Source organism: Littorina saxatilis, linkage group LG17 (genome assembly GCF_037325665.1).
Source record: "Littorina saxatilis isolate snail1 linkage group LG17, US_GU_Lsax_2.0, whole genome shotgun sequence".
NCBI classification, from domain to species: Eukaryota; Metazoa; Mollusca; class Gastropoda; order Littorinimorpha; family Littorinidae; genus Littorina; species Littorina saxatilis.
The window spans coordinates 50,787,119-50,859,207 of record NC_090261.1 but is presented as its reverse complement, the minus strand read 5'-3'; the positions used below and the strand labels follow the sequence as shown (position 1 = coordinate 50,859,207).

General features: G+C 41.0%; 2 protein-coding genes across 4 annotated transcripts in view; both read right to left on the bottom strand.

The window, feature by feature from the left end:
• Positions 1–11,504: 11,504 nt before the first annotated feature.
• On the bottom strand, positions 11,505–45,033 carry LOC138953793 (H2.0-like homeobox protein). Its single transcript, XM_070325702.1, has 4 exons — positions 43,664–45,033; positions 21,713–21,883; positions 17,733–17,920; positions 11,505–13,367 (listed from the first exon to the last, which is right to left on the bottom strand). The coding sequence occupies exons 1-4, from the start codon at positions 44,175–44,177 to the stop codon at positions 12,939–12,941; spliced, it is 1,302 nt and encodes a 433-aa protein (XP_070181803.1). The 5' UTR covers positions 44,178–45,033; the 3' UTR covers positions 11,505–12,938.
• A 14,422-nt stretch (positions 45,034–59,455) lies between these two features.
• Positions 59,456–72,089, bottom strand: part of LOC138953786 (uncharacterized) — a 14,185-nt gene continuing 1,551 nt past the window's right edge. The window contains exons 1-4 of one of the 3 annotated variants that reach the window (XR_011451612.1): positions 61,651–62,402; positions 61,109–61,360; positions 60,407–60,522; positions 59,456–59,730 (exon numbers count right to left, since the gene is read on the bottom strand). Coding sequence is in view for 1 of the 3 variants with exons in the window: in XM_070325693.1 (XP_070181794.1) it covers positions 68,241–70,040 (1,800 nt within the window). In the remaining 2 variants the exon portion in view is untranslated. Of the gene's footprint in view, positions 59,731–60,406; positions 60,523–61,108; positions 61,361–61,650; positions 62,403–62,522; positions 70,112–72,089 lie in introns of those variants that run through there. The other 2 variants (XM_070325693.1, XR_011451611.1) reach the window with 2 other exon arrangements.

Below are 72,089 nucleotides of genomic sequence, written 5' to 3'. Positions count from 1 at the left end.
GTTCTATACATTCCTGAGACGGTCCTTACAAAAATTGGGACCAGTCAAACACACGGTTAGGGAGTTATTGGTGGATTAAAATTATACAAGGACTTATAGAGGGACATCTTAATGGTCAAAGGGAAATAACCATTCTCACTCAGTCACTGCCATCAACTGAGAAGGTTATTTCCCTTTGACGGGGGTGTTTTTCCTACCTCGGAGGAATTTCTTGTTTTTGTTAGAATGTAGATGTATTTGATGTTTAAATAGTATGGTTTTTATTCATAGTTAATATGTAAAGCCCGGAGAGCACAGTTCACTGTGGTTTGCGCTCTATAAGCTTTCATTATTATTATTATTATTATTTAAGTTATTGAGACATCCCAGTGCACTAAGGGATTTATAGAGGCAAATCGAGAAAATTCATTATTGAACGAAGCGCATAGCGCTGAGTTCAATAATTATTTTCGAGATTTGCTCTATAAATCCCTTTGTGCACTGGGATTGTTTCAATAACGATATTGTCAGTACCGCCAGAGAAAAAAGAAGATTCAAAACGCACATTTTGCAACGTGCATTTGGATAGGCGTAACTGTGTGGTCAGGTTTGTGTCACTGGATCTACTTTTGTGTGGGCTGTCTCAAGTGTGTCGTGCTTTCGTCACACGCAAACTCTTGTTTTAATTTCTGTTGGTAAATTCCAGTGTAGCGTTAAGCTAAAAAGTGATGATCTTTCATAGAGACCTCATTTAAACTCGGAGAAAGGACTGTGCTCTTCGCGATTCCTTCATCGAGCTTCGACAGATTGACTGTGCAGAGTGTTGCCCCTTGAATTGACTCCGGCCAAGGCCACGGTACGCGGTTAGCAGACTCGGATTTTCAAAGTAAATGTGGTATGTTTCTCGTGTTGTATCTTCACTCATCGGGGAGACTGGTACTATTATATATGAACCGTAAGAATGCTGTGAACCCTACACGTATTATGTCCCCATCGTTTGTTTGTTCACATTTGCCCAACATGTTAATTTGCTGCGAGGTTTATGTCGTCTGCTAGGGCGGCTAGGGCAAGCGAACCACGGCACTGCACTGCAGTCTCATTTCAAAAACAACAATTGCTCGTCTGCACGCATGAGGCAGGCTGGTAATAAGTTTTATACATGGTAAGAACGTTCTTAACCCGACACGTTTTCGATTCCGATTGTTGTTGCCTTGAAATAATAATTCGGAAACCATTCATTTACTGAACTGATGCAGTCGTATTTCAGTGTAATCTAGTCTGCTACGTATCAACTGTGGCACAGGCACATGGAATCTGTCAGAAAAAAACCCACTTCTGCTTTAATTGAGAAGCAGGAAATTTATGGTATTTTGGTATTGTGGAGAATATAAGCTACATGTCATTAATTAATTCTGAGGATGAGAGCACAGTCTCGCTCAGGCAAAGGGCGGAAGAATACGCTCTGTGGAAAAGTTAGCGCACTCCAAGAGTGCGCTAACAGTTTTAGCGCATCGCCATTAGCCAATCAACTGGTTCACATCAGTCATGTGACACCAGTACTTACTGACAATTATTATTATTATTATTATTATTATTATTATTATTATTATTATTATTATTATTATCATACGTGCCCCACCGTAACAATTAAAGTTGTTGTTGTCGCTCTTTTAGCGCTTTTAGCAATTAAAACATCGTTTAAACTAAAGGAAACCCAGAATATCAACACTGACTCGATTGCTGAACGTAAAGTGGCAGCCATGCTGAATCAACAGATAGTGCACATTCCTTCTCCCTCAACGGGGGTAAGTATAGTGACAGTGAGTTTAAGGTGGACCATCTGTTGGCAGCTTGCCTTTTTACATGTAGTCAAGTTTTGACTAAATGTTTTAACATAGACGGGTAATCAAGACGAGGGTCGTGGTGTATGTATGTGTGTGTGTGCGAGTGTGTGTGTGTGTGTGTGTGGGTGTGTGTGTGTGTGTGTGTATATGTGTAGAGCGATTCAGACAAAACTACTGGACCGATCTTCATGAAACTTGAGATGAGAGTTTCTGTGTATGATATCCCCAGACGAGTTTTTCATTTTTTCGATAAATGTCTTTGATTACGTCATATCCGGCTTTTAGTGATTGTTGAGGCGGCACTGTCACGCCGCCCTCACTTTTTTTAACCAAATTGATTGACATTTTGTTCAAGCAATCTTCGACGAAGGCCGGGCTTTGGGATTGCATTTCAGCTCGGAAGCTTAACAATTATTAATTGGTTTGCTCATTAAAGTTGTCATTAAAATCGATTTTTCACTTACAGATTAAACATATCACTGCATTGTATTCTTCATCTTCTCCTGAATTCAAAAATATATAGATACGTTATATTTACTTGAAAAACGCTCTCAGAATTAACGAACGAAAATAGGTCGAGTGTAATGTTCGCATGCTTCGCGGGGACGAGCGTGACCCGTCTCGGTCTTTGGGGAAGTTTAGGCGAGACTATCTGAATGAAGTCTCGGCGATGACTGTTTTTTGGTGTTGATCTTTTAGTTTGATGCCTACAGATTGACCAAAATGTTTTTATATCGCTTCACGCGACTTGTTTTATTTTTTATTTTTTACATTCGTTTGAGTTTCTGAATACCGTCGATTAGATAAAAGGAAAAGCTTTCAGTATAGTCTGTACCCGCGTCGCGTGTGGGGATGCTTAACTTAACCTACAACTGTTATTTATTGTCCTCAGTGGTACCTATACTCGTTGTGTGTTTATACTTCTGGATTAGGAGAGTCTTCCCTCCTTCAGGCAAAGCTGATTATTCGTTTCTATTTAAATGTACTGTCCTTCCCGTGTAAACTATTCTGAAAATGTAATGCGTGATGTATTGTGTAAAAAATTCCATCTCACACGGCATAAATAGATCCCTGCGCCTTGAGTCCGAGTCTGGAGATACGCGCGCGATATAAGACTTCATATATAACATTAAATCACCACAGATCTGTTTGAGATTCTACAAAAGATAAGTGTACTTATAGTATATCCTTCACCTTTAAGACATGTCAGTAGAAAATGTACAGCTGCATGCAGTTGGGACTTTTTCTTCTTGCTCAATTCATGTTGTAATAGACAATTAAACATTAATTCCCATATTCTATGTGATCTTTTACACTAGAAGGAAAGTACACACAGTGTGTTTGTGTGTGTGTGTGTGTGTGTGTGTGTGTGTGTGTGAGTGCTTGTGTGTGTGTGTTTGTGTGTGAGTGCTTGTGTGTGTGTGTTTGTGTGTGTGTGTGTCAGTGTGTGCCACGGTGTGTGTGCTTGTGTGTGTGTGTTTGTGTGTGAGTGTGTTTGTGTGTGTGTGTGTGTGTGTGTGTGTGTGTGTGTGTGTGCGAGTTGAAATAATTGAAATCAAACAGAAAAACAGACGGTAACAGTAATTACACTAACGTGTTACACCCTCCCCCCCCCCCCAAAAAAAAAATAGCTCCTCACCCCCTCACCCCTCACCCCCCCCCCCCCCCCAGCACCCCACCCCTCCTATCACGCCATAAGTTGATTTGCAATGGAACCCAAACACAACATTTACTGATTCAGATACCAAGGGTAATAAAATCAGTGGTTGTTTGCGCTCAGTTGTTTATTCTTGACTCGCTGTTTGGAGATAATTTCCGGCCGTTGCGGCGAGTGAGTCGCCCGAATTTTATTGCAGAAGATTCGCATCTTGCTTTGATAATTTGTCGCAGATGATATAGATCTAGAAGCTAGTGTCAAAATAAAGGAAAGAAGTTTAAAGTGGGTGGTATGAGAGCAAAGAGTTTTTAATTTTTTGGTTTGCGTCTGTTTTTCTGTGGTTGTGTGTGTGTGTGTGTGTGTGTGTGTGTGTGTGTGTGTGTGTGTGTTGTTTATTTCGCTTTTCTATGTCCCGAAGTAGCAAAGATGAAGTGCGGGAGTCACAGGATTGCTGAAGCAACGATTTGTCTTTTGTCGCAGATTACGATATAAACAGTCAAAAGCTTTGGACAACTATCTCACAGATGAATACACATACCTTTAGTGTTGCTAGCCAAACGCAAATGTATGTGGTTTGTCAGTTCCGGCGCATCTCCCGCCAAAATGTAATTTACATTTCCCGTGATCACGTTCTGGGGCTGAAAGCAGTGTCCGGTATGCCAAAATGGACCCACAAACCACCTTTTACAATTTTCTTACGTAATCAAACATAATATCTTGACGTAAAGCACCCATAAATAGACAGAATTCTCCCTCTCCACGAGACTATTAGACCTCCATGTAGGCTTTTGGCGTATTCATTAGTTTACGTGCATCACCTTATGTGAGTTTGATCGAGGGCCACGCTTGCCTGCCCGGAGAATGATTACAAATAATTCGTAAAACATTTGCAGTTTTATTTTTACTCCATGCATGGAAGTCAATGAAACTTTTCTTTTTTCTTTTTAACGGATAGCATGACTGAAATCCCTACCGCCCTGATATGGCCCTTCGTGGTCGGCCGGGCGTTCAGCAAACAAACAAACAAACAAACAAACAAACAGACTGAAATCCCTAGGGGCTCCGTGCACCTGGACGTGACAATAACAGTAACTTCGAAAGTTCGAAAATGTGACAGCTGTGTTGTTAATTTCATAGTGAGTAAGGATCTCTCCCGTTTTGAACATTTTATAGTCCTTTAAAGGCATATGTACGCGCTCCCGTGTTTACAAAGTGTAGTTTGCCCATAATCGATGTCAAACGCACCATAAGACCATGTAATGACGATATGTCGCCATGCGCGGACCATATACATGCATTACAGCTTGTTTTAGAGTCTCAAAACTTTGGATGTAAACAAAGACGCGGAGTTATTTCCCTTGCGTCAACGCTACCTCTGTTGGCAAATCTATAAATAGGACGATCCAGATCAAAATGAAAATTAACATATCTCAACATTGAAGGGGTCCTAGACCACAATATTTTGCAGGGAACTTAATTTAGCATGTCTCCAGCTGTTGGTAAAGCAATTAGCGTGTATAGTCATCGAGTACATATGGCTTTAACCTTTTTCAGTCCTTTGTAGACAGAATGCTTGGAAGTCTATCGAAATTACATTTGGAACTTTGTAGGTTAAAACCAGACAATTCCAAAGAAACGGCTGAAAACTGGGATATTCCGGTAACACCGTCATAAGACAAGTCAACACGCGACAGGACAGTTCTTCTTTGTCGGGAGTAAGATAAATAAGGAATGCTTTGTCAATTCTGCACGTCTTAGAGGCCCTCGCCCTAAAGAGTGACCAACTGGTAAGGTGTAAAATTAGAAGAAGAAATTGGTTATATTGACTTCGGCGTAGTAATCATATATTCAAGTCATAATTGTACATGCGCTGGTCTACAAATGCATGCCTGTCTTTATTCATTTCCAGCGCTGATCCGCTTCACCTCTTTTACCGCCTTCCTTCCGCTCCTTATTCCGCACTTACAGCAGTTTAGAAAATAATCCCAGATTAATGAGCAGTACGAGGAAGAGCGAAAAACAATCAAAGTGCTATCTGACCAGAGATCGTATAGCACCACAGGCCACCAGGGGGCCACTCGAACCACCAGCTCTCTCTGACGGCGTCCCGCGGAACGAGGCTTTAATTAGGGGAGGTGATTGGCCCGCCGATTGTCGAGGCTGACACGAGAGTTAACTGCCCCTGATTTGTGAAGCAGCTTTCAGGAATGGCGGACAAGAATCAACAAATAAAGGTTAAAACAAACCGCTGTCAGACTAAGATAGATTTCACTTGTCTAAGCGAGCGGTACTTGTTAGAAATTTAATTGGCTTCTCCGGACGGCGGTCCTAGAGAGATGGTAAAGATGGCGGATATTTATGGAAGGTGCTATAACCGAGGGTGGTCAACGTGGCTAGAAGGGGTAGGTTCACTTGTATCAAAGATCTTATACTGCTTCGAAACAGTAAGTAGAAGATCTTTGCTTGTATACACACGATTGCGGTACATGTACGACTGAATAGACCACCGTGCGCATTTGTGATGCTGTTTTACTTTTATATATATTGCACAATCTTGGTGACTGTGGTATACAATTTACATTTATTCTCTATTTCAGCGTTGAGTCTTTTTCTTGACGATTTATGAGTTGATAACTCACTATGATGATAGAACTCACCGTGCATGCAAAAAACCCTGCGGAGTAGACTGCAGTTGAGAGACAAAATACTTTAGTATTGGTATTTCCAACAAAAAAACAATGGATTCAATAAATAAATAAATAAATAAATAAATAAATAAATTCATAAATCCATAAACCAACAAATATGAATAGATAAATAGATGATTAAATTAAATACTTAATCAAGAAATAAATGTAAATTAAGTATATCTTTTTTTTTCACGCCCCCATCACATGCCCCAGTACAATTCAAGGATGCGAAATATAATAGTTATTACTTCAATAGCTACCCTTCTTGAAACAGACTGACTGACTGATTGACTATCTGACTGACTGATTGAATGACTGGCTGACTGATTGAGTATCTGACTGACTGATTGAATGAATGAATGGCTGACTAGCTGCAACAGCTATTACATTTACGACAGCAGGGTAGATGGAATTATGACTGAAAAAAAGAGAGACTCTACTCAGTATTTTCCGTAAAGCTGTTCTATGTAACATTGCGTGTGTATCCAGTTACGGTACATGGCTGATACACACATAGGAAGCATTTGCTTTATGAGCCATGACTAAATAAGTGATCTTGATATCACACAGATTATCCATTACAAGCTGCTGACTGGTGTCAATCTTGTATAACTGGCTAATAATAATAATGATAATAATAATTGTCAGTAAGTACTGGTGTCACATGACTGATGTGAACCAGTTGATTGGCTAATGGCGCACTCTTGGACTGAGTGCGCTAACTTTTCCACAGAGCGTATTCTTCCGCCCTTTGCCTAAGCGAGACTGTACTCTCATCCTCAGAATTAATTAATGACATGTAGCTTATATTCTCCACAATACCAAAATACCATAAATTTCCTGCTTCTCAATTAAAGCAGAAGTGGTTTTTTTTTCTGACAGATTGCATGTGCCTGTGCCACAGTTGCCACTGATCTAAAAATAGAACCCGCTGTGTCTAATTTTTCAGTTTTGACTTGCGAAGATTCTACTCATAATTATGCCGTAGCTTATTATCCACATTACCAAATGATGAGTTAGTATACAATTCCCAGCAGCTAACAGAAAACACAAGTGTTATTCCGATAACGTACCAGCTAGATCAGCATTTGGAATACATACGTAGCAGACTACACTGAAATACGACTGCATCAGTTCAGTAAATGAATGGTTTCCGAATTATTATTTCAAGGCAAGAACAATCGGAATTCATATTTAGTACCAGACTCCCCGATGAGTGAAGATACCACACGAGAAACATGCCACATTTATTTTGACCTTGGGGGTTAGCCAATTCAAGGTGAGTCACTCTGCACAGTCAATCCGTCGAAGCTCGACTTGAGGTTTCGAATCGCAAATAACTAAGAACACAGTCCTTTCTCCGAGTTCAAATGAGGTCTCTCTGAAAGATCATCACTGTTTAGCTTAACGCTACACTGGAATTTACCAACAGAAATTAAAACAAGAGTTTGCGTGTGATGAAAACACGACACACTTGAGACAGCCCACACAAAAGTAGATCTTCTACGACCTGACCACACAGTTATGCCTATTCAAATGCGCGTAGCAAAATGTGCGTGTTGTATTTTCTTTTTTCTCTGGCAGTACCGACAATACCGTTATTGAAACAATCCCAGTGCACTAAGGGATTTATAGAGCAAATCTCGAAAATAATTATTGAACTCAGCGCTATGCGCTTCGTTCAATAATGAATTTTCTCGATTTGCTCTATAAATCCCTTAGTGCACCGGGGTGTCTCAATAACTTAAATTATCCTACATACGTGAGAGAGACACTCGTGAGATAATAATCGTTCAAATCACACGTGTGTATATCATGTAAATGAGGTCATGTCAAGCAAGTCTGGCAGGGACCTGTTTTTTCACTGCTTATGATGCCAAAGTCACCGAGACAAACGTCATTATAGAAAGAAAAAAATTGCGCTCGCTAATTACCCTCGATGAATTTTTAGAACTAACACGTCAGGCCACACTTTCAGAGTGATGTTTCAGTCTTTACTTTGACGTAATAGATTGCACGAGGCTTTAGAAGAGATGGAGGTTCCAAAACAAGCGTCTTCAATTTAGCTGCCTCGACTGCAGGACATTTTCAGTAAAATACACGTAAGTACAGATGTATAGGATAAACAGAAAACTACATGACTTGCTGTGTCGTACCAGATTTACACTTGTTGCTTTTTCAATTAGTGAACAGCTCGCTTTCGCTCGCAGTTCGATATTTAAAAAAAAACCTCATGTAAATCTGGTACGACACAGCAAGCCATGTAGTATTCTCTATAAATAATACGAGAATTTATAACGCGCACATATCTCACCACAAGGCGACTCAAGGCGCACTCATATACATTCTTTCGCATTAACAACTCATGCACACTCATATACACTTACACATAAATTACATGAAGATGACAATCTGTTGATCGATTCAGCGGAATACGAACGAGGAGAATTTTCTGTTAGTTGTGGGCACTGCGGCACAACGGAGTGCACATGCATACAACCAGCACATGACGCTGAGCAATTAAACACTTGAATTCTAGAGTAGATCAACTACCCGAAGTAAGCTACAATATATGAGATCCGATTCGCCAAGTCAGATCTCTGCCCTTACATCCTTGCTTGACACTGAGTTGAGATCTGTGTTCGCTTAGCGTCAAGTTTCGGACATTGCGGTCATATAATGCCCATCAGACTGCTGCCCGGAGTCCCAAGGGTTTAAATCCCTGCCTAACAATTAATGCCACCCCCGCCTAGCCCTAATTAGAACAAGGGCTCGTTATTGGCACTGCCGTGATAAGCCATTGGTCCATGGTTTACTGTCGACGGCGCTGATTGGTTAATTGTTGAGCCGTGACACGAACCGTTAGGTGCATAGCGCGTCGTTTTCGCGGCGAATGGGAAATTGTCGTCTGCGTTGATTCTATAGTTCTTAATTCGCGTTAAATCATGGTGTCGTTGTTGTTTGGCATGGCGTTGTTTACTGAAAGCTATTGTGTGTCCGTATATCAGTGTCCAGCGCCGTTATGTTCATTAGTCGCAGAATAACCGTGGATGGCTCAAATTAGTGCGGTCCTATGAAAAACAGGTAGATTTAGTTTATGATTGTATGGGTCAAGATAGGTCCGCGTATATAGTGTTGATTCGCTTTTGTTTTTCTTTTTACCTTTCTTTCTTTCTTTCTTCCTTCCTTTTTTTGTTCGTGGTTTTTACGTTTTAGGGCGGAGAAAAAGAACTGAGGAGAATGCAGGAATGATTATTGGGGTCAATTCACGAAATGTAATTAAACCTAACAGTCTTACGAATGGATACTAATAATTACAAAGAAAGTAGGCAATTAAACTACAAGCAATGAAATGAAATTTAAAAAACAAAAAGAAATATATGAGATAAATAAAATTCAATGAAATGAAACAAAATAAAACATAGAAAGAAACGTCAAGAGTAAGAAAGCAAGACGTAAAAATAAATTTAAAAAAAAATTCAGCTAAAATAAAAATAAATAATGAATTAAAAGAAAGGTAACGAGAAAGGAAAAAGAAAACATTTCAAAAGCATGTATTTGTCGTGTCGATTATGGGGTACCCACCTTTGAGCATCGGTCACGTGACCTTGTGAAAGAAACATTTGATCTAAAAAGTGGTGCAGATAGCCAAGATCAGTGACGACATTTATACAAATGAAATGATACGAGCATTTAAATTTTAGTGGGGATACTAAAAGTGTTACAATAATTGTTTTGCAGGGTTTAGTACTCTCCTGAAGAAAAGCGATTAGCAATTGCTATACCAGGTAACTACCGATTTTGTATGTGTCGTTTTCCTCGTTGTTTATACATGAATCTCAATGATACTAGATAGAGAAACTTACTTACTTACTGCCTTTCACGCCTAGATAGAGAAAGCGTTCCATCAAAGAGCTTCCCGGGGTTTCATTCACTTCACTTTTCTCAGTCCAAAACATTCAAAAAGTACTCTGCAGAATTGACAAAACTAACATTCAAATCAACAAGATCAGTCGGCCGCGCATACAAAACAGACATATTATGCATGTACTGAGAAAAAAGGTGGTCCTGGAATTGGACTTGATAATTGGGGGAATGAATTGAGTGCTGCACAGCGGTGCGATGTCAGTGATCATCTTGCCTTGATTACAGCGTGGCGGTGGCCCCTCCGTCCTTATCACTGACAGCGATTGGAAACTCGTGTTTCCCACCAAGGTCTCCGTTTCGCACATTCTGCGTATCTTCGCAGCGCTTACCCGCTTGTGTAAATCCCCCCCCCCCCCCCTCTCCTTGTCGGTGCGGCAGTTGTTTTCAGCTCTTCCCCCCGAATAGCTATTTTTCTACAAATAATTCTTGTGACCATATAGTGAGTTTTAAGTGCTATAATTCGAGACCTTTCAATAGAATAAGGATAAAAACAAGGAACTGAGGAGAAACATAAGATACAAGTCGAAAAGTTAGGTGACTCAATGGATATACACTTTCTGCCATATTCAAGGTTTGTGAAAATCTGATGTTTTTGTTTGTGTAGTCAATGACTACGCGTTTGCCGGCTTTTTTAATTTTATTTTTACGGTGATAAATAGTTCTTCTGTTTCCTATGTGAGTGAATTCAACTGACAATGAACACAAATATATTTAGTTTATTTTTTTTTCAACTGCTAGTTTGTATAAACTTATGTTTTTTATTATTATTTGATTAGGTGTGTGGCACAGTACTAACATTACATGAATGTGTTTTTTTCAAGCACTAAAACGATCTTTGTTTTTCTACTTAAAACAAGAAAGTTAAGTCCTTTTCTGCCTTTTTTTTCCACATCTGGCCGTAGTATATAGTTTATTAAAAAGAAAAAAAAGGTCCCCCTCCTCCCGGTCCCCAAACACACCCGTCAATACAGTCACAAACTCATGTAACAGTTAAACCAGGACAAATACTGTATTTTTTATTTGTTTTATTGCACTGTGACCAGAATTCCTAGTGTGACCAGCCGGAATTGTATAAAATTCACAGAGAAGAAAGTTTCAAAGTAAAAGACATACAATTAAGAATGCATTCCAAAACATTACCATTCACAAATCATTTCAGTTAAAGTACCACACACAGAGTCCCTTAACTCATGCCATATCTGCCTATAGTCAAACAGCTGCTGAAAAGAAAAAGTTGAAAGGGGAACACTCTGATAAAATAAATTAAAAACACCCAACAAACTATAACGTATAACCGGAAATTTATCTGTTGATAAAGCAACAACAAAAACAAAACGAACATAAAAAGAAGACAGAAACAATTCATAATACAACTCCCTCCCCCCCCCCCCCCCCCCCGTATTAAAAAGAAACCCACAGAAAAACAACCACAGACAGACAAAAGAAAACAAAAGGAAAGGACAAATAAACATCAATATAAACACATTTTAAATCACACACACACAAACACACGCACAAGAACCAGTCTAACAATAAAACACGTAACAGAAACACAAAAGTTATTTTAACAAAAATGTACTAAACACTAAAAAAAAATACGTCAAATCTTCATGTCAGACAGGCAGGCGAATGGGCGATGTTCCAAATCGCCGCTTCACATGTTGTCCCCGCTTTGAAGTAAAAGACAGGATCACGGTCGAATGACAAAGTGGTGGACAGTAGACTGACACTTTGAGGAGGAGTAAAATGTTGAGACAGCAAAAACAAGGACAACCATAATTTAAATAAGATGAATTATATAATATACATGTAAAGCACAGACGAAAGGCACAAATACAAACATAAATCCGTGATTATATATGTACCTTTGCACTGTAAATCAAACTGACCTCAGAATTTTACGCTTGAAATCAACAGCGATGTGAACATGATAAATCCATGAACATATTCTTGTTTTTAAAAGAACAAAGCAAGACAAAACAAAACACAGCAGAGGATTGACTATTTCACAAGCGTGATAAATGTGTTGTTAAAGTTTACCTAGCCAAATACTACATGATCCAAGTGTCCCATAAATATGATTATTGAATATTGACTTAGTTCAGCTGGGAACTGATTTTAGTATCACATTCAGACACAGAAACACAGAAACACACACACACACACACACACACACACACAGACACACACACACACACACACACACGCACACACCCATGCACAAACACATACCCTCTTTCCATTAAAACCTTTTGGTTTTGTGAGCAAGGCACATCTAAATATATCACAATAAAGTTAGACTGAATTTTGCACTATGTGAAAACCATCAAACAGGTAAAGGCGCGAGGCGTATAAAACGTAAAGGCACATCATTTAAGCACCAATGCTCGAAGTCTTAGTCTTAGTTCAGTAAAAACAATTACTGCTCTCATTGATCACTTCGAACCACAGAGAAAAAGTGAAATATCGAACATCAGGCAAAGTCGATCGCACTTCAAAACGAATCTTGAAGACAGTCCATTGTGATCCTATTTTTCAGCAACAGTTCTAACCATGACGTGTGCCACTTTCCAGCAGTCTGCGGGAACAGTCAAGAGGCTTTATTTTATTTCGTGAGAAAAAAAGCACGATGATTATTGTATGTGCTACAGCTACAGGAAAAAGAAAACATGTCGCGAGTGAGGGTCGATGAGCTCAACTTTCTCCGACGGGTCAACGCGGTCGAGTTCATTCTTATAAAATTAAAACGTTTTAACAGTTTCGCAGGCCATGCCTGCTGGCATGGATAATTTATATACAGCTAGTTGCACTCTCCTGTTGTTGTTTTCCACGTAAAATGATTCACACTTCAATGGATTCATCATCTTCACTGTCACACAGGTCAGACGCAGAGTCGTGCATTGCATACTGCGTCATCTCCACCTCGTCAACGATCACGCCCGTAGTGAGATCAACAGCACTGACGTCATGTTCAGACGTGGGACTCGCGACGAACCTAGGTGATGACATCACCGGTCTACCCATGACGTCATCAATCTTGTCTTCTTCAGCGGGAGTCACAGAAATGAGGTCATCTTTGTCAATGTCTTCGTTTTTTGCGCTTGCTTCCTGTTGCTCGTGATCTGTGTGTTCGGAGGTTCCACCGTTGTCCGTTGGGTGTCCCTCCCCGTCCCCCTCCCCCTCCGCTGTGTCGGCGGACTGTCCTTGCACCTTGGCACGCTGCTGAGCATGTCTCCACTTCATACGTCGGTTCTGGAACCACACCTTCACCTGTAAAACAAAAAGATTAAAAACGTTCAGGGCCATATTTACTCACAGGAGCATTTTCGAGTAAATAATTGAAAGTGCGTCTCAGTCTCGGTAAAATATCTTCTTAAGGCATAAGACACAACATGAACACATACAACACATACGTGATGAGTCAGTGTGTAGTAGAGTCCTTCTTTTACTGCTAGTCACGGGGGGGGGGGGGGGGGGGGGGGGGGGGGGGAGTATCAGAGGTAAAATTAAATAAAACAGCTATAAGCTTATTCACATTTGGTTCCCAGTTGAACTTGACCAGTGTGGAGAGCATAACGCTAATGTTTCGGTGTGACACAAAATTCTATTTTGTGCAATACTTAGCGCGTCCATCAATGCAAAATGAACACTCTAGTCGTGTTTGACATCACTTTGAAACTTAATTTTTTATTCCTTTTCCTTCCGCTCTTTTCCCATGAGTCTGATACTGTATTGTCATGAGGATTCCTTTACTGATTGTCCTTAAATCGCCCCACCCCTCCCCCCCCCCACCCAACCCCCTCAAGGTTTGACTTCGAATGCATAGAATCTCTTTACAGACTGAAAAAGACCAGCTCAGCTTATAATTTCACAACCGTAGAATGGGCCAAAGTACCTCCCTATAGTTCGCATAAGAGAAAAAGGAAGCTAAAAGATAAGAAAAACCTTGTGATTAAAGAGATTCTCTAAGTATCCAGACGCTTGCTAAAGGCTAGCCCGAAGTACCTATTCATAATGCCAACCCCCCCACCCCTGAATATACGCCCCCCTTTTTTCAGTTATTTGTGTTCTTCCATCTGTTTTCTTTCGTTATTTGTGTTCTTCCATCTGTTTTCTTTCGGACTGCCACCCAACGTTTCCTTCATTCTCATTTCTGGCGCAATGATTTATTGTATGGTTGTTCTAATGATACAAGTTGAGGTGTGAAACTCCAATACTCTTCGTTTCAACTTCTATTTCCTCGCGGAAGAGGACAACCGCTCCCCCCCTCTCTCTCTCTATTCCTCCCTCTCTCTCTCTCCCCCTGTCTCTCCCACTATCTCTCTCTCTCTCCCTGTCTCTCTCCTTCTTTCTCTGTTTCTCTCCCTCTCTCGTCCTTCTCTGTCTGTCTGTCTGCCTGTCTATCTGTGTCTGTCTGCCTCTCTCTCTCTCTCTCTCTCTCTCTCTCTCTCTCTCTCTCTCTCTCTCTCTCTCTCTCTCTCTCTTTCTGATCTATCCCCCTCCCCTCTCTCCGGCTCTCAGCGAAAGCTGCTCGTCGTCAGATCCAAAATGCCTGAGCATCATTGCCGCGTGAAGCCTGGCCTATGTCACGAAGACTTATTTTTTCTCTGAAAAGCAACGAAACACACCCGTCCCTATTTCTCTTCTTTCCTCTCCCCCTCCTTTTCCGCTCACCCCCCCCCCCCCCCCCCACTACCCCTCTGTCCAATTTACCTGCGCGTTTCATGTCAAGTGTCTACCTGCATCTGACGCGATGAAAGGAGGAGGAATCATCGGCAAGCGTCATTAAAAACAATTGTGCACGTGCACATTACACACAACGTCCTGTGGCTTTATAAAAATAACTCAGCTGCCAACATTGCTTTTAGCGCTTGCGTCAGTTTGAAATGAGCAAAGCGGGTTGAAACTTTGAGAATCTATTTCGGTTCATTTGCGTTAGTTGCATTTACAAAATTTGCTCTTATCATGGGTTTTTTAATTTGTTGTTGTTGTTGTAATTCTTGTGGTTTGCTGTCAAAATCTGTTGCTTGTTTGTTGTTGTTGCACGAACGATTTGAAAGGGGAGTGAGCCAGGATCAAGTAGTCGTTTCATGTCGAACCCTTAATTCGGCCGTTTCGTACAAGACGCCCGGTATTTTATATTTGATCTACGTCCGATAGTCTTGCGCATTTGCTTCAAAGCTCCCACGCGCATACCCGTTCCTTCACATCTGTTGGCAGTTTACAATAATTAATAAATTAATTAAGAGTAACAAAAAAACAAAGTCTCTTAGCTTATGTCATCACATCACGTGCTCATGTGTTTCAACCCTTTTAGTTTTTAACGTCTGTTGTCATCATCGAATTCCCTATAAAACGAACGTGTCTGGCCACATTGTGATAATAAATCTTGTCTTCGTTACAATCTTGCTCCGATGCAAGAAATAACCATGAAGGTTTCACTCTACATTGTATGCGTGCGTGTGCGTGTGATTAAGAAACGGTACCTTCGTTTTTACACCCCCGGTATAGGGGTGTGTATAGGATTCGGTCGATGTGTTTGTTTGTGTGTTTGTGTGTTTGTGTTCGCATATAGATCTCAAGAATGAACGGACCGATCGTCACCAAACTTGGTGAACAGGTTCTATACATTCCTGAGACGGTCCTTACAAAACTTGGGACCAGTCAAACACACGGTTAGGGAGTTATTGGTGGATTAAGATTCTACAAGGACTTATAGAGGGACATATTAATGGTCAAAGGGAAATAACCTTCTCAGTTGGTGGCAGTGAGAATGGTAAGGACGGGGGTGTTTTTCCTACCTCGGAGGAATTTCTTGTTGTGTTAGGATCAGGTACATTGCCTCATATCTGTCCATGCTTTTATATGTAATAAGAGCATTCATTTACTTAGACACGTACCAAAAATTAACAGCCCGGCTGCTTTCTGTGCAGAGTAATATATATATATATATAATATATATATATATATGTTTTGCTGAATGTATTTCGCAGACTGACAAAGGCGTCATTTACAAAATTAATTCAGCACAAAAATATAAAAATAAAAATCACACACGGCATGGAAAGAAGCCATGCAGGCTGTACATGTTTGGAATGTGTACCAGTGAAAGAATGTCCTTATCACATGCACTAAATGGTTGGACAGATCTTAGTGGTAGTGCGCATGATCGCAAACACGAGGAGAAATTTAAGGAACCTTTATGGAATATCTAAATAGTCGACGTATAGGCGTTTCACACACGTCTCTTTACACGTATAGACTTTTCAAGGAAAAATTATCATTTCAAATGCATAATTTGCATGATTCCGCACTGTAGGTACGAATATGATTGTGGGGGAAAAAACATCGCCTCTGCCTTATTTTTTCACCAGGGCTGTGTCGAGAAAATCGTTTATCACTTGTTTGTCATCAATGGCGTTATGTGTATGAATCCGCAGTTCGCTACGACTGTATTTGAAAAAAACAAACACACAAAAAAACCCATCCCTTATGCCTTATTTTTTCACGAAGATTTATCAAGAAAAAATAAGAGCCGAATAATTCTCGTTTATCATCAAAGACGTAATTTGCATGAATCCGCAGTCCGGGTGTTTATATTCCTATACTGCATGGGTAAACAGATGCAGAGGGGCTTGCTTTTTAAAACAGTTTCGTCGCTGTCAAGGCGCTCTTTTGAGAAGAGGCGAAAGATTTACAACTGAGTCTTTTGATGCCAAAGAGAACCGTCCGATGCCAGACGTGAGATAAATGAACGAGGAGAGGGTGGAAAAAGTCAGCCCCAAAGATAATAAGTCTTCGAGACGAAAAGCATGTCCGCATTCCGTAAACACAGAAGCTCTTTAAAACGGCGCGATCAAGGGAGAGTAATCTAGCAGTGATGAATATTCCCTTTAATTGGAGAGGAGACGTGTGTGATTAAAGCTATACCCGCGGTCATAAACGTTTCGATAGCATCTGTTTGCTTCATAATGTATGTATGTATCTTTGTCCCCTGACCGACATAACTATACTGGCCTTGAATTTCACATTAAAATACGTTACGGTAGGCTATATTGTGCGATTATAATGTGACTGAAGGGGCATATTTTTAAGTGATATTACAGATGTGTTATTACAATTTATGAGAATTATAATAATAATAAGACTTAAAACTGTATTTTTTTTACGCAGAACATCGATTCAAGAAAAAAACACGAATAACCAACTGTCCAGGAAACCAGAATCAAAGAAGTTCACATTAATACGAAGATGAAAAGATGGACCGAGAAAGAAAAGTAAGAGGAGGAATAGGGGGAAAAGGGGGAAAAGGGGAAAAAGCTGCAGGTTAAAGGAGGGGGTGACGACTACGATGAAGGAGAATTTCGCGACGATCGAGGAGGATGTAGAATAAACAAACACTTCGAAAGAAAAAAAAATGAAACAAACAAACGAACAAACAAACAAGGTCTATATTACTGGGGGGAAATCATGACATACATGTAGAAACATAAGCTGAAAAAACGTACTTATCGCCTGTTTTTAAAAAAACAAAACGTTATTTCATTGTGCAGACTAAATTAACCTCACACAAACATAGTGCAACATCTTTTGCTGTTAATTCCTGTCCGTCTAATTATTAATATACCAACATACCTGTGCGTCTGTAAGACCCAACATGGCGGCGAGCTGACGCCTGTCTGGCTTGGTGACGTATTTCTGCACAGCGAAACGTCTCTCCAGCCCCTTGCGCTGCAGATTGGAGAACACGGCACGTGACCACGACCGCTTCCGCTTGGCATGGCCGCCGTTTCCGGCTTCGGAGTTCAGCACTGAATACGGTCCTGAGAGAGGAGAGAGGAAGAGGAAGGGTTAAGCAGAGCCGGATGGGGTGTTATTTTCTAAAATATATATATGCATAATTATGGGGTGTGCCGCGTCTGTCTCAGTGAAATTTCGTTTGAGTAGTGCCACGTACTCATGGTTGTCACATTTCCTACGTCCATACGTGCTGTGTGTTTGTCAGTGCGCGCGTTCGTTTTTCTAGGATTAAACAATGGATGATCGAAAGAGAAAGAGTTTACAACAAGTGCTGTCGTTGAGGTGGTCAGGATACCCCCATGTAGTTGTAAATAATCAAAATTTGATTGTGGTAACAGAAACTGAGCAAAAGATCTACAAGCTACAAGCTATGAAGCCCTTGCAGAAGTCGCTTTCGCAGCAATGTTTTCAGAGATTTGGTGCCTACCCTTCATTGAGAAATGTCTGGCTTTCTGAACTTGAAAAGGCTATTCTCTTCAGAATGAATAACATCTTCTGGTATCCGATGGCCGCTTTGTCAATGTTTTATGACGCGAAGCTGAGTTTTTGATATAGGTTTGCTTCTTGTGGCTGGGACAGAATAGTATGAACAGATATTGAAACAAGCTGGACTGACCACTTTATAATTATTATGTACTCTAATTCAAAACTGAAGGGCAAACAAATCTGGGATACTTTCAATTAAATGTTCCTGGAACAGTCAGATCAACTAACGATGTTACAAGAACCATTGCTCTCGGTGGATTGTGGCCACAACTAAATGAACTGCGTTCAGTGGAGAAGTTAGGCCAAAAAAAATATAGGTGTGGCCAAAACAAAATAGGGTAGGAAGGTAGGCAATCACTTTTTTTTAAAACTTTTTTTTAAAACTTTTTTTTCTAATGTGTACAAATTAAACCTACTTGACAGGGAAATAAGTGTGCGACTCGAGCGCTTTCGCTTTCATTGCGTTTTTTGCACTCGTTTTTGTTGTTGTTTGTTGTTGTTGACAAATGTAATAAAAAGTTATAGGGTCGGCCCCTAAAAATAGGGTAGGTCGGGTTACCGTAACCACACCTTTTTTTTTTTAGGCCTTACAAGAAACATTTGTTCCCCAAGGTGCAATAACTAAGTACTCTTTACCCAGTCTATCACCAGCACGGACCCAATCCAAGTGGCCTTTCCTCTTCACATTAACACGAGTTCAGTGATGTTTTATTTGCAGCGATAACCACACGGACCCACCGCGTGTGTCCCAAAGATTAGCCCCGCCACAGATAACCAGGCAATCAAACGGACGACCGTTGCTCCGAAAGCTGAAATCCTAGTATATATCTCCGCCCTGACCTGGCCAAACAAGCACCAACAATGGCCGCCTGTGAAGAAGAACCGCTAATAACTAGCAACAGAAAACACCACTGACAGATAGCAGCCATATTGCACGCCAGCGCCTTCACTCGGTGGGCCGTAAAAGGGCGATAACCGTTTAGCGGCGCGAATATAAACTGTCATGTGACACTCAGCACGTGAGGGTGTCGGGGGTCAGAGGTCAGGTCCTGCCATGACCCCCAAGATGTGTGCAGCTGTGTGGGAGTCAGCCCCACACAACCGTGAGGCAAGCAAAAGAGTGAACTCTACGGTAGAATCTTTGAGACAAGCAAGACAAGACAAGAGAACACAGAGGGAATGCTATGACGGCTTACTAGTGCCAAAACCTCATAATTGTAATCATCAAGGGAAAATTAGTAATTTTCCCTTGATAATTACCATTTTCACGTGTTTATTACTAATTTTCCCGGGAAAATTACTAATTTTCCCGGAATAATTACTAACTTTCACCTGTTAATTACTAATTTTTAGTTTTGGCTCACTTCCTGACGGATTGCTAGTGCCAAAACTAAAAATTAGTAATTTTCCCGTGAAAATGAGTAACTAACAGGTGAAAACAGTAACTGACAGCGTTAATTAGTAATTATCACGTGATAATGGGTAACCCCAGGTTTTGGCACTAGTAAGCCGTCATAGGGCTTACTAGTGCCAAAACCTCATAATTGTAATTATCAAGGGAAAATTAGTAATTTTCCCTTGATAATTACCATTTTCACGTGTTAATTACTAATTTTCCCGGGAAAATTACTAACTTTCACCTGTTAATTACTAATGTTTAGTTTTGGCTCACTTCCTGACGGATTGCTAGTGCCAAAACTAAAAATTAGTCATTTTCCCGTGAAAATTACTAATTATCCCGTGAAAATGAGTAACTAACGAGTGAAAACAGTAACTGACAGCGTTAATTAGTAATTATCACGTGATAATGGGTAACCCCCAGGTTTTGGCACTAGTAAGCCGTCATAGCAGGCCTGAAAGTGGCGAGTGAGTATTTTTACTAGACATGGCGAGTAGAAACAATTAACATGTAACTGGCGAGTAGAAATTTCATCATGCTGAAAAAAGCGTTGGTTTGGCTAGTGAAGTTTGCTCTCTGGCTAGTACATTTTCAGAATCACTAGCCAAAGGCTAGTCCACCATTTCTTGGACTTTCAGGACAGGAATGGGACAGAGACGAAACAGTGAAAACAGAATGTAAAATTAAATGGTTGCCTTGCACTCTGTCGAGTTTAGAAGCTGAGGCCGCAGCCACTAATTAACACAAGACCAAAAACAAAACATTTTCACTGAGGCACTCTTTTATAGGGGCACGAAAAAACCGCTTTTTTGTAAAGACAATTTTCCCTGATGATAATAAACCTTATGGGACAAAATGAAGACACCTTCTGGCTCACTATGATTCAGATTGATTCAACGAGTTGAAATGAAGACACAAGACACACATATGACTCGATGACATTGTCAAGCTTCACGTAGATGTCTTTGACCCCCGAAAACAAACTCTCAAAATGGCCAGGTTAAAAAAGACTACCAAAAATAAAGGAGAACATTTCAAACGAACGGCCATGTCACATGTTCAAAGACGAAATTAATGTAACCCCGTATAATTGTGTGGTGATACACTGCAAGCTTGACTCGTTCAGATGCAAAATTGCCCCCCCCCCCCTCCCCCCTTAAATGAAAGACAAACAGTTTGCTTGGGAATAGAAACCCTTTCTGTATTACCTCACGCAGCGTAGTGCTGACGTGAGGACCATCAACCTGTCATCATACAGACAACAAGGGTCATCTTCATTTCGCCTCCCACACACACAACAATGGTGAGAAGACCGCGGATCCCAGGCTCCTCATATTTCTGCACCAAACCTGGATACTACTTTTTTACTCTGCAGGCTTTGTGTGCACATCCTTCTTGGTGGACTGTCGCACCAATTACACCACAGTAACCGTATTAGTTGAGGTGTGTTAGTCAACGCAGAGACTGCTGTGTATGGAATATAGAGCCACAGAGCGAGGAGGACATGTCAGTCACAAAACGATGTACAGTATGCGCATCAGAATGGATCATAAATTGTTATTTTTATAGGAAGTAAGTGACTGTTTGTTGTATTTTTAGCCAAAAATGTGTGACTGTTCAATGCCGTCTGAGCAAGAACAACAACAACAACAACAACAACAACAACAACAACAACAACAACAACAACAACCTCCCTTCTTGATCTTCCTTTTTAAGTAGAGGTTTCAGGGACGGGAATGTACAGGCAAACAGATACGGGCAAGGATGCAAAAACAGTTTTTCGGCCACAGACCTGGGACTGAAGATGATCGTTTGGAAATAATCTATGTCCAAATGTACATCAACGTTTTCCGTCGGGTCGTGGGATGAGGCATCAACGATATGCATTCTACCCCTACGCTAGAAAAAAGAGAGAAAAAAGTGCACCTACCCGGCAAGCCGTCCCCCGAGGGTGGGGGGTAGTGAGGGGGTTGCAGGGCGTGGACAGCAGTCAGGGCCGTGTGGTGGAAGGCGGAGGGGGCGCTGCAGGTGGGGGAGTGACACGGACACAACGGGAAGTTGCGGCTAGCTTCCGGTATGCTGCTCAACCGGAAGTTGTTCTCTGAAACAAGATCATGAAATATGATCATCATCAACATCATCATCATCATCATCGCTCTATCGGGTTTGAATGGGTTGTGAAAGAATGAATGCCCTTGCTTTTTACTCGGACAAACATTGGAGGGGCCAATCACTAGCGAGGGGTGTGTCGGACACACGTGGACAGGAGCACGTGTGAAGTTTTTTTTGTCAGAGAAAAAGCAAGAGTATTCACTCTTTCACAACCCACACCAACCCGACTGAGTTATTTCCGACAATCGTCTGTTCCTTACAAATGTCAGTCATACAACACAACCAAGACCAGAACACATGATTTATTATGTTATCATACAATCAAGACTTGCACTTCACGGTAAAACCAAAGATATTTTACGCTGTAGCAGTAGAACATCTATTTAGTAAAACAAGGAAGCAACCAAAACTCGCCGCGAACTGGCCCCACTTCCGGCTTCTGCCCACACACGATGCGCAGAGAACACATGGAGTGTGTCAGCTTGTCAGCCGGAGCAAACCTCCCTGCTCTGCGCGGCACAGATAGTCAGCGGCGCTGATGACAGAACGTCGTATACATTGCGCGCGCATCATAATCTGACAGCAAAATGACACCGCGCCACACAGCGGCGGAGGTGAGAGGTGGAAGAATCCAGGGGAGGGAATTATTAGCGCTTGCACGTGTGCACCACAGGTGTTTGAAGTCAACGGGATAAGGAGCAAAAATTGGTTCAGATTTATGAGTTTAGAAAAGATGGCTTTTTCCCCTGAAAAAAAGAGAGCTTTATCGAGTGAAAATGTTGCTTTAATACTTAGTATAGAGACATAGTGCTTGCTGCCGCGCGAGCCCGAGTAAAATGTCCCTCTTTCTCTTTGCTGCACTGGCCGCAAAACCCCTCCGCGCAGAGTTGTTCCCAGACATCGTTCGTAGGGTGTGCAGCGACTGATACTGGCCTGGTACTTTTTATGTGTTGGCTCTTGTGGTCAGTTTGAAAGCCAAAGAGCGAGAGACCCCCCCCCCACACACACACACACACACGTACACACACACCCAGCCTCCTCTCTCTTTGCATAGATCACGGGATAGAATTTTACACATTCTCATACATCTCAATCAGTATATATAATTTTTTTTTCTTCAGCAAAGTTGTTTGAATGAGATGCTTTTTTATATTTAGTCAAGTTTTGACTAAATATTTTAACATCGAGGGGAATCGAAACGAGGGTCGTGGTGTATGTGCGTGTGTGTGTGTGTGTGTCTGTGTGTGTGTGTGTGTAGAGCGATTCAGACTAAACTACTGGACCGATCTTTATGAAATTTGACATGAGAGTTCCTGGGTATGAAATCCCCATACGTTTTTTTCATTTTTTTGATAAATGTCTTTGATGACGTCATATCCGGCTTTTCGTGAAAGTTGAGGCGGCACTGTCACGCCCTCATTTTTCAACCAAATTGGTTCAAATTTTGGTCAAGTATTCTTCGACGAAGCCCGGGGTTCGGTATTGCATTTCAGCTTGGTGGCTTAAAAATTAATTAATGACTTTGGTCATTAAAAATCGGAAAATTGTAAAAAAAAATAAAAATTTATAAAACGATCCAAATTTACGTTTATCTTATTCTCCATCATTTGCTGATTCCAAAAACATATAAATATGTTATATTCGGATTAAAAACAAGCTCTGAAAATTAAATATATAAAAATTATTATCAAAATTAAATGGTCCAAATCAATTTAAAAACACTTTCATCTTATTCCTTGTCGGTTCCTGATTCCAAAAACATATAGATATGATATGTTTGGATTAAAAACACGCTCAGAAAGTTAAAACAAAGAGAGGTACAGAAAAGCGTGCTATCCTTCTTAGCGCAACTACTACCCCGCTCTTCTTGTCAATTTCACTGCCTTTCCCATGAGCGGTGGACTGACGATGCTACGAGTATACGGTCTTGCTGAAAAATGGCAGCTACTTGACTAAATATTGTATTTTCGCCTTACGCGACTTGTTTTTCTTTTCGTTTTGCCCGGTTTTCGAACATTGGCATTATACGCCAATCTTCTTTTATTTGGACGTGTGGAGTATATAAAGCAGATTCCAGAACCTAAATGAATTGCTCCGCATCGCGGCAGACTGGAAAGGTCTGAGACTCATCACAGTGACTCACGGTGACGGAAAGAGCTTCCTCTTATCTCCTTCTTGGCCTCATCAGGCCCAAAAAATAAAAGGAATGAAAGAAAGAGAGATAGAGGGAGGGTGAGGGAGGGAGAGAGAGAGAGAGAGAGAGAGAGAGAGAGAGAGAGAGAGAGAGAGAGAGAGAGAGAGAGAGAGAGAGAGAGGACTTCAATTATCTATTAGTTTATGATAAACTCGTGCTAAGGGAGGTTGAGGGGGAGGGGGAGGGGGTGGGTAGGGGAAAAGAGAGAGAGGGTACTTGCATTAATGAGAGAGAGAGAGAAAGAGAGAGAGAGAGAGAGAGAGAGAGAGAGAGTGACAGATATACAGACAGACAGACAGTCAGACAGACAGACAGACAGACAGACAGACAGACAGACACATTGGGAGAGACATAGAGAGCAAGAGAAAGGATCTCTCCATACACACTCTCTCCTCTCACTTTTACATTGCGCTACTATTGGGATCCTAAATCCGCATTAAAACAATTTAGTCTGGAATAGCCCTATCGAAAACGCTGCAAACACTGAAAGAAGTCTTTCATCTTCTTGGGCCCGCGTTTACACTGCGAGGATCGCCTACCTCTCTTCTGTCAAACACGTTCTTCTCTTGCGTTTAGAACGCTGTCTGATAAAGGAACTTGGCTGTGCCCTGGGAATGAGAGAGAGAGAGAGAGAGAGAGAGAGAGAGAGAGAGAGAGAGAGAGAGAGAGAGAGAGAGAGGGAGAGATAGAGAGAGGGAGAGAGATATAGAGAGAGAGAGAGAGGGAGAGAGAGAGAGAGAGAGAGGAAGAGAGAGAGCGAGAGAGAGAGATTGAGCGAGAGAGAGACAGAGAGAGAGAGAGAGAGAGAGAGAGAGAGAGAGACAGAGAGAGAGAGACAGAGACAGAGAGGGAGAGAGAGATCTCGTATCAGTTGCAGAGAATGGCAATTAGAAACACTGCTTTGTTTAATAGAATGAGAGAGTTAATTCTCTTTGACTTGTTCATGAACGCGATGTTCTCCATGCAAGAAAAAACGCCTTTTGCGTTTAGTCGAAACAAATATTTTTTTTCCACGGGGAGAGTGTTAAAAATTGCCCATGACTATTCCGACTGTAATCATTCAGTACTGAATACTGTTGGCAATCGACTATTTTTTAGCTCAAAAACTTGAGTGACAGCCCAGTAGAGCTCTATTGAAACCCCCTTTCCTCAGACGCCGCTCCCACACATTGTAGTCACCTGGCTGGCTATAGTGGGAGGGTTACTTTTGGTGGTCACATTAGATATTATGTTTTTTGGAAAGTTCGTTTTATTTGCAGCTACAGTTCGGTAAACGACAAATGGCTAAACCCAACCACCTAAGAATGAGAAGCGTTTTTGTAACATGACCCATATTCTGCAAAATGCAGCCATGACGCAGGGGGTAGGTTACAAAAAAACGTCATGTACCGCTTGACTGCATACGGATATAAGCAAATTATACCTTAAACAAAAGCTAAAGATTGTTGCCATCAGGCAGCAAGTAAAATGCCTAATTCGTATACACAGTTTTATTTTTAACAACATCTGTATAACATGCGGACGACAAAACAGGAAATGCCATTTTCTCAATCGATATGTATAGCTAACTGAACGCCTGGTTGAAACCGCAATCAAAAACATCTTGAAAATTGTTTATTCTCACAGCTAGAATTATTTTACATCAACAATTGTTAATTTACTGAGGAAAACAACAGTCATATAAGATAAATAATGGATGATTCTGAATCAACTCCGAAAACCGAACCGGGTCGAAGCAAAAAAGAGTTTACACATACACAGGCTTGAAAAAGGATAATTTGGTTCAATCTGTTAGATTTTTACCCATAACGTTAAAGATCAGCTCAATATAAAAGGAAAGTGATCATTGTAAAAGGATTTTGCTATCGCTAAATAATTCAACTTCCGGTTTTACCACATGGCGTCCATAATATTATCAATTTATTACATAGCGTGCATTTGTCAGAAATTATACTAAATGTTAGAAGCGATCTTAAAGTGAAAGTAACGTTTAATAAAAGTATGCGCATTTACTTATTGATTGATATATGACTAAAATAATGGACATGTAATTTAAACGTACAAAACGACATTTTGTACACTACCTCTCTAAAAAAAACGCGACTATGACCGACCGATATGTATGTGTAAATTAGGTCATTGTTAGTGATGAAAACGGGTTTTCTTTAAAAGATAACACGCAAACTGTGAAGTTCAAGGCCATAAATGATTTTAGTACGACTTCTTCAAAACAGGTCTGTTTTTCACTCCACCAGTTTCAGTTTTAATAAAATATATGTATAGCTGTCATTTTCAAAAAACCTTATCTGCAATTCACTTAACCAAATACACCATGAACCCAGAAGATATTAGAGTGAGACACTTTACAGTGAAATATGTTATGATTCCCCTTATTTCAAAATATATGCATTTTAATTGGCAGACACGATTCACGTCGTAGGTACGTGTCGTCTGGTGAGGCAACTGTTAGCATTTTTTGTCGTAAGAATTGACATTTTTAAACATAAATCATGGACAAAAAACTAATTCTACAAAAAGTGCAGGTTTTCTTGGTATAGTCAGTTAAAGCATCTTAAAATTCAAGAAATTGTGCAATTACGTGTATGTATTTGAAATGGCAGACAATATTGAATGAAAGTGATTTTTGACTGATTGAAACCCTACCCCCACTAACAAAATGGGCCCTGAGATTAGGGGTGTTAGTTAAAGATGACTGAATAATGGCTATGCTTTTCCCCTAAAGTATTCACAACCTAAACATATACATAGGCAAGATGTTCTACGTTAACACAATTAACTTTTTAAACATAAATATATGCTTAGTACACGATACTTCCGGTTTTTCTACCGGATGACTTGTACATTTAGGGGGTAAACACCTTATCGTAGAAAAAGCTTTATTTTCAAAAAGTGCAAGTAATTATTAAAAATCATACATAATATTTATATATAGGAGTTAATTTTCCTTCGAAAGTCATTTGTTTCAAGTGGCAGACAATGTCAGTTGGAGAGTTACATGTACGTAAAGCGTATAACTGTTGTCTGTGATTAGTGCATTGTGGACACATTGGCACCATTTGATCCTAAATGCTAAACGATGTCGTGATCATACCACAGTTTTAGGATAATTTTACATCGCATCGATTACTAAATTGATGGTAGAATTTCACTGATAAATTCTATTTCTGGTAGCGTCAGTGCCGTTATCTCTTTCTTTTTGTAATAAGGTAATAACGAATGAACCACGTGTCACACTGCTATGCTAGTCTTCAAATGAAAATTCCAATTTTACTCAGTTAAAAGGCATGTATTGCGCGTTACGTAGAGGTTACATGCCGAGTCTCAGTGATTATTAAAAATAATGGTCGAAGTTGGCGGATCATGAAAAATGCGAGCTTCAGCGAGCTTTTTCATGACCGCGAACTGAGACCATTATTTTTAATAATCACTGAGACGAGGTGTGTAACCTCTTTATTCCTCCTTTCTTCAGTTATTCAAAGAAAACAGGAGTTTTTGTGCGAAAGTTTGATCGAATCCGAATCACTCAACCAGTCAACCTGCGCAGGCGATCGATTAATGCGCGGTTGTATAGTTCCGTGCAAATCATTCCATTCTGTTAACACTTCTTGTCAGTTTCCCTGTTTTAGACTAAAATCAAGTACACAGATATGCTGTTATTCTGCTGTGGTGGTAAAGGCAGATATTGTGTGTTCTGTTTATGTTTTAGTATAGTTTAGGATAATGTTCTTTCGTCAAATGGGACTAGCAGACGAACTTTTGCACCCGTGTTCCAACGTTAATTACTGTATGAAGTTCAGTTTTCTGGGGAAAATAGTGTATGAAACCGCTTTATGTTGTTTAAATTGATGAGATGTGTGCATTTGGTTGCGTGTGATCTGTTTATAAAATGAAATATTGTTGAAAACTGACCGTCGGATTGCAATCAGTGTTGTCGAAGAAACTGCGTTAAAAGAAGGGGAACTACTCTTGTCGGCAAGAGTATGAGTTACTTGCCTTGGGAATTTGCTTGTGATGAACGATGTGTGCACGGCAGATCTAGATTCAGAAAACAACCTAACTCATGGATTTTATATGGAGATTCATGTGTTCAGGCCTGTAGTTATTAATTTAAATGCGGTATGTGTGTATTGTTTGCTCCAGAGATGTATATTTCGTACGTATAGAGCGTTCGGAACTTTTCAGTCGCAAAAGTAGTACCAAAACAGAACAGCTTCTCAACCCATTGCACTATCGAGGATTCAGGCTGTTGCTGGCTCGTTATTTGTTTGGTTGCTGGGTCATTATCGAAAAATAACTAGCTCTACAAGTTTACAGAGGTAAAGAAGCAGAGGGGGGAATAAATACAATTATACCCCCCCCCCCAGGATTACAATGCAAGTAAACACATATAAAGAGATAGTAACGTTTTACATGGTTACACGTTCAGTAGTGAACGTAACGTGTGGTTTAACAAAATTACTTGCACATACAATAGCAAAGTCTGTCTGTGTGTCTTTGTTTGTGTGTTTGTCTATGTCTGTCTGTGTGTTCGTATGTTTGTCTCTCCCTCTGTTTGTCTATCAGTCTGTCTATGAGTCTGTCTATCTCTCTCTTTCTCTCTGTGTCTCTGTCTGTCTGTCTCTGTGTGTGTGTGTCTCTCTCTCTCTCTCTCTCTCTCTCTCTCTCTCTCTCTCTCTCTCTGCGAGGTAGGTGCACTTAAAGAGAATGCAATACAGAAAGAAATGCATTTCTCTACCAAGAATGAAGTTTGTCTGTCTGTGTGTTTGTGTGCGTGTTTTTTGGGTTGCGTAAGTGTTTCTCTATAAGCATCTCTACGTCTTTGTTCGCGTACATAAGTGCGTGCGTGCATGTGTGGGTGTTTCTGTGTCGGTTTGTCTCACTGTGTGTATGTCTATCATTTTGTCGGTATGTTCGTGTATGTGTCTTTGTGTGTGTGTGTGTGTGTGTGTGTGTGTGTGTGTGTGCGCGTGCGTGCGTGCGTGCGTGCGTGCGCGCGCGTGTGTGTGTATGCGTGCGTGCGTGTGTGTAGGCATGTGTGTGTGTGTGTAAGTGTGTGTGTGTGTGTGTGTGTGTGTGTGTGTGCTTGCAATTATTCCTCCTCTTTACATTTAGTCAAGTTTTGACTAAATGTTTTAACGTAGAGGGGGGAATCGAGACGAGGGTCGTGGTGTATGTGCGTGTGTGTGTGTGTGTGTCTGTGTGTGTGTGTGTAGAGCGATTCAGACTAAACTACTGGACCGATCTTTATGAAATTTGACATGAGAGTTCCTGGAAATGATATCCCTAGACGTTTTTTTCATTTTTTGGATAAATGTATTTGATGACGTCATATCCGGCTTTTCGTGAAAGTTAAGGCGGCACTGTTACGCTCTTATTTTTCAATTAAATTGGTTGAAATTTTGGTCAAGTAATCTTCGACAAAGCCCAGACTTCGGTATTGCATTTCAGCTTGGTGGCTTAAAAATTAATTGATGACTTTGGTCATTAAAAATCTGAAAATTGTAAAATAAAAATTTTTTTTTATAAAACGATCCAAATTTACGTTCATCGTATTCTCCATCATTTTCTGATTCCAAAAACATATAAATATGTTATATTTGGATTAAAAACAAGCTCTGAAAATTAAAAATATAAAAATTATTATCAAAATTAAATTTTCGTAATCAATTTAAAAACACTTTCATCTTATTCCTTGTTGGTTCTTGATTCCAAAAACATATAGATATGATATGTTTGGATTAAAAACACGCTCAGAAAGTTAAAACGAAGAGAGGTACAGAAAAGCGTGCTATCCTTCTCAGCACAACTACTACCCCGCTCTTCTTGTCAATTTCACAAAAATAAACAGATAATGACGTCATTTTAAGTGGCACAAACGTGTACATGAATGCCTTCCCTTTCGAATGATTTGCAGTTATAGAATTTCTGTCAAGCGGTTTAAGTTTTATGTCCGTTTTATGAACCCAACCCTCAAAACAAGAATAGTAACGCCAAAGAAGGAAAACATACACACAAACCAACGTTTTTCTCACCGGTGGTTTGGAATATTGCCCCAAAACTTTAGATTTAGTGTTGTGGTGTTAAAATCTATCAGAAAAATGTGTTTGCTAACGTGACGCCAAAAAGTAACCAAAACGGTCCTTAGCCGACTGACTATTGGGAGATGTGTGCACATCGGGCTAGAAAAACAAATAAAACACCGTAAGTCATTCAGACTTACAATCCCTGAATGTCGCACTGATCGATTCATAATTTTTAAATAGTCATGTGGCCACAGTCTGGTTTTTTTTAACTGATAATATGTTTTGAAGTACAAATAACGGACATATTATTATTTTAATCATGACTCTGCATGACTGTTAATTAATATGAAGCGACTTACTTCTTTGTGGTTTTTCGACTCTGTATATAGCGTGCACTCCTTCAGTCATAACAAGACTAGAATCCCTGTTTATGAATATCAAAAATGTTGATTTTGAATTCTGGTAAATGTCTTAGTTGTCTTATAGCTAAAGGTACCTTCATTCCCGTGTATAGACCATCTTGTAAATCACTATAAACCCGTCCTTTTGTGTCAATCAATCAATCAATATATGAGGCTTATATCGCGCGTATTCTGTGGGTACAGTTCTAAGCGCAGGGATTTTTAATTTTTTTAATTTTTTAAAATATTGTTTTATGCAATTTATATCGCGCACATATTCAAGGCCGTGTGAGATGGAATTTTTTTTTACACAATACATCACGCATTCACATCGACCAGCAGATCGCAGCCATTTCGGCGCATATCCTACTTTTCACGGCCTATTATTCCAAGTCACACGGGTATTTTGGTGGACATTTTTATCTATGCCTATACAATTTTGCCAGGAAAGACAATCGTGGGATCTTTAACGTGCACACCCCAATGTAGTGTACACGAAGGGACCGCGGTTTTTCGTCTCATCCGAAAGACTAGCACTTGAACCCACCACCTAGGTTAGGAAAGGGGGGAGAAAATTGCTAACGCCCTGACCCAGGGTCGAACTCGCAACCTCTCGCTTCCGAGCGACCACTCGGCCACCCAGTCCATCCATATGTGTGTGTGTAAACGATTCCATGGATGGATTCAAAATAAAAAGTGAATTAATCGGCATGAGTGGCAATCACGGAAATTAATTCATCACAAAGTTCTTACACCCTGTGCAGTCAGGATGCTGATAGTGTGTGTGTGTCCGTGTATCCTGGCCCGATCTTTGATGGTTTCACGGACGGGCGCAATAGCTTGGTGGGGTAAGGCGCCGGCCTCCAAAGCGAAAGGTCGCGGGTTCGAATCCCGGCCACGCCTGGAGATAACATTTTGTTCAATCTTATGTGCAGACCTGCTAGTGCCTTATCCCTCTTCGTGTGTACACGCAAGCACAAGACCAAGTGCGCACGGAAAACCATATTTTTGGATTAAGCTTGCTGCTTGAATTGGAGAAAAAAAATTTCAGTTGTTTTTGACTTTGCTGTTTTCTTCTTCTTTTTTACTCATATTTAAACATTTCACAAAAACAAACACACTGTAAAAGTGTAAAAGTAGTCAAAGTCCCTCAGTAAGTTCATTATATCTTTACTTTTATCTTGCGAAACGCACTGGTCAGATTGTTGAACCATCCGTTATTTTACGCTATAATCTACAGAATGGCGAATGCCCGATACAGCCTTAAAGGCTGACATAGTCCTATTTAATTAGTTTAATTACTTCCAGGGCTTTTCCCATCGTTGCGGGGATGTATAAATTAAGCTTCCTGCAAAGTTTTAGGTTTGAAGTCCTTACCAATTACGATAAATAATTAATTCTTTATTGCATTGTTTAGCAACAGTTCTCCAGGACTTGGGCTATTTTTAGACCGTTGACGTCACTTCGTGACGTTTCGTAAACCAAAGATGGCGTTTGAGATTGTTCTGTTTACATTCGACACTATCAACACCACTTTGCAATACTGAAATAATTTTATCTGTGTTCGAAAGCTACAGCCAATCGTTATTATATCCCCCTAGGTACAGTTTTATAACAGTATTGGCACATGTAAACAATATGAATTAATTAATGAACGCTACGAATATGGCAGCCTTTAACAAAGTTTTGTTTATTTTATTGATGTTACTTGACTTTAAAACATACACTGTCAAATCAAAGTACGAAATTGTTTCGACGCTATTATACTTGATTTGTTAAGGATATTGTAGATGTTGCTTGATTTTGAAATAAGCTCTGTTTAATGGTTACATAACATATAAGCCTAATACTCGATTTTTTGGTATATAATGTTCCTTGAACTTGTTGGAAACAATTTTTACGCGAGAAATGTCTTTCACCAAACACGTGTCATAATTGTTCTGCTCATTGAAGTCAATCAAAATGCTTCATTTGAATAATCACGCGCTATGTGACAATCAAGCAACACCCCCGATCTCTTTCATGGACACATGGATGCATTGTTCAGATAGCACAACATAATTCGTTCACTGATGATAATAAAGATTACATTTTTGAAGTATCGCTTATCCTGGGGCTTTCATTTACGTGGCAAGGATTAGTTTTGTATTTATTCCCGCGTATTTTTTTGATCAAACCCCTCCATGTGTTTCTGCATTCTGAAGGGAAAACCTCAAACTGAAGCTAGTCATTTTCAAGAATATATCATAATCAATGAGTGGGTGAGTTGTGTTGGATGTCTAATTGTAATCTTAAAGAGAATAAAATGAATATTTATGAATTCTTATTTACATGCTGGGACAACCAAATTATATCCTGTCTGTCTGTCTCTGTCTGTCTCTCTTTTTCTGTGTGTCCGTGTGTGTGTGTGTGTGTGTGTGTGTGTGTGTGTGTGTGTGTGTGTGTGTGTGTGTGCGACGAGCCGTGTTTGTGTGTGTGTGTGTGTATGTGTGTGTGTGTGTGTATGTGTGTGTGTGTGTGTGTGTATGTGTGTGAGTGTGTGAGTGTGTGTGCGTGTGCACGCATGCACTATTGCGTAGTCATGTATTGTAATCCGATCGATCAAACTCATGCACGCCGGAAAAAAATATCAGGAGGCGAAGTGGAAGGCGGCGAATCGAGAAGCGGCGATCCGGGACGTGAACAGTGCGTTGAGATACTGTTTGTTTAGGTTCTAATACAACTGCATCATCAATTCGTTGATTATGATAATGACGTTATTGAAGAATGCCTGTCCTAAGGGCTTCTAGTATCGTGGCCATTATTTCAATACTGCATTTAATTCCCTCGCGTGCTTCTGATCAATCTCGTTCATGTATAGCAACAGTTTTGAGGGATATCTTAAACGGGTTTTTGAAAATAATTATGAACAATTGACTGGATATGTCAAGGTCACCAAAAAAGAAAGTTTGATTGTGTCCCGTTGTTACCATTAGTGTGATTTTAACTTTTTCCGCCATTCTCAACTGCTACAAGTATACGGTTCTCACTGGCATTGACACTGACGTGCGTCAATATAGAATTCTTTTCAAACCTAGACTCTAAATTTTAAATGGAGGAGAAATAACTGAGACTAGGAAGGGCTTCTGTAAAAGCGTTTTCTGTGTTTGTTTTCTGTGAAAAATCTTTGTATTTTTGTTTATATAAATCTTGCATATTCCCGGTAGTTTCATTCATTAATCCTGCGATTTAAACACATGCAATGCATAAAAAGAAGTAATAACAAGTTTGTCTTATGCATTTTCTCTATTGTTTTTGTACATTAAATCGTCTTCTCATTTAGACAGACAGTAATGTTTGTGAGAATGTATTTCTCGGTTTACTTTCCTTCCGCATGTTTGCCTAAGTTTAGTAAAAAATCACCTTTAGAAAAAACTGTCACCAACGAATAGCATTCTCAAAACAGATAATAATAATAATAATAATTGTCAGTAAGTACTGGTGTCACATGACTGATGTGAACCAGTTGATTGGCTAATGGGGATGCGCTTAAATCTGTTAGCGCACTCTTGGAGTGCGCTAACTTTTCCACAGAGCGTATTCTTACGCCCTTTGCCAAAGCGAGACTGTACTCTCATCCTCAGAATTAATTAATGACATGTAGCTTATATTCTCCACTTCATCAAAAAATAACCATAAATTTCCTGCGGCTCAAAGCAGAAGTGGTTTTTTTTCTGACAGATCGCAGGCGCCTGTGCCACAGTGAATCCCACTGATCTAAAAATAGAAGCGGCTGTGTCTCTTCCACAATGGTCTCTTCTCGTTTTGACTTGCAAAGATTCTTCTCATATGCCGTGTTAGTGGCATGTAGCTCATTAACCACATTACCAAAATATGATGAGTTGGTATAAAATTCCAAGCGGCAAACAGAAAACACAAGTGTTATTCCGATAACGTACCAGCTAGACCAGCATTTGAAAGTCGACTCTGTTATAGTAGACTACACTGAAATACGACTGCATCAGTTCAGTAAATGAATGGTTTCCGAATTATTATTTCAAGGCAACAACAATCGGAATCGAAAACGTGTAGGGTTAAGAACGTTCTTACCATGTACAAAACTTATTACCAGCCTGCCTCATGCGTGCAGACGAGCAATTTTTGTTTTTGAAATGAGACTGCAGTTCAGTGGTTCGATTGCCCTAGCCGCCTAACAGACAACATAAACCCCGCAGCAAATTAACATGTTGGGCAAATGTGAACAAACAAACGATGGGGATATAATACGTATAGAGTTCAGAGCATTCTTACCGTTCATATATAGTACCAGACTCCCCGATGAGTGAAGATACAACAACACGAGAAACATACCACATTTACTTTGAAAATGTGCTAACCGTGGCTTGGAGTCAATTCAAGGGGCAACACTCTGCACAGTCAATCTGTCGAAGCTCGATGAAGGTTTCGAATCGCAAATAACTAAGAGCACAGTCCTTTCTCTGAGTTTAAATGAGGTCTGTATGAAAGATCATCACTTTTTAGCTTAACGCTACTCTGGAATTTACCAACAGAAATTAAAACAAGAGTTTGCGTGTGATGAAAACACGACACACTTGAGACAGCCCACACAAAAGTAGATCTGACACAAACCTGACCACACAGTTACGCCTATCCAAATGCGCGTAGCAAAATGTGCGTTTTGAATCTTCTTTTTTCTCTGACAATATCGTTATTGAAACAATCCCAGTGCACTAAGGGATTTATAGAGCAAATCTCGAAAATAATTATTGAACTCAGCGCTATGTGCTTCGTTCAATAATGAATTTTCTCGATTTGCTCTATAAATCCCTTAGTGCACTGGGATGTCTCAATAACTTAAATAATAATAATAATAATAACTGGACATTTTTAAGTGCCTAACCTATGGCTCTAGGCCCTTTACAAAAGAACATATACAGAATAGAACAATTAAATGTACAACCTACATAAGACAATTAACCATTCGGACAAAAGATGCCGCTAAAATAGCAAAGGTTAAAACTCATTTTTGAGGAAATGTCAATATTTTAAAATAGTTCATTCCGTGCCGCTGAGGAAAGGCTTGCTTGCAAGTACAGGAGTTTTGTAACTGTTCCTACCATACGGGTATAAGAAAATTCATTTCAACATTGCACACAGGCAACAGCCGACCACACCTGCCGTGCTTATATACACAATCAAAACCTGATGCTAATAATTTCTTTTGCGTTAATATGATTAAGTAGGTAGTGGCCAGATGTTGTGTATCTCGTTAAGCTGCCGTTACATTATACACTGATGGCGCGAGTGAGTAAATTTTATACAGTTATTAATGAGTCTGGTGAAACATTCAAAATCAGCCAAAAGTTATTTTCGTTTAATTATGAGTTTAGTTTTGTTCCTACAGTACAAGCGTATTGATATTGTGCGAAAGTCCCATTTTTGAATGAGTGAATTACATAATATTATTAAAGTTAAACGAAGACAGCAGTGGACTATCATTGGTGAAAGCATTAACGAGTTGCCCAGGCCGTTGCATGTAATTCTTGTACTTTAAACATATTAGACTGAAACAAAGAGAGACAGATACAGAGAGACAGAGATAGAGAGACAAACGACAGAAAGACAGAGATAGAGACTGAGAGAGAGAGAGAGAGAGAGAGAGAGAGAGAGAGAGAGAGAGAGAGAGAGAGAGAGAGAGAGAGAGAGAGAGAGAGAGCGAGAGAGAGACAGGGACAGAGGGACAGAGAGACAGAGAGACAGAGACAGAGGGACAGAGACAGAGGGACAGAGGGACAGAGACAGAGAGACAGAGACAGAGACAAGAGACAAGAGACAAGAGACAGAGAGACAGAGACAGAGACACGAGACAAGAGACAGAGAGACAGAGACAGAGACAGAGAGACAGAGACAAGAGACAAGAGACAAGAGACAGAGAGACAGAGAGACAGAGACGGAGACAGAGACAAGAGACAAGAGACAAGAGACAGAGAGACAGAGACAGAGACAGAGACAAGAGACAAGAGACAGAGAGACAGAGAGACAGAGAGACAGAGAGACAGAGACAGAGGGACAGAGACAGAGACAAGAGACAAGAGACAAGAGACAAGAGACAGAGAGACAGAGACAGAGACACGAGACAAGAGACAGAGAGACAGAGACAGAGACAGAGGCAGAGAGAGATTGAGAGATTGAGACAGGGCAGAGACTCGCATAGAGAGATTATTGCTGCTACTATATATATATATTTCGTAAACCTATTAGGAAGACGAAACATTTTCATAAATATCTTGTGAAACAACCACGCACAAATATTTCAGATAATATAAGGAGCAATTATATTATACACATAATCATCCGATCCTCTCAATGTATCAGTGCTAATCTTGAATGCATAATTTAATTGACCGCGGCACACGCGCTTACCCATGCCCCCGAAGCGAACACATCAAAGGAAATCAAATATTTATAGCCATATTTGAAGCATTGATAGTTGTCAATTGGATTCAGCGGGTTAGAACGCTTCGTAGGCGGCGGAAGGTGACAATTAAAGAATGGAATTCGCGAAGAGATTTAAAATGATGTGTTATTTTATCCCGAGGCAGATCTTTTGAATACGTGCGAGTGCGTCAGATCGCTTTTTGGGGGGGAAAGGGGGGGGGGGGGATATTTTTCGGGATGAAAGGCAGTAACATAAAGAGAAATAAAATAAGATACTATTTCTATCGTTTGGTTGCTGTATTGTATTTTGTTGGTTGAAATTTATTTGAAGTTTTTGTCACTTTTTTTTCACATGTGAAAGATTTACGTCTGTTGACTGTATATTTTATATATTATGAATCTGCGGATATGCGTTTATATCCTGCAGATAAATATATAGTTAAGCAAACAAACAAAAAAAACAAAAAAAAAAGAAACACACAAAAAACAAATACATAAATAAATAAATAGGTACATTAATAAATAATGGATCAATGAATAAATACATAAAAAGGTAAATGAATAAATAAATAAATTTTTCAATCGCGTCAACCGGTTATTAGGTAGTTTCATCAGTTTGTTTGCATGGAAAGAGCATTTTGTTTGCTCATCAGTTAGCACTAAGTCCTTTCCTTTGTTGCACATTCGCATTTATAAGTTAAACAATCTAGAAATCTGTATCGGAAGAACACTTTCAAAGTAAATGTGGTTTATTTTTATATTGTCGACTTATTTAGTTATCTGTTTTTGTTATCATAACGTAACTCCTCCCCCCTCCAAGAATAAAATGAAGAACTTCAACGGCCGAATATTTCAGGAAAAAACAAACAAAGAGAAAGAAAAAAAAAAGAAAGAAAGAAAAACGAAAGAAAAAAAGAAAGACGGAATGAAAGAAAGAAAGAAAGAAAGAAAGAAAGAAAGAAAGAAACAAACAAACAAACAAACAAACAAACAAACAAAAAAAACCTCAGGACTTCACATACACACAACACTTAGCCTAGGTAATACCATTTGCAGATTTCCATTTCGTGGTCTCAGCATTTGACACTGAGACTCAAACATTTTCAGATATCTATACTTTTACTTTCATGCATCGTTGCTTTTGAAAACACGCGTTCAAAATCAAATGTTATCTGAACGTCTGAGCTCATGCAGTGCCATATAGAGGACTGTTCGCTCCGTTTTTTGATTTGTTTCTTTTAATTTCATTTTTTTTTTAATAGTTTGCCCGCTCTGGATTTACAAGCACGATGATAACAGGTGAATGAACTACGGAAGTACCTCAGTCGTCCTCCCGTCCAAAAAACAGACACTCACTACCTGTGAGAAAACAAAAATCTATAATGTGCCATTGTTGTTCAATTTAAGATGATTCGAGTCCAGGCGCAAAATATCAGACACACCAAAACGATTCAATCTTTCAATGTTCTTAGATTTAAAGTCTTCGTCAAGCAGCGAAATTAATGTTTTTGATATTGAGTAAGACTGTGAATTTATTGTTTTGTGTTGCATAACATAGACAGTACATTACTTTTGAGAACTTTTGTTAGAAATATTATAAATTGAACAATGAAAACGCACCTTGCCTTGTATACTAAATAACAAACCAACTGTTAACACCAACAAACAAACAAACAAACAAACAATCAATCAAACGAACAAACAAACAAACAAACAAACCATTAACAGTCCTAACGACATAATCACAATCTATGTTCTGTTAATTACTCCAGTGGGTTCCAGGCCACATTTCTGATTGACAGAGGAGATACAGAGAGCATCATACACGCTTATCATTAGCAATCTGACACCCGGACACAGAGTCTCACAATGTCCTGAGCTTTCTCAATGAACCGAGACGACCTATGTAACGGTATCGTAGCATCGTATTACAGAACAACGCTGAGAAAATAAACATCGAGACGGAGATATGATGAATGGTCTTGGCACCAAATGTTGTTCCAACCTTGTTTTGCTAGAATGCTGTCCTGCATTTAGAACACCTTCCTTGGGTAACCAAACCTTTCGCCCTATTTCCATTTCTCCCCAAGCCATATCGCCCCAAAGTCACTTCGCCCCATTTTTTTGGTGACAGTTTGCCCCATGATCGCCCCATTTTGTCAGTCGTCACAGATCCGTCCATGCTTATTATAATTTTTTTTTTGTAAACGGGATAAGGGCATCTTTTTATACTACGCCACAAACAAAAAATTGTACAGCCCGTCTGCTTCCTGCATGTGCGACGTTGGAAATTAGTTGCGATGAATGAATGAATTTTGCAGATTGATGTCGTGTCAGTTAAGAAATTAGTTCATAAAAAATCAACGCTACACAGAAAGCACCAAACTAAGGCTATTGATTCTTGGCATGTGTCCAAGTGATGGACAGGGCTGAAGGGCACGAAGCAAAAGTGGGTGCCACCCAAACGGGTGAGAACAAATCGCGGGGTCTGATTGGTTAAAATCACAACGAATCTCAAAGTCAACCAATCCAACACCGCGGCTGACTTCCACCCGGTTGGTAACTTTCCCGTGCACCCCAACCCGGGTCTTTCTTCTTTTCTTACTTTATTTGGTGTTTAACGTCGTTTTCAACCACGAAGGGTTATATCGCGACGGGGGAAGGGGGAAGATGGGATAGAGCCACTTGTCAATGGTTTCTTGTTCACAAAAGCACTAATCAAAAATTTGCTCCAGGGGCTTGCAACGTTGTACAATATATGACCTTACTGGGAGAATGCAAGTTTCCAGTACAAAGGACTTAACATTTCTTACATACTGCTTGACTAAAATCTTTACAAACATTGACTATATTCTATACAAGAAACACTTAACAAGGGTAAAGGGAGAAACAGAATCCGTTAGTCGCCTCTTACGACATGCTGGGGAGCATCGGGTAAATTCTTCCCCCTAACCCGCGGGGGGTTATATCTCTGTGGGGGTGACCCTGGTCTCCTCCCATGTAAAAGCCTGGGCAGATGGGAGATAGTGAGCTGAATACAAGTTTACAAGGAAGGACTGTGAGCTGAATAGTTTACAAGGAAGGACTGTGAGCTGAATAGTTTACAAGGAAGGACTGTGAGCTGAATAGTTTACAAGGAAGGACTGTGAGCTGAATAGTTTACAAGGAAGGACTGTGAGCTGAATAGTTTACAAGGAAGGACTGTGAGCTGAATAGTTTACAAGGAAGGACTGTGAGCTGAATAGTTTACAAGGAAGGACTGTGAGCTGAATAGTTTACAAGGAAGGACTGTGAGCTGAATAGTTTACAAGGAAGGACTGTGAGCTGAATAGTTTACAAGGAAGGACTGTGAGCTGAATAGTTTACAAGGAAGGACTGTGAGCTGAATAGTTTACAAGGAAGGACTGTGAGCTGAATAGTTTACAAGGAAGGACTGTGAGCTGAATAGTTTACAAGGAAGGACTGTGAGCTGAATAGTTTACAAGGAAGGACTGTGAGCTGAATAGTTTACAAGGAAGGACTGTGAGCTGAATAGTTTACAAGGAAGGACTGTGAGCTGAATAGTTTACAAGGAAGGACTGTGAGCTGAATAGTTTACAAGGAAGGACTGTGAGCTGAATAGTTTACAAGGAAGGACTGTGAGCTGAATAGTTTACAAGGAAGGACTGTGAGCTGAATAGTTTACAAGGAAGGACTGTGAGCTGAATAGTTTACAAGGAAGGACTGTGAGCTGAATAGTTTACAAGGAAGGACTGTGAGCTGAATAGTTTACAAGGAAGGACTGTGAGCTGAATAGTTTACAAGGAAGGACTGTGAGCTGAATAGTTTACAAGGAAGGACTGTGAGCTGAATAGTTTACAAGGAAGGACTGTGAGCTGAATAGTTTACAAGGAAGGACTGTGAGCTGAATAGTTTACAAGGAAGGACTGTGAGCTGAATAGTTTACAAGGAAGGACTGTGAGCTGAATAGTTTACAAGGAAGGACTGTGAGCTGAATAGTTTACAAGGAAGGACTGTGAGCTGAATAGTTTACAAGGAAGGACTGTGAGCTGAATAGTTTACAAGGAAGGACTGTGAGCTGAATAGTTTACAAGGAAGGACTGTGCCTCTAAACCCGTGGAATTGCCGAAGATAACAAATCCCAGCAACACCCCTGCCTATGTATACATGTACTAACAAATATCTATGAAGCATCGGAACCTGCTGAATCAAATTATGGATAATCAATCGTTCAGATAATGCACCAGGCATTTTGAGTTTCTTTGATACACGAATTTCGGGTGTATAAATGTAATTATGCATTTCCATAAGATAAGCCCTGATACAATTAGAGGATGGAAAATTGGCTTTTGATTGCTTTTTATTTTCTGAACTATTTATGATTGGATCATTTGTCTATACTTGCTTTTCATTTTCTGAAATATGTATGATTGTATCATTGGATCTTTATGACAGTGTTTTGGCTTCTTAATTATATACAGCATAACAACAATCTAAGACTCTCTCTCTCTCTCTCTCTCTCTCTCTCTCTCTCTCCCCTCACACACACACACACACACATACACACACACACACACACACACACACACACGTGCGCTCGTGCGACAACTAATAAATGTGTCTGTATGCTTACATGTACACTCCTTGGCAAAACAACATACACATGTTTTGATTCTGTGGTAAACACAGAAAATGAAATGTTCTTGATTTTATTTTTGCGTGTAAGATCTGCGCAAAAACGCACATGTCAAATTTGTTTGGGGCACGAATAGTTTACTGTATTGTTGACCATCGTTGTGTGCACAAAAGGTAGATTTATGGAATAGATATAATTTGTAGTTGTCTTTACGGGTGCTCCAGGGTCCCTCAAGTACATAGCTTTGGGAAGTAAAACTGCCTGGGAATGTATAACGTATGACAGAATTTCTGGAGGTGTTTCTGATTTCTGTGAACCAGGTAGGGTCATTCAAGGCCGATAAAAAATGATCACAATAATAATAATAATACTCTTACTATTTAATTATTTATTTATCTGTTTACTTAAACAAAAACACAAAACCTTACTATGTTATGCAGTGACAAAAAAACAATGGCTTTAAAAAACCCAACAACACCCAGTCTCACTGGTTAGTTTCAGTATTTTTGCAACAGTACTTTTGAATAGATATGCCTGTGTGAGTTTTACGGCACGTCTCTTTGTGCGTATACATTTAACATTTTATTTGGCTTCTTTTCTTATTCAAAAATCATACTCTAATCCCATGTTTATACAATTCACCCACATATTTGTTTTAAATCTCTGATTCATTCGGATTTCTGATTATTAACAGCTGACATGTCGTCTATTTTTTTTCTTGAATTTTATAATAAAACTCTCAACTTAAACATTTTTGGAACAGCATCCTATAGAAGGGGCCGGTGTTTCCAAGCCAGGGTTTGTTGATTGATTAAAAGAATCGTTTCTTGATATCCATATATCTGCTGCATCAAATGACGCAAAGACAGTACTTCGTATGTTAAATTGAATTCACACAGACATTGAGACTAATACAAAGAAGTGTCAAAAACACAACCGAAGTGTTCGTGAGTTTATTAATTACTTTACCAACAATTAACTTGTACGGAAAGATTTCATTTTTTTTCCTTGGGGCCAAAGGCACTTTTCTCGTCAAAAGTCTCTGATTTCTCCTGCTTCAACTATGATGAGAAAATTAGATCTTGATAATATAATGAACAGCTCAGAATCAAGTTGTTTTAATTAATGATTAAATTATTCACCTTGATTTTAGCTAGCCATGGCATGCAGAGAAGAGGTTCACCAAAAATCAGCAACCGGTCATACTCAGGTTTATAGGTTTATATTTCGATTGACAAATGAGTTTTCCCGACACTAAATATAAAGTCGTCACTGCGTTGTAAAAATGTGCTTGACTGCTTGGCCCTTTTGGTGAAACAGAGTCAGCAGTTTCTTAGGTTTGGAAAATATTGGGATACGTGTTAGAACAAAGCAGGTAACACGTTTGTTTTTAACTGTTTCTGTCACAGAGAATGTGTCCAGTCCACAATTTTGTAGTGTCATCTGTCAGTTGAAGATCAACCCATGAAGTAGAACCGGACTTACTTTTATTTCAATTTTAAACATCCTGAAGTTTTGGTTGTTTATGTATCTATTTTAAGAGCATTCAATCCACACTTTTCCTTCCATAACTTGTATTGCATGGACAGAAAGAAACAAACATCTTATGTCTTATCAGTGTTATATCTTATGTGGTAGATCGTATGATTGTCATGCCTATGCCTTATGTTATATCTTATGTGGTAGATCGTATGATTGTCATGCCTATGCCTTATGTTATATCTTATGTGGTAGATCGTATGATTGTCATGCCTATGCCTTATGTTATATCTTATGTGGTAGATCGTATGATTGTCATGCCTATGCCTTATGTTATATCTTATGTGGTAGATCGTATGATTGTCATGCCTATGCCTTATGTTATATCTTATGTGGTAGATCGTATGATTGTCATGCCTATGCCTTATGTTATATCTTATGTCGTAGATCGTATGTCATACCTGAGGTCTTATTGGCTATACATTATTGTCGTAGCTAGTATGTCACGCCTCAGGTCTTATGTTATATCTTATGTCGTTTAGATCGTGTATGTTATGCCTTATGTCTTGGTCCTTACCTTTCTCATGCCTGCTCTTGCCGAAGTCATCGTCCAGGATGCGGCTGATGCCGAACTTCAAGGACCTGGGTCCAGAGGCATCGGGTGACGATCCACCGCGCCCTCCGCGCGAATCCTCCAGGGATTTGAACGCGGAACTGTCCGAGGAACACAGCTTCTGCAGAGGCGCCAGACCCGAGTTGCTAGCACAAGCGGGTGGAGAAAACGGCCTGTGGTGCGCATGCGCATGCGCGTAGGACAGGACGTACCCGTAACTGTGAGGAGGAGGTGGAAGACCCGGGTAGGTCGCGGCCCTGGACGTTGGGGTCACTCCGAGTCCTTGGGCCTGTCTGTGGAGAAGCCCTAGAAGTTCGTAGGCGTGATGACCTGAGGTCTGGCCGTGTTTGCTTTTTGGGGACAGTCCTGTTGGCCCCAGTAATGCTGGGTCTGGCTGCACACCCTGAGCGGCCAGCGCTGACCAGTACCCGGCTAGACCTGTTGGTAGCCACCCGGCCACACACCCGTTCACGAACATTGTTTATGCTAGCAGAATTAGTTTATATTGTTGATTCAAGTTAACCGTGTTTCCAATAAGAATTTTTTTTTGTACGATCAACTTCTGCAGCGAAAATAAATCCCGGAAATGTTATAAGATGGTCACACCATTATTGCAGAAAGATTCGAGTCAGGATGCGAATAATATTCAAGCATCCTTGTAGACGGGCTGTTATAAAATAAAAAATCGAGGGTACGATAATGACCGTAGACTGTAATTCCTCTTGTTGAGAAAGATTACAGTTTTAAAACAAATTTTAATTTAATTACCTCGCCATACTTCAGAACTACTCATTATGATGCAAAAACATGTAGTACCGGAAGGTTGGCGGATAACCACAGATATATTTGTAGTCGCACAAATCGATGGATTTATTCTCTCGAATTACCCACGGTAGTTTTTAGTCTGTCGCTATATTCGTTTATCCCTTCGTCTCGTAGAACTTCGCATCCGGCGACTGGCAACAATGAAGCCGGTACACCCAATAAGTTCCTAAAATCCGTTCGTTGACTCAGTGCTTGACAGAGCAATAGCATCAACAGAATCTTATATCTGAAGCACTCTCCCTCTCTGCTCGGCGTTGTCTTCAAATCTTTCTCACTGTCTCCACACCCACGTCCAAATTACATCTCACACAAGACCCCAACCCCAAAACCTCCTCAAGACAATTTCATCGCTGAATCCCATGAAATCTTTATCGCCAGCCGAAAACCCCGCCCCTTTCGCTCTCGCCGAGACACGTTGTTTTGGTCAACGCGTACATCGGTTGGCCGAGACCACGTAGAGTAATTAAAAAGGGGCGGAGTTTCATTTTTTGAAGAGGGGGCGGGGCTATGCAAATGAGGGCCTGGGGAAGAAAGATGCAGATGAGCGGTTAGCAGCGCTGTGTGTGGCGGGGGCCGAGGCACGCGGAACCACTCACTCATCGTGTCGTCTGCTATTAATCGTTTCACCCATTCACGATTCGCCATTTGGTCGGGATTGCCGTCAAGCTAGTGGCACAGTGGATGAGACACACGCACGGTTGCACCAAGGTTTTACAGCGGAACCCCCCCCCCCCCTTTTTTTAAACTTCCAAAATATTGAGAAAATCGTGTATTAAAAATGAGGGAGTCTTAAAATGGTGATAAATTTACATACATATTTACCAACAATTCTGAGAAAACAGGGACTTAGAAGGGAGGGAGACTTACATTGGTGGGTCTTAAAAGGGAGTTCCACTGCATTAGGCTTTTGGCCGATAGGGCTTTATATCTGAAGATGCAAGTTTGTTGATAATTTAATTTTGTACAGGCTTTTAATTGTTATTTCGCTGTTTAGTAAGACGTCATTTATCTTGAGCTGATGTAACAGCAGATGCAACTTCCTCCCAGCATTGAATGAAAAAAACCCACCCCACACACGATAAAAACAGTGCGTGCATGCAGCATTTTGGAAATGTACTAAGTAATAAAACGAAAAATAGAACAATGTACCATTGTTCAAACTCTAGATGTTAGAAAAGTAATGATCTATATCGAAAGGGAACTCTATATATACATTGTATTACTGTCAACGGTAGATGTGCGCGCGCGCGTGTGTGTGCGTGTGTTTGTGCATTTGTGTGTTTGCGTTTGCGTGCGTGTCCGTGGGACCTGTCGTAATATAATGGTTTATTAAATAAAAAAGCCAAACAATCCATTGCATGCTCCCCGCATAGACAGTAAGATAGAATCAAAGAAGCGAGATCCACAAAAATAAAAAAAAATAAAAGAAAGAAAGAAAGAAGGACAGACAGAAAGAAAGAAAGAAAAACAAACAAGAAACGAAAAAGAGAGGAGAAGAAGAAGGAAAATAGTAGTAGACTCATTACTCCCGACTCGCAAGGCAGGCACAGCGCGCTGGCAAAGTACAGAAACGAATTCAAACAGCTTTTATCAGCAGTCGGTGTGCGCAACAAGTACACGACACACAGAGCGGAGAGGAGAAACTCTGGAAGTGCAGTTGAGGAAATGGGGGGGGGGGGGGGGGGGGGGAGGGTAGACCGTATTTCGAAAGAAAGAGTAATTCTTTTTGGTAGTAAAGGGGTGGGGGTTTGGGCTGTATACCGAAAGACGGCTTGAAATTCCAAGGCCGTAATTTGAAAGGAAGTATGTACATGGTAGGTGTGTGTGTGTGTGTGGGGGGGGGAGGGGGGAGGGGGGGGGGGGAGGGGGGGAAGGGGGGGGGGCACAACGAAAAAAGTGATGCCTTGATTTAGAGGATAACAAAAAAAGTGAATTCACGATAGCAGGCGTATCTATATAGAAATGGCATGTCACCGCCAACGCGAGAAACGAGAGAGCGAATGAGAAAGCGTCAATGTTTCTGGTGTTTGTGATAACACCGTCTAGTGTTGCTACTCGCGCACATTATGAGACTATATCGGGGAGTAATGATAACAAAGTTGTTTTCTTCGTTTGGCCAGCACGGCCATCTCATGATGTTTAATGGGACAGGAAAAGAATGCATCGTCATGTCTTGATAACCGGGTTTTTTTTTTTAGTTCGGTTTAAAGGCACAGTCCTTCCCGTGTAAATGATTCAGCTCATGCAGCATCTCAGGCTTGTCCATGGGGTAAGTAAGGTCACCCCTCCGTTTGGACACATGCCAACACATTCTGATAATCATCGGTCCACCCTATCGCTCATGTCTCTCTGACAGGATGCATAATCACTACGCGGAGTATAGGGAAAGAAGCGGAGCTAAAAGCCGAAATCTATCAAAACAAGAATACAGAGTTATCTCCCATATGTTTTTCGCTAATGTTTCTGACAAAAGACGAAAGTGATTGCAGAATGACCGACTTCGACAGCGATCTCCGTTCTGTTCTTCACACTTATGATAAAGACATCGCTCTAAGGTCAAAACAAGTCGAAAGTTTGAGACTGCTGTGGGAAGGAGACCGTGATATTGTTGCATCACTTCCAACTGGTTACGGAAAAAGTATCGTCCGCTCCGTAGCCATTTTGTTATGATCACGTGACAAAGTTGATTATCACGTGACACTGTTGCCATATTTAGAGTAGTTTGCACAGTAAATACATTCGCGAAAGATAGCTCGCTTGACACTGTCTTACATAACAATACCTTTGTAATTTAAACATTACACAACACTAGGAAAAATCATTATCGACGATCGCGAATCTGCTTATATCAATAACACATTACGAAAAGCTCTAAATGTGTAAAAAAAAAAAAATCGATTTCTTCTCCAGAGAAAGAAAACGAAGGTATCCTATCAGGGATAAATGAGACCCGAAGGGAAGGAACTCATTTACCTGAGTTCAGGATGATACCAAAAGGGAATCGACAGCCTTACTGCTTTTTGAGTTGAGTGGGAATACGTTCATGAATATATTTTTTGTGAGTGTGTATGTGTGTGTGTGTGTGTGTGTGTGTGTGTGTGTGTGTGTGTTTGTGTGTGTGTGTGTGTGCGTGTGTGTGTGTATGCGTGTGTGTGTGTGTGTGTGTATGTGTGTGTGTGTGTGCGTGTGTGTGTGTGTGTGTGTGTGTGTGTGTGTGTGTATGTGTGTGTGTGTGAGTCTCACTAATGAGTGCGTGTGTATTGCGTTACTCGCAGAATGTCTCGTGCAAGTTAGTGTTTTCCCCTTGATGACTGTGAGATAACAAAACTCATTTATTGCGTCTCTTAATTGTGAGGTCCATTCATTGCATTCCGAGAGCTGTGCAATCTCACATAATATATTCCTGTCATCTTTACCCTCGGCCTCTGCTTTCTCTCGAGGTCAGGCAGAACGAGCTTATATAAGAACACAATGATTCTCCTTCAGCTTAGTCCTTCAGATCAGAATTTTTTTATCAAACAATCTAATTGACTGCTCGTGAGACTCACAGTTGTTAAAAATAAAAGAAATCCATACTCACAACTTACTCACCACTCACTCACAATGACAAAGACAACACAACTATCGAATTTTCGGCTTTGACGGCTTATTCAAGACCGACATAAAAAAATCAAAATATAACAAAAAGCAAAATGGAAACAGATGCAAAACAAAGATGAGTAGCCTAAGAGAAGAAATTATTCAACCAAAAATTAAGGAAAAATATAACTTTAAATCGAAAATATAAATATACATGGACGGGAAGTATTAGTTTTGATAATTATGCTGTCTGCACTGACATGCAGATAACCATGTATACGTATACTTGAGAACCTAGAGAAATGAGCTCACGGGTCTAACAACATAGTTTTCTCAGAATAATTTTTGCATGAACGCAAACAACAACAACATAATTTTTCTGTCATCTAAAAGTGTTGCTGTGCCCTTGCCGATAATCTCTCGCGTAATAGTCACCGTCCTAAAACGTCAGTTAATGCCTTTCCAAAACCCACCTTCTCGTTGATACTCGGATCTGTGGAACCAGCCATTATTATCATCATCGAAAACTTTCAAAATGAATTAACGAGCATTAATTACGAAGTGTAAACCTTTAACGTATCAAAACGCCTACTGGGCTCATTATACGAGTATACTGGCACTTCGTCGCAAATGCGTATGGCAAGCGGGCAGGAGTGTTTTGAATCAGAAAAATCAGATTACTCTGTGTCTCCTGTCCGCGTCTTACGGTAGCGGGGGCTTCATCTAATTAGGCCTGACAGTAATCAACTCCTGCTTCAGCTCAGCACCGGAACAAAAGTTAACGGAAATCAGGAAGCAGACACTTGAGTCCGGACGGCATTGTCCGTAGCGTGACGAACGGTTAGACCGGAGGTAACGGTCATTCGCGGCACATCTGGTCAGTGCACCCGGACTTACCGGGATGGATGATGATAGCTTGAACGAAAAATTTGCTTGACCAGAGGTCATGCAGATTTTGCCCAGCTGGTCAGTGTACCCGGAATAACCGGGGTGGATGCGCAGTGCTCGACAGAAAAGAATGGTTAAAATCATTTTAAAGAAGGAGAAAAAGCAGAAAAAAAGTTACATCTTATTTATCACTTTTGGGGATAGAAGAATGAGCATAAGAAAATAAGAAGAAAATAGATAAGGAAAAATAAGAGCATTTCAAAGATGTTCATAGTTGTGATTATCACGTCCGGCGCTCTAGTGTGATTTTATGACAGAGTAGTTCTTTGCTAAGTATGAATATGCTCACTGGGGCAATACACCTGTCCTCGAAAACTGAACATCGTTTATGCAGAGAACAGAGATATCGATGCCCCTCCTCCTCGCTTCCTCCCCGTTTCACCCCGCTCTCCTCCCCCCTCCCCCCTCCCCCCTCAATTATCGTCGCCTCAGTCCGGGTAATCTCAAATGGACCTGACAACATTACACGGTGTGATTTCATAGAGTAGTCGTTTTGGAATAACAAATACGGTATGGAGATGCCAGTTCGCCTGACAAATCTCGTCTCAACCGGCCTCAGTGCAGTAGTAACACGAATAGAAATTTCATGGCTGCTTTCAGCCGGGCCGGCCCAGCATTCTGGGAGGTATTAAAAATTATCGCGCTCTTAGTGCTGAAGACAGGTTAGGTGGATAAGGGGCGAGAAGTAATCTTTATCTGAACGATTGGGACGCCACCGCTTCTCCGTTGCGCTAATTACGTGAGTCCCACCACGAATTCAGCACCCCTCCCCGCCATCAAGTCAGATTTATGTCTCATTGCAGGGCTTAATTAGCTACACTGGCTTGCCTCACGCTGGCAAAGCGGCGCTCCGGAGGCAGGTCTGTTTGCGAACCGATCCACCTTTTTTCCTCGCCTCGAAAAGCATCAGTTTTCTCCCTTGGCCGATAAGCGACTATTAAAATATTTGGTTCGCTTTATGTATTTGTAGTCTGAAGTATTATTTAAGGATGCTGTGATGTTATATGGTCCGATGGCTGAGACTGACAAACGAAACTACGAATATATTGTCAGTGACCATCAAATTCCCCCTAAAATGGATCAAAATCAGTTGACTTATATCTTAATCTGTGAAAGAGTACTTCGATACCCGAAATTTGATGACGACAACAGTGGAATTCGTTGACATTTGTCAGCTTTTAGGTTAAATTTTCTAAAAAATCAAATGGGCTTCGTCTGCTATAGATCTATGTGTCCTCAACAGCACTGGGAAATTATCACGACGCAGAATCGGGACTGGGACGCTGAAGAGTCAGACCGGCTCTGTACGATTCCCGTCTGTTTAATTCATTATTGTAGTTATGGAATATTATCGATGCAATCAATGCCAGTGCGCCTCAAATTTTGGTACAACAAAATATCCCTGGTCAAATTCTCCAGAAAACGTTTTGAAAATGGTGTCAGAAACAGACAAGCTTTAGTCTTGGGCACTGAGAATGAGCACGACTAGTTTACGTCCTGGTTTGAAAATACAAAAGAAATTGAAAGCCCAAAGCGTTTGGAACAGTCCCAACTGGACAGAAACGACACAACAGCAATATTCAGTATGAGTTAAACCTATAGCGCCATGATCAGTTGTTTCCTGTTGGGAAGAATGAGCAATGTTTTTGTCGTGCCTTAATTTCGGACACGTACGAGAAGTATTTTCACAAAACACTTGAATCACTAAAAAGACTCAACTGAACAAACATTTGGCAAACATTAGCAACATCAAACCATGGACACAGACAGACTGAGGCAATGATTGTGTGCCCCCGATTACGATGTGCTTACCCTATAGCGCCATTAAAAGTTGGTTATTTAGTCTTTTGGCAAAATGAGCCCAATTTGGCGCCTTGACGTAAGGTTAAGGTATAAACCAAGGCAAACAAAGCATCTGATTCCACCAGGACAATCCCTGTGTCATTATGTCTGATTAGTAATAGCACCGTTTTTAGTTGTATCATTATCTTGGACAGAGTGAGCACAGTTTCGCGCCTTGAAAACATATTATCAAGGTATAAACCTAAGAAAACAAAGCACTTGATTCCACCGGCCGAACCGAGGGTTGTATGTTAGCCACGTAATGAGCATAATCTGGTCTTGTGCCGTAAGCCGGGCTGACACGGAGACAGGCCAACGGGAGGCAGCTGGAAGCGAGCACGGAGGTCCGCAGTGAGACACAACTCAGACCGTCCTCCCGCTATCTCTTTTCACAGTCTACGGCGGCGTGCTAGCGCCAAAAGTGACAATTGCGGACTAGCGTGCCAGTAATTATCACGGATAATTCTAATTGCGAAGAACACTGCTGTCAGCCCTGGTGAGTGCAGTAGTTATCACTGGTAAGTATGATTGCAAATAATCTTTAAGATTATTATGAAGAGTATATATCCAGAGCTGGACTCCAAGTGTAAAGGCGATCAACAAGAAGAAGATAAGATTACGAATAGTACAGTTTGTTTATTTGGTGCTTAACGTCGTTTTCAACCACGAAGGTTATATCGCGACGGGGGAAGGGGGGAGATGGGAGTACGTAGAGGTTACACGCCGAGTCTCAGTGATTATTAAAAATAATGGTCGAAGTTAGCGGATCATGAAAAATGCGAGCTTTCTTTATTCCTCCTTTCTTCAGTTATTCAAAGAAAAGAGGAGGTTTTTTGCGAAAGTTTGATCGAATCCTATTCACTCAACCAGTCAACCTGCGCAGGCGATCGATTAATGCGCGGTTGTATAGTTCCGTGCAAATCATTCCATTCTGTTAACACTTCTTGTCAGTTTTCCTATTTTGGACTAAAATCAAGTACACAGATATGCTGTTATTCTGCCGTGGCGGCAAAGGCAGATATTGTGTGTTCTGTATATGTTTTGGTGTCGCTTACGATAATGTTCTTTCATCAAATGGGACTAGCAGACGAACTTTTGCACCCGTGTTCCAACGTTCAAAACTGTATGAAGTTCAGTTTTCTGGGGAAAATAGTGTATGAAACCGCTTTATGTTGTTTAAATTGATGAGATGTGTGCATTTGGTTGCGTGTGATCTGTTTATTAAATGAAATATTGTTGAAAACTGACCGTCGGATTGCAGTCTGTTGTCGAAGAAACTGAGTGAAAAGAAGGGGAACTACTCTTGTCGCTAGACTCTTGGAAATTGCTTGTGATGAACGTTTGAGCACGGCAAATCTAGATTCAGAAAACAACCGAACTCATGGATTTTATATGAAGATTCATGTGTTCAGGCCTGTAGTTGTTAATTTAAATGCGGTATGTTTGTATTGTTTGCTCCAGAGATGTATACTTCGTACGTTAGAGCGTTCGGAACTTTTCAGTCGCAAAAAGTAGTACCGAAACGGAACAACTTCTCAACCCATTGCACTATCGAGGATTCAGGCTGTTGCTGGGTCGTTATTTGTTTGGTTGCTGGGTCATTATCGAAAAATAACTACCCCTAGAAGTTTACAGAGGTAAAGAAGCAGAGGGGGGAGTACAGTAACTATAACTGATGACAATGATTTCAAAGAACACTACTGGTAATTACGGAGAGTGTCGTAATTATCACGGACAACTATAATTACAAAGAACACTTTGGACAATCACGGAGAGTGCATACAATGTTAATGATAAGTCTAAATTCAAGGAACACCGCCGACAATTACGGAAAGTGCACTAATTATTACGGATAACTATAATTGTATGGCACACTAGTGAAAATAACAGAAAGTGCCAAACTTACCACTTACAATTATACAATACTATACGTCAGGCCCCTCCGCCGAGAGAACACCTCCCATGAAAGGACAACTTCTTCTCTCCCTTTGTCTACTTGTATGACCAAAATAGATATACCTGTCATGACAGACTGCCTTCAATGCAAGGACACTTTGGGTTGGGTCCCAAAGGTGTTGCACCGCTGCAATTACAAAGAACACAAAAACATTTCCAATTACTCGCCAAGATAAACACAATTTGGACTTTTGGTGCTAGTAGTGTGCCACCAGACAGACGAAACAAAAGTGTGAATACATACGAATGACACAATGATCTTTGCATAAGTCTTTGAAAATTACAGCGATGAATCGCGAATTACCCATATTTAAGTTTTTGTGATCTGTTTTGTTTATAATATTACCATCGCCAAAAAACTTGAATGCCGCCCAACAGCTGACTTAGGAGTCAAAATCATGCCGGAGACCTCAATTAGCTTTGTAAACATCACTGGTGATTTGAGGGAACGCTGGTGACGTTTACGGTATCTTGCAAATGGTATTATCAATGATAATAACTAAGATCCCTATGATCTGTGTAATTTAACACTGTTGGCACTAATATGTCGTCATACCAGTCCTTCTGAACACTCGCTCTGTCTGTGTGGGTGTGTATACCTATATGTATGTCTATCTCGGTTGATAATCTGACTGTGGCTTGATACACTCAAGGGCGCCTTTCATTCCCTTCTGCAGGGTACATAGGTAGACAAACCAATCACACAACAAAGCAAGAGAGAGTGAGAGAGAGAGAGAGAGAGAGAGAGAGAGAGAGAGAGAGAGAGAGAGAGAGAGAGAGAGAAAAGAGAGAGAGAAAAGAGAGAGAGAGAGTGAGACTGAGAGAGAGAGAGTGAGAGAAGAGAGAGAGAGTGAGACTGAGAGAGAGAGAGAGAGAGAGATAGAAAAGAGAGAGAGAGAAAAGAGAAAGAGAGAGAGAATAGAGAGAGAGAGAGAGAGGAGAGAGAGAAAGAGAGAGAAAGAGAGAGAGAGAGAGAAAAGAGAGAGAGAAGAGAGAGAGAGAGGGAGAGAGAGAGAGAGAGAGAGAGAAAAGAGAAAGAGAGAGAGAAGAGAGAGAGAGAGAGGAGAGAGAAAGAGAGAGAGAGAGAGAGGAGAGAGAAAGAGAGAGAGAGAGAGAGAAAGAGAGAGAGAGAGAGAGAGAGAGAGAGAGAGAGAGAGAGAGAGAGAGAAAAGAGGGAGAGAGAGAGAGAGAGAGAGGAATGCAATCGCCTCAGCGCAGGCCAGGCGTGATTCACGTGCATAGTTCTAATTTTCTTGTCACGTCCCCTTTCAGCCATTAATTCTCCTTATGGTGAGCAACCTGCGTTTACACGAGTGCCAGATTGAGTGAAGTCATCTAGCATCATACTTGCCGCTATCGGCTGTGGTTAAACGAAGTGTGGGCTGGTTTTAGTGGCAAAGTAAATATCATTTGGCTGCCATCGTTTGCCCGCTGTTCTATCACTTTATATGTTTCTTCGCAGCTTGGGTTCTGGTATACTACGATGTTTAGTGAAAGAGCTGTTGCTGCAACATACTGTGCTCATGTTGGTCTAGGTAGTCTTCCGTTGGACACTATACGGTTTTAATCAGAGAGAGAGAGGGGGGGGAGAGAGAGAGAGAGAGAGAGAGAGAGAGAGAGAGAGAGAGAGAGACAGACAGAGAGACAAACAGAGAAAGAAAGAGAGAGAGAGAGAGACAGACAGAGAGACAAACAGAGAAAGAAAGAGAGAGAGAGAGAGAAAGAGAGCGACAGAAAGAGAGAGAGAGAGAGAGAGAGAGACAGAGACAGAGAGAGACAGAGAGAGAGAGACAGAAAGAGGTACGCTGCTTGTCTAACAATAGTTAAAATCAAGTTTAGTGTCCCACAGCAACTCTCTCGATCGCCAACAATCCACCATATAGTTATGTCCTTTGAGCACGAAAACAATACAAGGCACGGTTCACGGAACAAAACCAAACTTCGAAGCCAAAACTGTCGCTTTACGTCAAGATCTTGCTCCAGTTTCAACACACTACCACGCCATTGTCTCTGCAAATGTTGGTACCTTGCTGTAGCTTCTTTAGATTTAGAACACTGAATTTGAACGGCTAAGATTGCATAAGTGATGATCTTTCTACGTTTTATATATAGTGGTGTGTTCCATTTAATTGCTGTCATGTTTTAAATTTTTATTGTTATCAGTTTTTAAATTTATGTAGGCCTACTTTATTTTGCCACTCTGGGGTTCTTGAAATTAAATTTGCCTTGCCTTGCCAGGAAACATCGTCAACGCAACGCAAAATGTACGATATGGCGTTACAACAGTTGAACACACCAAAAAAGTCACATCAACAAGCGCTTTAAACAACAGCAGCAGCGCCGTCAGACGGGTGGATTGGTGCGCTGTGATTACACTAGCAGTTAATTGAGGCCCCTCAAGATGCCGTTAGCGAGGCAATAGCGCAGTCAGCAGAAGCACCAGACTCTCATTGTGGGCTTCCCGACTGCTCTCAGACCCTCATTGAACACTCCTTTATTTCCTGCAACATGGCGTACGGAGCTAAACACCGCCGTGTCACTGCCGCCATCTTGCCAGCGTCATTAAAACCTGTGACACTGTAATTGATGACGCTCACCAGATGCCGATTCTCTTCTCCGACGGAAGTCTGTTCCTGGGAATCGTTTTGAGTCGCGGCTAAGTCGTGGCATGCCGGAATGTCTGCTTCTTGTGCTGTGTATGTGATCAGTTTGACCGTAATTGAATAGACGAATTCCGAACATAACTCTGTCGGGTTTGTATGGTTTGTGAAAGAGTGAATACTCTTCCTTTAAATGGTGACAAACATTCCACGGGCCGATCACTAGCTAGGGGTGTGTCTGAAACACGTGGCGGACAAGGAGCACGTTTGCATTAATTTTACTTGTCCCCCTAAAAGCAAGGGCATTCACTCTTTCACAACCCATACAAACCAGACGGAGTTATTTCTAAAAATTGTCTCTTGGGAAAGTGTTCCGTGCGGGTTTTTAAGTACTGTGCACAGCCAACCCACGCTTATGCAGTTACTTCCCTTCTCCGGAAAACAACGAAGACGACCGGACAATCCCGACTGAATGGTACAGTCCAATGAGAATCGCCGGTTAAAACTAGCTTGTGCGTTTGTGCTGTTCTCATGGGCAGCGATTTTGATTGGACTTGCCACCGACTAAAATCGCTTGAAAGTTGGGGGGAAGTTGGTTGCAAGTCTGCCATGTGAACAGCACTTTGGTGTCCTGACGAATGAAGTACTTAGCTATTACTGAGGCTGCACATGAATTTTAGGCAAAAAAAAAGAGGTCTGTTTACGGTAACATAGGCCAAAAAAATAGGGTCGGTAGGTCGGGAATTTTTTTTTTATTTTTTTTTCAAAAAACCATATTTTTACGTTATTTTGCAAAAAAAACCAAAAGATTTTTTTCCCCCCCCAAATGCCAAAAAAAAAGTCTAGGGTCGCGCGAAAAAAATAGGGTCGGTCGGGTTACCGTAAACAGACCTATTTTTTTTTTGGCCTTACACGGTTAATTTGCGGAGACTAATTTAGAGGCGAACTCTACGCACCTGTGACCAGCAACCACGCTATACAGACCCAAGACGGACACAGTCATAATGAACATGTTCTAAATTTAAATGTACACATATTTTGTATGTGTGAGAACTTGAACCTTTCAGTTCAGTCTTTCCCAAACACTTTCGATGGGTACAATCAAATACTCATTAGGTCTCCTCAGTGATGATTAATTGGAACTGTCATTACAAGGATAAAGGACACAAGATTGACGCCGAGTCAGAGATATCAGCTTACTGATACCGGAAGTCCGAAGTTATTCTAAGTAAAGAGGTATCGTTTAAATTGAGTCATTCGATGGCTGAATCAAAATCCACGTTAGGAAAAGTTACTGGCATAATCATGATGTTATTCATATTATGCAGTTAGAGAGAAAAAGGCCTCTTCCATTTGTTGAATGGCCGATGTGAATGCGTGATATATTGTGTAAAAAATTCCATCTCACACGGCATATATTGTAAACGCCATGAGGGTATGTGCGTAGAAATACTCACTATAATAATAATAATAATAATTTGGAGACATGTATACGAAACCAAAATCCACTTACACAAATACATTGCTTTGTAGGCAACTTTTCTGTACCAAAAAGTATAGTTCTTGTGAACACCTGAATGAAAGTAAAGAAACGAAACCTTCAATCGTTTTTGCACAAGAATTGTCATTTGATGAAGAGTAAAGTTCCGATACTTGAAGCTCAGAACAATCATGTGAACGATTGTAACTGCTTGTCCATAGACTGACGGAAGCTCACTGTGGGATGTTGCTGCCGGGAAGACTGCCGGGAAGAATCATCGTAATGTCGTCATCACCTCCCTGCACTAGTCTGAGATGTGGCAAGTGCGCCCCTCTTTGTCAGGGGCGTGTTTACAAGTGAGGGAACAGCCGCTGAGAGTGGAATTAATGAGTGTGGGAGGGAAACGGCACGCAGCTGGCCGCTCTGCTACCTTTTTTTTTCTTCTCTTTTTCAAAGTTGTTTCCATTATCTCGATCAGCGTTTCTTAGGAGCGACTAGGTCTTTGGGGCTAGAAACGATACCGTTCCGAGCCCGGCAAAATAGGTCGGCTTTGCGAAATTTTAGAGTGCAGGCCGCAAATAGTCGGACATAGTGAAACCTACAGTAACTTTCGTTGTTGTTGGTATTTAATCCCGAACCCCGTTTCTTTGCAGCGAGATGCCTTGATTTTTGCGAGGAAAAACACTTTCCCCTTGTTACCATTTATTTTATATCCACTGAGATAACAACATGCGTGTGTCTGGAACTGGAAAGGTAAGAGTGTTTATTTAGGGCCGCTACACGAAACCGAGACTGAGGAAGGCAAGGAATTGGCTTGATGAAATGACAAGTATCATGAAAGAAACATGGCAGCTGCACAACTCGCGGCAGTCCCATTGGCTGTTCACTGGCCACTCTTTCGTTGTACACCAATATATACGTTTTCCGGAAATTACTCTGTCAAGATTTTCAGCGGTCTGGAAGAGTAAAAGCCCCTTTACCTCGGACAAGTTTTTCAACAACATCCGGAGCATGTTCCACGCTTCCGATCGGCTGTATCCTGCGATCGGGACAAACAACTGACTATCATGTGTATGCTATGTTGCGTGCGCTAAATAAGATACCATTTTCTTTTGAAAAATCCAATCATCGGAGCCATGAATCGTCACCGATGGCTTGCTGATCACTGGAAGTGTTCACTAAGCACTTGTGTTTTCTTAAACTCACGTGACCTCTAGCCAAATCCACGTGGCTTCGATCCTTTCTGGAACACATTTTGAACTCCGATGAGCTCATGAACGCTGAATTTTGGAAAGTAAAGGGTACAGTGGAACCCCCCTTTTAAGACCCCCCCCCAATTTAAGACTCCCTCCTTTTTAAGACCTTGTTTTCTCAGACTTTCTGTTCATAACCTCTGTAAAATGACCCCCATTTTAAGACTCCCTCCTTTTTAAGACCTGATTTTTTCAGATTTTCGGAGGTCTTAAAAGGGGGGTTCCACTGTATTAGTATTGTGCGCGCCCTGCATACACATCAGAGTTAGTTGTTCGTCCCGATCGCAGAATACAGCCGACCAGAAGCGTGGAACATGCTCTGGAAGTCGGTTGTGAAAAGTTTGTCCGAGGTACAGGGGCTCCTACTCTTCCAGACCGCTGATAATCCTGACAGAGTTATTTTCGAAAATCGTCTATTGTATGCGATTCTCGCGTGGCTAGCACCAAATCCGGCAGTCGTTTCACAAACGCTCTCGCCTACCTTCAAGCAAGCGGCAACCCACGTCCCTGGCCCCTCTTGCCTGATAGAAACGGACGATTGTTTTTTTTAAAGTCAGATTTCGAAGTAGGTGTAACACGGCGCTTTAAGGTAACACTGGGTGGTCACATACGGTGAGTGGGGCGGCAGAAGCTCTGCTCATGTAGTACATCCCGTAAAATCCCGTATAGTAAAATAAAGAATTGTCATTGTCATTGTCATTGTCATTGTCATCCCAGCCCACCTCGCCACTGTGAAATGCGTGTGAGCGGGATTCTGCATAAGGTAGACAACTGCTTTCGAAAGACTAGTGATGGTGGAGCTGGGTTCTCTCCCTTCTGGCGTTACCTCAACGAACCGGCAATGAGGTTGATAGAGTTTTGCAGAACCACAACTATCCATGCTCGTGCCCAACACTTTACATTTCCTAATATGTGTGCAACTAAAACACGTATCGATTTGTTTTATGTAAACACAAATTGTGGTTGACGATAGGATCGCGAATAAGTCTGACAACGTCAAGATTCAGATCAGTGCATACTAGTATGACAGACAGAGAGACAGACAGACAGACAGACAGACAGACACACACACACACACTCACACTGAATACACCTACATATACACACACAAACACGTGTGACAAAAAAAACACCACCTAACCGGCCAAACAACAACAACGACAACAACACCACCACCACCCACCACCAACAACAACAACAACAACAATCATCAACAAACACAACAACAACAACAACAACAACAACAACAACAACAACAACACTGAAAAACAAGTCTGGTCGGACGTCAATTTTTTATTCGCCATTTTCAAATTTTAACCGTGAAAAGCGGAGATCAATGGACAACATTAGCGCTGAAAACGCTTTAAGTCTTTTAATTCAAGATTGGAGAGGAAAAGCAGCCACACAGCTCACAGGGACACTGGTCACGTGAAGGTCACAAGGGCCAGGGTCGCCGCCTCCCATGGGTTCCCTTTCGCACAGCACATAGGGAAGGGTCACGTGGTTTTCTTGGCAATATATGGTGTCGGTGGCTCCTTTGGCGGACAGCTGTCAGAACACAAAATGATGAAAGTTTGATTCAAATGTGATGAAAGATAGATGAAAGTTTAAAAGCACAGTAAGCCTTCCTACGTAAACGATTCGACTTACCATCTCAACCTCGTTAGGCTACCGGCACGGTTGGCCTAGTGGTAAGGCGTCCGCCCCGTGATCGGGAGGTCGTGGGTTCGAACCGGCCCCGGCCGGGTCACACCTAAGACTTTAAAATTGGCAATCTAGTGGCTGCTCCGCCTGGCGTCTGGCATTATGGGGTTAGTGCTAGGACTGGTTGGTCCGGTGTCAGAATAATGTGACTGGGTGAGACATGAAGCCTGTGCTGCGACTTCTGTTTTGTGTGTGGCGCACGTTATAATTATGTCAAAGCAGCACCGCCCTGATATGGCCCTTCGTGGTCGGCTGGGCGTTAAACAAACAAACAAACAAACAAACAAACTCGCTAGGCTTTTACATTGAATAAGATTACCCCCACCCTCACCCCCAACCATCAAACATCAGTGCAACGGGTCTTTCTCTTGGACACATGGTGTGGCAGTGTATTCTGTTGAGAGAGTTAAAACAAAACCACCATAACAGCCCTACCCAGGAAGCAGCCGGGCCGTTGACTTGATTGGGTTGTAAGATGCTAAAATAAAAGCGAATAATCCTGACCAGATGAAAATCTTACTGTAGAACTGCTTTGTGTACAGGTAGCGTACTGGATTACGCTGGGAATTCGCAGTGGATTTGTGTCCGTCACGCTCTCCCATGGACACGCCGTCATGGTTTTCATTGAAGTATGTCCTGCGATCAGAAAGAAAACCTCAGATAGTTGTTGATATGCTTGATTTACTTTAAATGTCACATGCACCTTGCATCATTAAAACATTGGGATTTTCAGCGCCAAAGAAAAAAATTGTGAAATCTTCTGAGGCTGAATTACCTAAGTGTTCTTCACAGACAAACGGGGGATGTAAACTTTGACATAGGGCAAAGAGAGGGGGCCAACCAAATACTCCTTAATGACATTATTTTGAAAAAGGAAGGAGAGAGAGAGAGAGAGAGAGAGAGAGAGAGAGAGAGAGAGAGAGAGAGAGAGAGAGAGAGAGAGAGAGAGAGAGAGAGAGAGAGGGAGAGAGAGAGAGAGAGAGAGATACATAGACAGGGACAGTGAGAGACAGAGAAGAGACAGAGATAGATAGACAGAACAAACGGACAGACAGACAGACTGACCGACCGACAGGCAGAACGACAGAGACAGACAGGTACAGCCAGGCTGCCAGCCAGCCAGCCAGCCAACCAGAATTAAGATTAAGACACAGACCAAGACAGATATACAAAATACGTACATACAAAAACAGAGACAGACAGAGACAGAGACAGATCTCACCAGGAACAAATGTATTGGCGCCATGCTCAGAAGCAGTCCAGTTTTGTCGAACATTGCCAATCGAAAGGCGCAGCTGATACGACGAGTCTTGATCAGTCTTCCGTCTCCCGGTGTCACCAACAAGCATTTCGCTACGACACATTTCTAGTGACGTCAGAAGCAACGTCATGATAACGACGTCACACAGATTAAGGGTGCGAAAAAAGGATGACGCTGTTGAGGGTAGGCCGGATGACGGCATTGTCGTTGTTCCTAAAAACAGGAATAAAAACCTTACATCTGTTTCTCCTATCTTCACAGTATTGACTTACCTTTTTCTAATCTTCTCCTTGGTAAATTGATGATATTTCAATTCGGTTGCACAAATCAAATGATTACACATGAAGGTACTGGTCTAACAATGTCGCACATAAATGAATCGACTATGTCAAAAAGGAATGAACAGCAGTATGGAAATTAAAAATAATTAACACAAAGAACATAAACTTCAACAAAGTTGTTTTCTGACACAGCATCCCACTGAACGATAAACACATACATACCGTATGTCTCTTTGGCCTTGCCTGAAATAATAGAGCCTTAGTTACAATATACCACTAAGGAGTGGTTATTTGGTCAGACACGTGCAGACTAAACACATAGACATTTCTTTGGCCTTGCCTCAAGTTATAAAACCTTTGCTGAGCTGGAACCACCCGGTGCAAAGAGTGCTTTTATCGGTCGAACCTGTGTGCCGATAACCACAAAAATATAAATTTCTTTGGCCTTATCTCAAACAATAGAACTGCGGCTTGTTTCCAATGGAAACCACGGTAGAGTACCTTTAACGGACAGACATGTGCCATTAAAACACATATGTAGTTCCTTGGTCTTACCTCAAGCTTCGAACACTGCTTGGCCACGACGAAACAACTAGAAAGTACTTTATCGGACAAACACAGGCCATTAAAGGCCGAGAAAACAGCTAGGTTGGCTCACCATCTCAGATCTGGACAGGCGTATACATGGGATACAACCATCCCGCCACATACAACACACGCCAACAATCAAAAGCAGGACTGCTTGCTGTGGACAGTTGTATTAACATTTTGTTTTACTACTGAACAGGCACTATAGTAGCTTTTACGAAATTAAATTATCAAACAATTCCAATCGTGCACAGAGAGCACCCATGCTGTTGATTTTGAGGATGCGACCAAGTGGAGGGATGGTCTTATCCCATATAAAAGCCTGGACATATCTAAGATGGTGACCCGAACTAGCTTGTTTTACGAGAAGGATGTGCGGCCTTACTGAAAACACACACACACACACACACACACACACACACACACACACACACACACACACACACACACACACACACACACACACACACACACACACACACACACACACATTTATTTTGTCTTACCTGAAAAAGAAGAAGCTTGGTGACGCACGTTGGTAGCCTCAAACAGCGCTTTCACTAATTATATTAGGAGTCCAAAGTGATATCATATAAACACAATGCGATGAATCGAATAGAAGTTTGTCCATGCGAAAACAGAACTTTTGCGTAGAAGATCAACGTAGTGTCAAATAAACGAAGCGAGATGGCCGACTTCAAAATCACAAATCAACATCCAAACCACAGAACATTATATATCATACACAAGGAAGTGACATCTTTCGAGGAGCTTGCTCATGGGGAAAAACTACAGTCATTTAGTGTCAAACAAGTGACGAGGGCGGATAAGCTAATCTATTAAACTAATCATCTCTTTTTTAGATGCTGGTGGGTTTTCCTTCCATCGGGAACAAACTGATGACAGCTCCCCTCCTCCGTCAAACTCCTCCGCAAGACAGACAGACAGACAGACAGACAAAGTTAGATAGACACTGGACACAGGTCTGCCGCATTTCTTTGTCATCTTTTTCACATGTTTTCTATTGCAATCACAGCTTTTTTCCCCCATTTTAGAATGTCTATCTTTCTGTCAAATTAAAGCATTGAGATGTAATAATTAAAAAATCGGTAACGCTTTCTTGCAGATTTTCTTAGTACAGCTTTTGTGTCCAAGAGCATTTTCATGTTATATTATATATCTTATAAGTTATGTGATATTTTATCGGGGGAAAATCTGAACATAACGGATGTGAAGTTATCATTCAGTTGATCTTACATTTAGTTTTACCAATGTCTTCCTGCAATTAAATGCAGTCACTGTGTTTTTTGTCTTGGCTTGTCTGCATGGTTTGCAGAGTGATCTGTTTAAACTGGGAGAGCCCGGATTCGTACTTGTAAAAGAAATACCTGTTTTGATAATGGCTTCCATGCACATACAACCTCTGTAGTTACGCCTTGTTACAATCACAGGAAGAAAACGGACACGAGACGGAGATATATAGCTCGACAGTTTTTACACGACGAATGAAAAAGTCCTGCCACTCTACACACGTGACTTCCGATCAATTTTAAGCTGACTGAGCTGCGTGAGATAATACTCAATGATACTACTCTTTATGATTTTACTTCACAGGCGTCGATCGATGGTTTTTTCCTCAGATATGAAATTATCATGCCGATTTCCGGGAGGGAAAATGCTGATGTACCGTTCGTCACGGCAAATTTCGCGTCTGATGTAATACACTGGCCAAACAAATTTAAGGATGCATATTTTCATTCAGGGGTTTGACTTGGAATTGTTGAATAACAATATTTTTTGTTCAAACATTAGTTGTTGTTTTTGTATCCTCGAAAATTGGCTCATTTGTTTTGTGCAATAGCCTGATCAGTATGATGTTAATTTGTGTGTGTGTGTGTGTGTGTGTGTGTGTGTGTGTGTGTGTGTGTGTGTGTGTGTGTGTGTGTTTGTGTGCGTGTGTGTGTGTGTGTGTGTGTGTTTGTGCGCGCGCTTGTATAAATAATGTAATTCTTCGTTCCTGCAGGCATTGTTCAACGAAAGAGAACCCTCACTTCCTCCGATTGCAATCAAGACTTCATGCATGTCTTTGAAAGTTCGTCTCAGATTTGGACATTTTATTTTAGACCTTTTTCCGACTCTTTTTTAAAAGAACATCCGGTGATGAAAAAAATAACCCCACACACATACACAAACAAACACATAAACTCAACAAGTCGCGTAAGGCGAAATTACTACATTTAGTCAAGCTGTCGAACTCACAGGATGAAACTGAACGCACTGTATTTAGTCACTAAGACAGTACAGCTTCGTCAATCCCCGCGTGAAGGAAATCGCTCACCTTCCACGTGCAAAACATAGTGATATTGACACGCCAGATTAGCGCGGTAGCGTATTGTGCTAAGCAGGAAAGCGCGCTTTTCTGTATTCTTGTTAACTTTCTGAGCTTGTTTTGAATACAACTTATCATATCTATATGTTTTTGGAATCAGGAAATGATCACGAATAAGATGACATAATTTTTGGATCGATTTCTTACATTTTAATCGTAAGACTAATTATTCTATTTTTGTTAATTGTGATCACATTTTAAGAGTAAACATGACATATGTATATATGTTTAGATTCAGAATGTGATGAAGAATACGATGCAATCAATTTTAAATCTGTTTGCGAAAAATCGATTTTAATGACAACTTTAATGAGCAAACTCATTAATTAAATTTTAAGCCTCCAAGCTGAAATGCAATACCAAAGTCCGGGCTTCGTCGAAAATTACTGGACCAAAATTTCAACCAATTTGGTTGAAAAGCCGGATATGACGTCATCAAAGACATTTATCAAAAAAATGAAATTTTTTTCTGGGGATATCATACCCAGGAACTCTCATGTAAAATTTCATAAAGATCGGTCCAGTAGTTTAGTCTGAATCGCTCTACACACACACACACACACAGACACACACACACACACACACACACACACACACATACACATGATACACCACCACGACCCTCGTCTCGATTCCCCCCTCTACGTTAAAACATTTAGTCAAAACTTGACCAAATGTAAAAATAAGCAAACAAGCCCACCATCAATCAATGTGACACAAACGAACGCATAATTAAACACGACAACAAACAATCAAATACGAAAACAAAGTAGAAAAGCATAACACAAGTCGCGTAAGGCGAAATTACTACATTTAGTCAAGCTGTGGAACTCACAGAATGAAACTGAACGTAGTCCGCCGCTAGTGCAAAAGGCAGTGAAAGTGACGAGCCTGTTTGGCGCGGTAGCGATTGCGCTGTGCTTCATAGCACGCTTTACTGTACCTCTCTTCGTTTTAACTTTCTGAGCGTGTTTTTAATCCAAACATATCATATCTATATGTTTTTGGAATCAGTAACCGACAAGGAATAAGATGAAATAGTTTTTAAAACGATTTCGGAAATTTAATTTTGATCATAATTTTTATATTTTTAATTTTCAGAGCTTGTTTTTAATCCAAATATAACATATGTATATGTTTTTGGAATCAGAAAATGACGAAGAATAAGATGAAATTGTTTTTGGATCGTTTAATAAAAATTTTTTTTTTAATTACAAGTTTCCGATTTTTAATGACCAAACTCACTCATTAGTTTTTAAGCCACCAAGCTGAAATGCAATACCAAACCCCGGCCTTCGTCGAAGATTGCTTTGCCAAAATTTCAATCAATTTAATGGAAAAACAAGAGGCGAAGCCTTCAAGGCTCACGTAAGAAATCGACAAACAGTAACACAAACTCAATCACTCCGTCACACATACACACACACACACACACACACACACACACACACACACACACACACACACACACACACACACACACACACACACACACACACACACACACACACACACACAGTAAGCATAGGTGAAACTGTGCAAGAAAGCGAGACCCTGGATCTGCCAAGTAGTCTCGGCCCGCTCACAATAACAATGACCGAGACTTTCAGTAATTCCTTTGCGTGACGTCTAACCCTCTTACGTCATAATGTGACGTCTTCAAATAGTTTCTATCACACACGTCAAACACTTTTGACCGAGACTGACGTAATCCATAGACTCGGAAATGTAAAAGTTTCTATCACACACACACACACACACACGCACGCACGCACGCACAGACGGACAAAGTTTATCATCGCATAGGCTACACTTACGTGAGCCAATGAGGGTGTGACAGTGCCGCCTCAACATTTACAAAAAGCCGGATATGACGTCATCAAAGGTATTTATCGAAAAAATGAAAACAGGTCCGGGGATATCATTCCCAGGAACTCTCATGTCAAATTTCATAAAGATCGGTCCAGTAGTTTAGTCTGAATCGCTCTACACACACACACAGACAGACAGACACACACACACACACACACATACACCACGACCCTCGTCTTGATTCCCCCCTCTATGTTAAAACATTTAGTCAAAACTTGACTAAATGTAAAAAAAGACAAACATACTGAAACAAACAACAGAATACCGAATACCGAATATTCTATTACCCAAGGTTGAGATTCGTCAGGTGTTAAAAGCACAGTAAGCCTCCCGTAAACCATCACATATACTGTCAGGCTTTTACACACAGTACAAACACCCTTTCATTTAAACACTCACCGCTTGAGAACATCCTAGGTGCCCTCCGTAAAGAGCGAGCAAATTTCAAAGAATTTATTTTTGCGTTGTTTATCTTATCCCTGAGCCATCGTGAACCCGTGTGATCCAGTTTCCTTTTTACATTTAGTCAAGTTTTGTTTCACAATGTAATCGTCAGTTTGTAATTTGAATGCGACTCGCTGTACAGTTCAGGCGCAGTCACAGCACGCGCAATCGCAGTGTTCGCACGTGCCAGTAGGAGGAGTGGCTTAGCTGGCCGTTTGTGCAGCAACCATGTCGGTATCAATTAAGCTCCACTACTTCGGTCCCAGTGTGTTATTTTGACCTGCCATGCTGCGGTCAAGAACTTCCCCACCGTCGGTAGCAGACTGTGTAAGCTTATCTGCAATAGCACGTTATTATGTACCTCTGAATCTAAACGAAACAAACGGCTGTGATTCACAAGAACTCTAGCGATGGCTTGTGACTTTTCAGAGGAACTGGCGATAGGCATAAACCGTCGTCTGCTACGAGAACCATGACCTTGCGTGACCCTGCTTCCGGGCTTTTCTTTTTTCAAACTTTCAAAACTGTGAATTGTACTGATCTTGTCTTGGTAAAAAAAACAATCTTTTATGATTTAAGAATGTTTGTGTAACAAGCTGTCAATTTATTATTTAGATTTTAAAAGTTAGGTCTAGCGCCAAAACGCACCACGGTCCGATTTTGTTATCAGACAATCCGCAAAATTAATTCTTTGAAAATTGCTCGCTCTTTACGTAGGGCACCTAGGATGTTCCCGTTCGGTGAGCGTTCAAATGGAAGGGTGTTTGTACTGTGTGTAAAAGCCTGACAGTATCTGTGATGGTTTACGGGAGGCTTACTGTGCCTTTAACATGTGTTAAAAAACAGTCTGTGCAGTAGGTGCCACTGTACAAACACTTCCGGGGATGTAGCCCAGTTGGTAGCGCGCTGGATTTGTATTCAGTTGGCCGCTGTCAGCGTGAGTTCGATCCCAGGTTCGGCGGAAATTTATTTCAGAGTCAAATTTGTGTGCAGACTCTCTTCGGTGTCCGAACTCCCCCCCCGTGTACACTACATTGGGTGTGCACGTTAAAGATCCCACGATTGACAAAAAGGTCTTTCCTGGCAAAAATTGCTTAGGCACAGTTAATAATTGTCTACCTATACCCGTGTGACTTGGAATAATAGGCCGTGAAAGGTAAATATGCGCCGAAATGGCTGCAATTACTGGCCGTATAAAATTTAATCTCACACGGCATCACTGCAGAGCGCCTAGAACTGTACCCACGGAATATGCGCGATATAAGCCTCATTGATTGATTGATTGATTGATATTTAGAAAAAAACACAATCGGTTTGATGAATATGATAGGGGAATGGATGGCTTTTCCAGTCATATAACTGGTTTTACAAGGGAAGGTCTACACTTAAACGTATCATCTGCCTAGTTTTCTGTTTATACGAGGCGTAGTAAATAACTAAAAGATCCGCCTTATCGTTCAACTAAAACTCTTCAATAAAATGTTGGTCGCGTCCCTAAGATTTGTGATTCTTTCACAAACTAAATGTCATAGAAAATGTCCATGTCAGGCTCCACAATGAGGATGACCCTCCCCCTGCAGGCGACCCACACTCTGTTCCTGCTGTCCACAGTCAGGGCCGTGGGCTGGACCAGCAGCGGGTGACCGGCACACAGGTAGCCAGTAAACTCCAGCTCTTCGGGCCTCACGTGAACCACGTGGATGGCGTCGTTGATCTCATCGGCAATCAGAAGGACTTCCTTGTGTCCTTTCTTGTAGAAACACACGTCTGCTGGTTTGAACGGCTGGCTTGGTGAGCTGTAGGTTACGTCAGTGGCTGTAGTACGACTGGAAGGCGAGGTAGCGGATCCTTCTGTATTTAGAGCTAGACGCTCTCTCGATCTCGCCGGTGTGTCTTCGTGTGGTCGTATGAACAACTGCACCTTCCGCTCTGAATTTGAAGTTTTGGACTCCTCGACAATCACAAAGTACTGGTCTGTGGAGTCCACGTCAAAAGCACGATGCGGACCACACTGGATGGTGAACTCTTCCTTGTCTTCAGCTGTGAAAGGGTCTGCACTCTTCACGATGGTTTTCTTCACTGTGGCTCGCCCTAAGGTCAGGTTGTTGTGAAAAGAAAAGTGTTCATTTGATTTTGAGCAGGTTATGAACCTGCCTTCCTGTTGAGTGTATTGCATGGATGCCTGTTTGGTACTTTTAAAAGATGCCTTGCCTGTGGCTGTGTCAAAAGTTCTTGTATGTCTGCCACTGCTGTCAAATTCCTCAGCACACGCTGTGCGGCTCCCTTTATGCCATGAATACGACAGATGGATGTGTCCTTTGTTTATTAAGCACATCGAGAAAACCTCAGTACCAGGTTCTTCACCGATGTTGAAGGGCTCGACTTTGGTGTCGTCATTTGTGTGACATCCTGTGTAAACTTGGATGTTTTCAACAGTGCCAAAATAGTTGTGTATGCGGTCAACAAGGTCCTCGGTTTTTGTGGTGGCGCAGCGAAGTACAGGGCGAACGAGTTGATTTCTCTCTTCCGGTACCAACTTTCCTACTGACTCTTCACTCCCATCCCCTTCTTTCATTTCCGTTACGACATCAAGCAGACTACAGGGAAGATCATTGTCGAGTGCGTCCTGTAGGCGTCTTTGAAGCTGTTGCAGAGCGCTTTTGTTTCGTGTCTCTGTTTGTAGATCAGCCGACACATTGCTTTCTGCTGTCTGAAAAGCCTTTTTCAAAGAGTCCAAGGTTTCTTCGAGATACTTATTAGCTGCGGCCACAATAACTGCATGTCTGCTTCGTAGGTTCCTTTCAATTGCGTCCTTTTTGTCACAAAGAGCCTCATGTTCCTTTGTCGTTGCTTGAATCCTACTTTCCACTGTAGTGATAGCCATCCCAAGACGGATTTTGTTCTGTTCCAGTTGATTCTTTGCACTGGCGGCTGCTTCGGTCAAATCTGTGGTATTGTGTTCCTTGTGTTCTGTGATTACGCACTTTGGGCACAGCAGTTCCTCACAGTCATAACAGTACATGTCAAGCAAATGACCTGAATGCACCCCACAGTGGAAAAGTCCTTGTCGAGCTCGGACGAGGTCTTCGTCTGTGATGTAGAAGTTTTTCTGCAGTGCGGGAACTCCATCAGGCGGGAGATTGATCTGACAGCGACATGTTGGACAAGGGAATGACGTACCACCGTAGTGACGATCAGCAACATCCTGTATACATTTGGTGCAAAAGGTGTGGTGACACTGAAGCAACCTGGGATCGTCAAGAATTTCCAAGCAGACAGAACAAGTCAAGGACTTTATCTCAGTTAATGGTGATGCCATATTTGTTGTGCTCCCTGTAGAGTTCCTCGCGATACATTCGCCTGTAATCTGTAACAGGAATACACATGTCTAGATGGTATTTATCCAGGTTTGTTATCTTATTTGATGATGCGGGTATGGATGTGTGAGGGTTTGGAGATGTGTATGCAGATGTGTGAATTTAATGTGTTGATATGTTTCGAGAGTATGATTTTATGTGATGTAATATCTGTGTATATATACGAGCCCAAAGAAAAATGTATGTTTGCAATGCATTCAGATAATAAAGTTATATTAAATTGAATTGAATTATTGTTAACTCTTTGTTGTTGTCTCAATGGAAATGATTAGAGAAAGGTGCTCGGAAAGGAAGAGCTTGCTTATTTCATGTAAATCCAAAAACAAAGAGACTGCCAACGTTCCAAAATTCAGAAAAAAACCCCAAGAAAGGTAATTTGTTGGAACGTTTGTTATTGACAAAACAATACGTTACAATCACAAATATGTCGACCCAACGTTCTTTTAAGTGCACAGACAAACAATAAGTGACAAGAACTTAGCTTGGCTGAGCTATTTCTTCTTTGACACAACCAGGGGCATAACAGTATACATAATATTATAATTTGTTTCAATCTAGATTTTTGTGTAACTTCTTTGTGTATCTCCTCTATTAAATTGAAACTTGGGTATCATACCCAGAAGCATGATTGTTTTAATCACATATACCTATGTGCTTACTTAGTTATATATATGGAATTATCTATTTGGTCATTAAAAAAAAGTCTGTATTACCGATACATACATTACACAGGACACATACAATACGATACATACTTTTCGTGTGCTTAAAACACAAAATAAGATTCAAAATCTGAAAAAGATGAGGGAATGTTGCACTTTGGAAAGAATCGTACACGACACTGTAGTCTTTACACAGGAAGAATAGCTCTTAAAAAAAGGAAAAAAAAGAAAGAAAAGAGCATCTCATTATATATGAAATCCTGTGCCAGTTCAGTGAATCAATTTTTGTCAATTCTGACGTCGCAGTTGCACTTCATTGATAAGAATGGGCGTACGTAATTCAGCTTTGATCTGAATGTTTCAAAACAACATCGTATCCCTTTTACAAGGGCAACAGGGGCGGATTAGGAGGGGGGGGGGGGGGGGGGTCACAGGGGTTCCGGAACAACCCCCCCTCCCCCCTCGGCTGTCAAAAAAAAAAAAAAAGTCTGGGAATTTTGTTGTAATTTCTGTCTGTAAAGCCGGGGGAAGTGTTAGTTTGTTTAATCAGTATCAGTTTTAACTGCCACTCCTATGCGACATGTCTTTTTTCTAACCATACTATATGATGTCGGGAGCAGATATCATGGAAGATAAATTGCCATTATTTAATACTAACTTTAAAAGAAATAATGAGTGGCTGCTGACACCAGTTGATCATGTTTAAAATCAAGGATAAGCCAGCAATTGTTTATAAAATAGCTAATAGTCTTCAACTTCAGTGGGGCTATGCCCCCCACCCCAAACGGGGCGTTGCCCCTGTACCCCAGGTTGTAACCCGCCCCTTCCCCCCCACCCCCCTCCCCCAGGGCTTAACTGCTTCACCCCTGGACAACTCTGTTTTCATCGCCGTTCAGGCTGTTCAGACATTATACAATTGTATTCTGTGTAGACCCTTCCACCAGCATCTTAGACCACTCTTTGTACATTTTCTTTTAATAGATGATTGTCATTTGTTTTACCTCATGTCTGCCCTGCGTGTGATGGTGTGATCGTGACTGCTGTAGTGTGGGCGCGTGTGTGTTGGTGTGTATGTCAGTGTATGTGTGGGCGTGTGTGTGTGTGTGTCAGTGTGTGTGTGGGTGTGTGTGTGTGCGTGATTTTACCAACACTACGCGAAATTCCTTGTGCTTTAAATGTTTTTTAATGTCACTTGGCTCAATAAATACTGTATTCTGTATTCTGTATAATGACACAACAGAAACGAACACAAACCCTGTCTGTCAGGTTTTGGCGTTGCCTAAGTGTAGTCCCATAAAGGAGGCATGTACGGCGATGCACGAAAAGCTT

Bases quoted from the DNA above. Each gene is read 5' to 3' on its own strand.
- LOC138953793 (XM_070325702.1), bottom strand. From the start codon at position 44,177: ATGTTCGTGAACGGGTGTGTGGCCGGGTGGCTACCAACAGGTCTAGCC. The intron at 21,884-43,663 runs GTAAGGACCAAG...ATCTTGTTTCAG, and splicing joins CAAGAGCAGGCATGAGAAAG to AGAACAACTTCCGGTTGAGC. The intron at 17,921-21,712 runs GTAGGTGCACTT...CTCCTCTCTCAG, and splicing joins CTCGGGGGACGGCTTGCCGG to GACCGTATTCAGTGCTGAAC.